At 40.3% G+C, this 64,866-nt stretch overlaps 5 protein-coding genes across 7 annotated transcripts; 2 read left to right on the top strand and 3 right to left on the bottom strand.

Annotated features, from left to right (window-relative positions):
• Positions 1-11,371: 11,371 nt before the first annotated feature.
• On the bottom strand, positions 11,372-36,505 carry LOC141905553 (uncharacterized). The gene is made up of 3 exons (XM_074794458.1): positions 36,411-36,505; positions 33,439-35,955; positions 11,372-13,120 (listed from the first exon to the last, which is right to left on the bottom strand). Exons 2-3 carry the CDS (start codon positions 35,905-35,907, stop codon positions 11,372-11,374), a joined length of 4,218 nt encoding a protein of 1,405 aa, XP_074650559.1. The 5' UTR covers positions 35,908-35,955; positions 36,411-36,505.
• A 407-nt stretch (positions 36,506-36,912) lies between these two features.
• On the top strand, positions 36,913-46,030 carry LOC141905609 (ubiquitin carboxyl-terminal hydrolase 38-like). Its single transcript, XM_074794558.1, has 8 exons — positions 36,913-37,015; positions 38,694-39,623; positions 40,098-40,199; positions 40,284-40,439; positions 40,625-40,815; positions 41,297-41,390; positions 42,029-43,102; positions 43,827-46,030. Exons 2-8 carry the CDS (start codon positions 38,700-38,702, stop codon positions 43,992-43,994), a joined length of 2,709 nt encoding a protein of 902 aa, XP_074650659.1. The 5' UTR covers positions 36,913-37,015; positions 38,694-38,699; the 3' UTR covers positions 43,995-46,030.
• A 449-nt stretch (positions 46,031-46,479) lies between these two features.
• Positions 46,480-50,213, bottom strand: LOC141905990 (OCIA domain-containing protein 1-like). Of its 2 annotated transcripts, XM_074795125.1 has the most exons (8): positions 50,114-50,213; positions 49,846-49,912; positions 49,674-49,727; positions 48,915-49,086; positions 48,337-48,491; positions 47,888-47,926; positions 47,178-47,444; positions 46,480-46,615 (listed from the first exon to the last, which is right to left on the bottom strand). In XM_074795125.1, the coding sequence occupies exons 1-8, from the start codon at positions 50,189-50,191 to the stop codon at positions 46,563-46,565; spliced, it is 885 nt and encodes a 294-aa protein (XP_074651226.1). In that variant the 5' UTR covers positions 50,192-50,213; the 3' UTR covers positions 46,480-46,562. The 2 variants fall into 2 exon arrangements, with proteins under 2 accessions (XP_074651226.1, XP_074651227.1); XM_074795126.1 differs by lacking the exon at positions 47,888-47,926.
• A 206-nt stretch (positions 50,214-50,419) lies between these two features.
• On the top strand, positions 50,420-53,005 carry LOC141906101 (trafficking protein particle complex subunit 2-like). Its single transcript, XM_074795298.1, has 5 exons — positions 50,420-50,545; positions 50,650-50,812; positions 50,910-51,057; positions 51,206-51,291; positions 51,791-53,005. Exons 1-5 carry the CDS (start codon positions 50,502-50,504, stop codon positions 51,887-51,889), a joined length of 540 nt encoding a protein of 179 aa, XP_074651399.1. The 5' UTR covers positions 50,420-50,501; the 3' UTR covers positions 51,890-53,005.
• LOC141906100 (uncharacterized) lies at positions 52,994-63,780 on the bottom strand. 2 transcript variants are annotated; one of them, XM_074795297.1, is made up of 4 exons: positions 63,567-63,780; positions 59,583-59,637; positions 58,631-58,961; positions 52,994-55,776 (listed from the first exon to the last, which is right to left on the bottom strand). In XM_074795297.1, exons 1-4 carry the CDS (start codon positions 63,603-63,605, stop codon positions 55,425-55,427), a joined length of 777 nt encoding a protein of 258 aa, XP_074651398.1. In that variant the 5' UTR covers positions 63,606-63,780; the 3' UTR covers positions 52,994-55,424. The 2 variants fall into 2 exon arrangements, with proteins under 2 accessions (XP_074651398.1, XP_074651397.1); XM_074795296.1 differs by lacking the exon at positions 63,567-63,780 and adding an exon at positions 61,106-61,206.
• Positions 63,781-64,866: the final 1,086 nt, after the last annotated feature.

Raw genomic sequence — 64,866 nt, 5'->3', positions numbered from 1 at the left:
TTGCAATTTTGTGTGGACGTCTTTTACGGACAGCTCTATCGAGGAACCTACTGAGTGACTCTAATCGTTGACTTTCATTTCTCTCATTTTCCGGTATTCGGTGTTTAAAAAACCAAATAGAATACACTTCCCTTTCGATTTATCGAGGAAGACATTAATGCATTGCATATTAAGTACATTTGGAGTATATTTTAGCGAACACTTTTAGATTATGCTGTTTAAGTATTGGGGCCAGCGAGCTCGGGGAATTTCTGGTTTGCCTGCGTCAGGAAAATAACAATTGATTGTCTAAAAAGCCATCATTCACAAGTAATTCATACCAACACACCGGATTCATATATGCATTACTATTGTATTACATTATATAACAATGGTACGTATTTGAGTCAGCAACATCTTGGCTTCGAAAAAAATGGCACATCGGATCAATAAACGATACAGAACAATATTGTCTGCGGAAAAACTGTAGAGTTCAGGGATTCAAACTTCATCGCAGATTACAACACTTTTATAGCAAAGGTTATCTAATAAATACTGTGGAACCTAGTTGCAATGACTCTCAGGGGATCAGAAAATATCACAAAATAAACCAAAATTTTACTAATCTCAGGTTGAAATCTTTGTTTGGTTCTACAGTAGACTCCTCAATTTGAATACAATTTATCACTTAAACTCTGAACACAAATCTTTCATCCATTGCAATAAAATTATCAATTAAATATCCATTGCCTAACTGGAATCATAAACCAATAAAATATCATTGATTTGAGTAGGGAGTCTACACTATAAGGTAAATTATTATATTGGAGGTCATCATAACAGGTTCCACATAGCATTTTCATCCAGCAGCGAGTTCAAATCCCTCAGTCTTGTCACAGACATAAGAAACTTTAGTTTACACATCCAAGGTCTTACAGACATTACAACCGTATTGAATCTTTCCTCTATCATGGTTTCAGGGCCTTATATCGATAAGGTTTTTCACCGAACGGACTAGAAATCACAACCAAAATGTTTTTGTTTTTTTCTACAATAGAGAGACTACATTCTTGCCAGACAGACATTTTCACGTACGCGCGTGCATCGGTTAAATTCAGACATCTGAATAGTTACACGGCCATGCATGAGACAGCTATTTGAACCTACAAGCACTACTTATCGGGAAGACAATTTTTTGTCATATCGATGATGAAGATGAGAGATTATTTACGCACGGATTTTTACTACATGAATTTAAGAATCTGGATTCAGGAGGAAATGCTTTCTAGACTAAATACAGAGTTGTTTCTAAAATACGGTATTGTTACGAAATAGGAATTTCAATACGTAAAAAGAGTAGGAAAGTTTAAATATAGATCATACATCAAAAATACTGGATTTTGGGGTCAGCTCGTAGCATTAATCAGTAATTAGGCAATTCAATTATAATCAGGGAACGAACACACTGGAATAGATGGAGTTGTGCAATCCTAGAGACACGAATGCTCCGATTACAGAAAATTGAATGATAACAGCAGATTAAATTTTGCCTTCAAGAGCCTCTGAAGCAGAGTGCAGTTTTCGTTATAGTTAAGAAAGTTTAAACATGTATCTTGGAAGTGAGAAATATCGTACAGAGGTCGTGGTCACTTGAGGCTAGGAGCTGTTGCAATAAACAGTATTTCTAATATATGAATTACATCTACAATCCTACTCTTTTTATGCATTAAAATAGCTATTTCATTACGGTATACAACTTTTCACCTATTTATTCACAACTATTTCACGGAACATCAATTGATCAAAATATATTCATATCGATATTAATAACAACGATCAGAATCCGCACGCACGCGTTTATTTACATCGACTTATGGCAATAGATTTTTTTGTTGAGCACATCTGGCGAAGTCCAGCTAATGAAAACGTAATGATACAAAACCACACGCTGCCATGCATAATGATGAAATTACATTGCGATTAGTAGTTTACATTCAACGTACAAATGGTGGTCGCAAACAATAGCCAAGGGAATGAAATTGGAATAAATCTGAGAAAGCTAAGTTTCCACGATGGACGTTCTAAGCCGACATCCAAAACTGAGTCAACCCGGAGCCACCCTTCGATGTCTCTGAATGTTGTTATTTAGATATCACCTTTTCGAAAAAAGTGGTTTCGTCGGGGTCATTTGAAAAATTTCAAATCGGTATTTCTACTTCTGTTCAATGTAAAAATTATTCACAACACATATTACGCAGGGTTGGGAGCTTGTGCGGTTTCGGCAGAAATGTCAACGGAAAAATGAATTTTCCTCCAGATACGGACAAATTGCTTCCGCACGAATGAACATTAGATCGGCATCACACAAACGACCTTACACACTCCATTAGAGCACACTTAATAATATCAACAGAGGAAATATCATTCCCCACATAGGCACCAAAACTGATATACAAAATATTTCTACAACGCATATAACATCTGTATATGGCAAGTTCTTCATCAAAAACATAAAAACAACTTATTAAATATCATCAATCAACTAAGACCTTTTATAAAACCATGGCGTCTGTACAAAATGTATCGTAGTAGTAGTAACCTTCTTTCAGTCGTCGAAATTAAATGTACATTTACACAGTATATATATATATAATATATGTATGTAGCATTCTTCGAAAAGCAGGCATCATTCGTCGAATTATTTGTACATGAATCATCGAGCGTTCATCATTCTTAATATTTACAAAACATCCCAGGACATGTACCATACAATATATATATCAAGCGCTTCATATATTTCTGATTTCATACATAAATGACTATTTTCTTCGTTAATACTATTACGATTGTATTTTTCGATACTAATAATATGCGAATGCAAAATGCCAGATTGCACGGCCATTTCTCTTTCAATGATAATAACTTTTCGACATGCGTGCAGACGACAGCTCGTTCCACCGCCCAGTGGTGCCATCAAGTGTCCGGTATAGAATTATATCATTATCTGATATGATGAATGTACTGGTATCAGTATAATACATGTATTAGCTTCCTATATCTACGAATGCTTGATGATATCAGACAGACGTTTCTAACGAACCCTTTCACGGCACAGTGAAGATGGCCGTTTAAAGTCGTACGGTACGAAATTGATCACATTCCATTACCATTCAGCATTCGCCGATAAGATCGGAAAATATTCCATCGGCTTAAATTAAGATAATCAATTTATGGAACACGCAGCGATTAAAATCGTCTTATCTTTGTTTTTTCATTTGTTACGCATAACTTTCGTTGGACCGTAGATGATTTTAAGAAAGATTTCGAAAAATTTCTAGCATCGCAGAGATAAGCTATATAGATCATTTATCGAAGTCATCTAATCTGTACAACGGAACTAAATCTACAATTTCCTTTTCACTACGATATACAAACATTATATATATATATCTATATACATCAATCGAACGATCGATTTTCTATTCGAAATGCAGCGACATAAATTAATCATTGACACGCTTAAAAGAAGAGCCATTTAATGACCGTTGAACTGTCGACGACAATACGATATCAATATCGTTGATAATATGAATAATACGATAACAAAGCTTTCACGAGGAGGAGAATAAACCGTCCTTGTACGGTCCGGTCCTTATTGTCTCTATTATAGCACTGAAAACAAGTATCACAGAACAGTGTCAGATTATAATACATAGAAAACCGCGACGAGAGAGAAATAGCCACGGTTGATTTGTTTTTTTAAATACATGTACATGCATATGCATATATATATATATATATATATATATATATATATATATATATATATATATATATATATATATATATATATATATGAAAATGCTCTTTTGAGGAAATTTACTCCTGTAGTCGGTTTAAAATGGCGATTCGGATTATGTATGGTACAGGTGTTCACATTAGTATATCGACTCGAATGCACTTGTCAAATAAATATATGTACACAAGTCGATTTTTTCGTCAAACAATAGCGTAGAGGGATCGTCTATATCTCCGAGTATAAACGGAATAGAGCTCTCGGTAGGTTTGGGTAGAGAGTTCTCGGTTTTCGAGGCTGTGTACGCGATGATATTCGATAGGGTATTATCATCTTTTACCGAAATGAAACGTCGCGGGAGGGCAAATTCTATGCGACTCTCGAAGCCTGTATTTTGAGGACGCGACGGCGCGGACGCATCCGAAAAGGGGACGTGGCAGGAAATTGAGACGCTTCCGTTTTGTAAAAACGTCGCTTTGAGCCCTACGGGTAGTTTTTCCGAACGATTTTTACGCCGCGCGATCAACAGGAGCCGAATAGGAAACGCGCGTTTACGAAAAACATCTCGCCGCCGAATAGAAAACGGCATAGTCCCGACTTTTTCTAATGAGTACTTAACATCATCCCATCACAATCTGCTCCGATACACCACGACTAATGAAGTAATTCCATTTCTTTGCCTGTAATTTCGTTGCGTTGTTTGAGTGCGTCCCAATTGGATGCCCCCGCGAAGGGCGGCATTGATTTCTTCGTCTTGTTTCTGTTGCCATGGTTACTGGCAGACGAGTAGTTATCAATAGTTGGACATCTTTTGCGTCTGGCGTCAAACAAAGGAGACAAGCGGAGCCGGATGAGTGAGCGAGTGGTGGTGCTTCTTGCGGCTGCCAGCCAACTTGACACGAAATCCATCTGAAAAGACAAAGCGATATACAATATTAACCGACACTTGTTGTTGGGTTTCTATACCACCGACCCGCAGAGATAAACGGGCTACTGTTCGAAATAACTCGTGGACTCCCATGATCCATAATTCTATCAATTCAGCATCGAAGGGAAGCACAGGATTTTCCTGAAATCTAAATCAGTAACCAGGATAGAATGCATTAAAATTATCATCTAAGACAAAAGATCATGCATCTCGTTATGGTTGTTAAACACTTGACATATGTTACGGAATTTATTGAGTTAAGATTCATAGAGGGGAAACATGGGATTTCAGGGGTTGATTTAGGGCGTGGTCTAGGGGGTCCTGCCTTTTCATTGAGATGCCCTTTACGATGAGACAAGGAATCGTTAAAACCTGCAAATATGACACACATCTTCTTGATAATTGCATATTTTCGATTCTTAAAAAATATGTGAAACCAAGGGTGGGACCACGCTAATAGCTCATAGCCCTACTTGATCACAAAAATTCATTTCTACTGGATCGATCGCTGCCTTGTAATTTTCCTACGTAGATCCGCCCCTGGACTTTTCCGATCGGGAAAAAAGACAGGGTACGAAAATACATTCACGGTATCATACAGATGAATACAACAGCTGTATTGTGCGACAATTCAATTCCAGTGAATTCATACCGCAACATTTTCATTCCATTGATAAATGGACCATCTGTGTTTTCCAATAAATACGACACATTGACTCTTCAATCTGTTATGCGTGTATGTATATACATGTACCAATAAATATAGGATTAGGCCGATGATGAATTTGTCTAGGGTCTTGCCTGTCGCAGGGTACGAATGACTTCATTACGAGAGAGTAATATACCCTGAACTGGGCCTCAGAGATTTAACCATGACCAGATATATTTTCTATTCACAATACTGAGCCCACCACAAACTCAGCTTTGGTTTTTTTATGGGTTTTATTTTTCGATCTGCCCCAACCCTTGTTGCCAGAATGGTTGGACACTGGTTTTATTGAAAACAAACTTAAAATCAACCTGATTTATTCTATAATTCCACACAAGCGGATTAGGAGGAACCCATGGAGCCCAACCCCCTCCTTATTTTTTGCCAAAATAACACCATTCTCAAAACCTGGCTAAATAAAGATTAAAAAATATTGCTGGTAAGTTTTAGAATCAATATGCTCAGAGAATGATCAGAACATTTTCAAATTTTCTCGAAGGAGGATGCCCAAGCCACTCACACAAGCCACTCTCTCTGTTCATGTATCACGCAACTAGGCCTAAGAAGGTTTGGATTCCAGGATCCATCCCTGAATTCCAGGATATCTTTTCAGAACTACCCTTATACACAAGTGTTGGCATAGCTGCACTTAATACGGTCACTAAATATATATAAGTTCTGTTCTCAGATATATACATGAAACTCTTATGTGCAAGAATAAGATGATGAAAAATCCATTAAGCCATTCCCGATCTCTATACTCGCACTCGAAAATATAAATATACCAAACAGTGCAGGATCGAGAAAAATAATACTTTGGTAGCTGTTAATGTATCAGTATAATCCGACTTAATGGAAGACATGTAGGAGCTGAGTATGTAGACATGATTGTATACATCATTTCTAATCTGCCGGGATAAATCCTGCCTAGTAAATAGATGAACCCTTTCTCCAGTGAGCTATCATTTCCCGCTAACTGAAGTCAACTCTCGCTCGATCAAATGACTACATGAACATAGATAAAACTCAACTTTATCTTCAGCTGCTTGAAATCATATACGCCTGCTTCGTCAAAACACTGATGATCCATCAACTTCATTCAAATCCCTGATACTTCAAAACCCTGATTCCTGATATTTCAAACTCTGACCCCTGATACTTCAAACTCTAGCCCCTGATATTTCAAACCCCGATTCCTGATATTCCAAACCCTGATCCCTGATATTTCAAACCCTGATTCCTGATATTTCAAACCCTGATCCCTGATATTTCAAACCCTGATTCCTGATATTCTAAACCCTGATCCCTGATATTTCAAACCCTGATCCCTGATATTTCAAACCCTGATTCCTGATTTACAAACCCTGATCCCTGATATTCCAAACCCTGATCCCTGATATTACAAACCCTGATCCCTGATTTACAAACCCTGATCCCTGATACTCCAAACCCTGATCCCTGATACTCCAAATCCTGACACCTGATATGTCAAGCCCTGACCCCTGATATTTCAAAACCCTGACCCCTGATATTTCAAAACCCTGACCCCTGATATTTCAAAACCCTTACCCCTGCTATGTCAAACCCGGCTGATCTCTGATATTTCAAACCCCAATCACTGATAATATTCTGACCTCTGTGTCTTCAAAAACTAATCCACGACACATCGTTTTATGATTTTCACGAACGGAAAAATCGATGCCATAATAATATTTACGATCTCCTAGTAGACAGTTCAGTTCATCTTCCTCATGTACATTACAGGCAGGGATAGAGAGGAAGGGAATCACTTTCTAATTATGCATCACTAGCTCGATAGATGCAGCGTTATATCAACTGCCGTCGAAAGACAGACGGATGCAATTCGAATCTTAATCAATCTTAATGAGTACAGATTGATCAACAGATTCGGCGTTTTAACAATCGGATTATGCGCGTGTTCCACCTTTGTTAGTTCATTCAAATCGAGCCATGGAACGACGGCAATTAGAGCCAGGCCTATCAATTCTAGTTTACTGGTATAGATCTTATCGTCTGGTATAACTAGTCCCAACTGAAATTGATAAGTGTGTCAATTACTAGAATCCCATTCATAGTTTTAACTTTGTTGAAAAATTTGTTGAAAAGGAATTTCGAGCTTTACGTCGTATGCAGGAGTTGAACTACTTTCCGCAACAGTGCCGAGTCTGCGGTTTTGGCAATGGTTAAACTTCGGTTTTATGAATAATCGAGTTCTCAGATAAATCGACCTACATAATGACGCCATCCAAAATTTCAGCCACCATATATGGTACCGATCTGGAAACAGGCAGGCGGATGAAACAGAATTGACAATTATTCTCCGTTTCGAAAAAATATCGGCCAATATTTTGATGTACGTATACCGGAGGCAAGCGGAGTACGAAGAAGAGATCGACAGCAACTGAAAGCGATGCCGGGATTCTGTCGCGAAAAAACTCCCGCGATCGATAAGAAATACCCACGAGTAAATTCACAAATCGTGTCTTAACCCGAACAGGTGAATCTTCATTGACTCACTGCGTACGTTTGTAGAGGTACGTTTGTAGAGGTACGTTTGTAGAGGTACGTCGTCGTACACACAGTCAATGACGCTGCTATAAAACTCGAAATGGATACACGTCGTAAAAATCCGTAACCAAAACCGATCCATCATTATCATCATCATTATCATCATCATCATCATCATCATCATCGGCGTCGGTGTCAGTATGAAAATAATCTAGCCTACGTTTTGACGTATGAACATCGTAAAACATAAACATCGGGAATGTTTTGTTTTTTCGTTTCGATCCTGCACGCCACATCCTCCTTTCACAGAGTCAGAGTTGCTTTATATGGTAGCGGGTTCGATATCAGATATCAGATAGGTTTTTTTTTCTTCATTTCTCCAATCATTTGAATTCAAGTCACCACGATTTTCAACCCTTTCTGTATCTTTTTTCCTGCAGCAGTTAAAAGTGTGGAAAATACTTGAATACTAAACAAATTTCTATCTTGACTTATTTCTTTTCAGCCTTCCATTTTAAACGCCTAAATATAATTGAAACTTTTTTCGATATTCGATTTCATCCCTTCTTGAAAAATGTGCTCCGAGAAATCAAATTTGAAAAAAGCCTAAAGTCTGACGCATACACAGCAAGACTTATATCAGAAACACCTTTTAAGCTAGGGACACACGAGCGTATTTTTTCGCCTGATCGCGACGATTAAATTCGCCAGCGAATTCGCCGACGAAATTATACGCCCGATACGAGCGGGCACACATAGCGATCAAACCGAAATTCGGTCAGCGATTGGCACTAAGAGGGAGAGAGTTAACGAATCACATGATATCAACAATGCATCCTATTGGTTGATAAAAATGGATCGCTCGGCGAAATTCGCTGAGTGCGAGCAGACGAGCGAATTTGCGGGCGATCCGATCGCCGGCGTAAATAATCGGCCGAAAATATCAAACATGTTTGATACGGGCGATTCGCCGGGCGATCGAGTTGGCCGACGAAATCGTCGTCGCCGTGAGTGGCCACACGAGCGAATTTTTCGGGCGATTTATAAATTCGCCGCGATCGGGCGAAAAAATACGCTCGTGTGCCCCTACCTTTAGGCTTGTTCTGTGACTGTGTGCATTGCTCTGAAACACATAACACTTGACAAGGCTTACGAGGAGTGTGCCCAGTTCGGTAGCAGTTAGGAAATCTCAAACATAGCTGATAATGCCCTGAATAATAGTACTCAGTAATTTTCTAATTAAAAGAAATAAAGTAAAGTCTACCAACTAGATCTCAATCCTCGATCAGTGAATTATACATACATAGTATATATATATATATATATATATATATATATATATATATATATATATATACTGTCATGGATAGAATTTCACATGTCAGCTGATTAATTCTTAAAGTAATAAATACAAGGATCTGGTGTCCGAAATGCCGTCCTTTCATTGGCAAAGGCTGTCATTCAAAAGGATAATATTGTGAAAGCATCGAAGAAGAAATCTTAGAACTGAGAAAACCAGCTTAGGCTACATATTGAACATTTAATCGACATGATGCTGGAATTAAAGAGATTTTAAGGTTTTAATCACCAGACTGGAAGGTCATATTCATACCATGTCTAGTAAACATCGAAATCCCATACACGCGATAAGTAAACCAAAATCCCATATTTGACCAAATATTATCACCAAAAACCACCCTTCCGGGACCAGACTTTTAGCGATACGCTGAAATATTTTGCTCCTTCTGAATCTTCACCCAATCTAACTAAAACACAGTGAATAGTTAACAATATATAGTGCTTCTTGTTTCGTTATCAATAGTTAACATCTTTATTCGTTATCGTCAATTCAGCCCCTATTATTTCATACTACATAGTCTCAACTGTGAAGCAAGGCCATAATTAAATATAATTTCATTGTAAACACTTATTCTCATTCCTTACTGTAAATAAATGGTGTTCCAATCAGATGAAACAATTCTTTTTTCTATTGAGAATAAGATAAGGCCATTTATACACTGTTATCGTGTGATATACATTTGTCTCATAAACAATGGTGAATGTCCTATCAGATTAGAATTCTGGATATCCGAGGCTCCAATTCAATACTGGTCTGATTTTGATTCCATATAGCCGATCGAAGATTTAAGACCATTTGTTACCGGCTACCGGTCTTATGAGCTTAGGAGAGCATTATTCATAACACGATTCTAGACGCCTCTTAAAACATTCGTCTTAAGCCATATAAATAAGACTAACTCAAGTCGACTAAGATCCGATCAGATCGTCGGATTGTGCAAGCAGTCAAGTGCGAGCGGGATTTTTTAATCGGGAACCTTTTCGACTTGAGTGTACTTATGACCAGGATAGACTGATCGCAGACCGATCGTAAGCCGAAGGATTGAACAAGTTCTATTTCCGACGACCGATCTTAACATCGTAGCCAATCAGCGACGAGTATTGTGTCACATGATTCTTAGCAGTACAAATGCCGAGTTAACAAACCACGAGACTCGGTAATGATCGCACCATAGTCGACCCAAGTGCCTTTCAGATCGTTAGACAAATGGATCAACAAAATCAGCAGTCACGTGTGCATCAACTTCTTACAAGTGTGTACCAACTTCTTACAACGATCCAGTCACGGGTCGAAAGTCGACCTAAGCTAAGCTTCAGCTTCATGCTGGAATTATGCAGTGGTCAATGACAAACCGGTATCCCTCCCTAATCAGAAGATTCGCCTTGTAAACTGGGTTTAGAATAAGTAACGAGACGAGTAGTACTATATAGGTTAACTATTTATTTGACGCACGAGCTTTTGCTACTAATGTATCATTCACCCAATGAAGCTTACATTAGTAGCAAAAGCTCGTGCGTCAAATAAAATAGATTTACCTATATAGTACTACTCGTCTCGTTATTCATTCCCCTAGTCAGGAACTCAACATCGACATCAAAACGGTCGTATCGATAACGCTTGATCGACAGGCTTGATCGACAGGTTGTACGGGGTTATCATTGACTGCTGCATTAAGCCTAGCGCACATCAACACTGCGATTGGAGACAACTAGTTGCAAGGCAGTTTTCGGCGCATGAGAGGAACTGGCTGGATACGATCAGTTGCTTGAATGTGTCGATGTGAGAGAGCTTACGATTGGTAAGCGTCGATCTATCTCCAGTTCCAGCCAGTTGCCCATGTTCTACTTTTGAGCAACTGGTTGTACTCAATTGCAGTCATATCCGTCGATGTGCGCCCTCTGGATCTCGACGATCGACACGCGCCATGCAGTTGCTGCAACTGACCGGTTGTAACTAGATTTCGATGTGCCCAGGGTAATCGTTCGGTAGCAACTAGTTGTCTCCAATCGCAGTGTCGATGTGCGCTAGGCTTTAGAATGACCTAAAATGCCGATACTCACCAACAAAATGCTATAAAGGCGTCTCCTTCTTGATCGCTAATCCAGTGGGCCGAACCGCTTTCGACTTCATCACGTTGTGACTGATTTTCGACGCCGGTCGATTGTCGGGAATATTCGCCAGTTTGTTCATGTATCCGTTGACGGCGACCGGAAAATTCGGATTCGTCACAATTCCGTTACGTTTTTTATTGCGATCACGCTCGGGCGACTCCGCAGATTCTCCTCCATCTGTCGTCGTCGATGACAGTATATCGCCGGCGGTCGTCAATTTCAACAAGTCCGTATTCTCACGCCGTTGTAATTCCAATTTCGCCATGTTCGCAGCGTTGATCGCCTTCAACTGCGGGTGCAATTGCCAGATCGGCTCGGCGCAGTCGGCGTCGCCGTCGCAGTTGTCTTCGTTGCTGCTCAGCAGTTCGGCGTTCGGATTCATGATGATATGAATGTTGCTCGTCGCGTACGACGTCTGCGACGCGTCCGCCGGTTTTTTCATCATCGGCTGCACGAGTTTCGCCGACGGGTTCGGCGTCGTTGTGAACTGTTTGTGCTCGGGCGAAAGCCGCGTCGCGATGACGCTTTGGATTTCGCTCAACGGCGACCCAGGCAACGACAGCACAGGACTCTGCGGCTCGCTGACCGGTGACAACACGCGACTGATCGACTGGCGGTTTTTGTTTTTTGAGCACTGTTGCAATTGTTGCGTGAACGACAGCTGCTCGCTCGTCGGCAAAACGGCCGGAATCGGGATGTGCGGAATGATGCGCGCTTCGACGGTTGCGCTGCGATTCGGCGTCGACGAACCCGACGTCAGGTTACTTGACGACTTCGACGACGACTGATTCGACACGTACGACTTGCGTCGATCGACGGTCGACTCCGGCGACTCCGACGGAGTCAGCAACGAGTGGCCGTTCGGAAGCGTCGTAACGTTCGTCAAAACGGCGCTCGACGCGTGCGACTGTTTACCTTCCATGCTCGAACCGGCCGACGACGAGCCGCTTTTGTGTCCGTTTAAACCGTTGGTTGCGTTGATACTCGCGCCGTACTCCTCCAGTATTTTCATCACGTCGTTGTGGCCGCTTTTCTGCGCGACGCGCAGCGCCGTGCGGCCAAACTCGTCGGCGTGATTCGGATTCGCGTTGAACTGCAACAACAGCCGCACGACCTCCTCATGTCCCTCCTGCGACGCGATGCACAAAGCCGTCGCGCCCTGGTTGCACGTGTGGTTTGAGTCGGCGCCGTGTTGCAGCAACGTCTTCACGATATCCACATGACCTTGCCACGACGCCGACTGCAACGACGTGCGATTGTCGTTATCGACCGCGTTGACGTACGCGCTGTGAGCCAGTAACATTTTCACCATATCTAAATGTCCTTGCCAGGAGGCGACGTGCAGAGGCGTACGTCCTTCCAGATCGCAGCCTTCGATGTCGGCGCCGTTTTCGAGCAGGAATTTCGCCAGCTCGATGCGATTTTCCAACGCCAACACGTACAACGTCGACCGACCGTCGGCGTCTTTATAGTCGATGTCCGTACCGTCGCAGATCAAACACTGCACAACCTCGAGGTGTCCCTCGAATGCGGCGGCGCGGAACGCATTTTTGCCGTCGTGCGCGCGCATCTCTAACTGACCGGCGTGCTCGATGAGGGTCATCACGACGTCCAGGTGGCCTTCCTGCCCGGCGAGAATCAGAGCGTGACGACCTTCGTTGTCGATTTCGTTGACCTTGGCGCCGCAGTCCATCAGTGCTTCGCATATCTGAAACATAAAAATGAACATAGCGATAGTTGATACAGTGATAGAATTTTCTACGGTTTAACATGAAAATGTTCTGGATCCAGTTCCACAGTTGTAAGTTATAGTTTACCCTAATTTAAATCAGTTCATTTTCTATGACTTAACTCTGAGTTAAATCTTAACTCACAACTGTGGAACTGGGTCCAGATGATTGAACAGTTTTAAGAATAAGTTAATGGTTTGGTATCGGTGAGGATTTAATATCATTAAGAGAAACCCACAATATCAATTCGAACAACCGTTGTTTTTTTTCCTTACAGTTTGTGGGTTTCTCTTAACGATATTCATCAAGACTGAAGGAAAAAGTCTCAACTATTAACAAGGATTGACTATCACAACTAGTGACCATGCCTGTCTTCCCGGTGAGCTCAAAATTCAACAGTTTGTAGATGATACTTTTCTATTCTTGTAACTATTTAATTTGGCATTCACTCAGCTTTAGATTACATCGACTAATTAATTCAAGAGAATAATAACGCGAAGATCGATACCGCAGAACCCCGAATAAGCGCTATCGAAGTTCACATTCTAAACGGTTAGCAGCATTTCTGATGACGATGAAACGACTTCACCCCACCCACTAGTGACGGTGCACTGAAAGAACAGAATCTCTCGAGGCAATGACATACTTCATTATAGATTCATACCGAACAAAAAGACCTATTTACATAAAAAATGCGTTCAATTTACATATTCTATATGTGCGTTTATTGCGATTAATGAAAACAAGCATCATGCATGTAACGCATGAAAATTAAGCTCATCTATAACTGCTCACCTATTTAAAGTTTTCAGTTAAATTTGAATACGATTGAATATCAACATAGATTCTTTTTGGATGTGAAATATTTTTCTGACCTGCTGGATATCGGAAGTCGGACAAATTTTCCAAACTGATACAACTGTTGCAAGGTGCATTGATATTCTACAAGTTATTACTACTTGGGCCCATATCAAGTTGTTGGTTTCTACCGACGGATGAAGTGTATGTACAATATCATTACGACTAAGAACCCCCAGTATGAAAATTCGTCATATTGAAATTCTCTTTAATGTGGTTCATATCAGGATATGCCAACTGTTTATATAAGGGCAACCAGTTGCGCTTTGTGGAGATAAAAAAATGATAGGCCCTTCTGAAGAATATCTTACGCTTTCCCCTCTTCTTTTTCAAGTTAAATATATATTTCGAAAAAAAAGGCCGAAGAATCTCCCCTTCCGAGAAACTTTATATCAGAAGGGATATCCGTCAGAGTCGTCCACGTTTGCATCGATCAAAGTCGGAATGGGAAATCAGAGACGTCTTGGGAAACGTTGAAAAAGTAGCTATCGCCGCGACCTTGACCCGGAAGCTCGCTAAATTGGCGGCTGATATATCCGATTCACCGTCGGGTTAAACCGGTCTACTGACAACGATTCCAGTTAATTATTGAGCGTATCATAGCAACACAATCTATACCCGTATTAATAACGACTACGACGACAGGCTGAGGTCGCGATTGATTTACATATGCGATTAAAATCGCGATTGAAAACTTCGAAAATGGATAACCGAGTGAAGCAAGGTGAATTTGGTATGTCTTGTAATGGTGTACAAGCGTATATCGCAGCATGCACGCTCAAGCTTCTTGTTAATAGGTAAACACGCAATTCCTCCTTCCGGAGATGAAATAGGAGAATATTCTCGTAAAAAGGTGTCTTGCAAACGTATCTTGGTATATACCGTTAACTCAAGCTCACCCAAGCTCACACCATGCCGATAAAGCCATAATCAGGGATGGATATCATGAGACCTTGACCTAGGCAGACTATTAGTCTTGTCACATAATTCACTCATGTCATTAAAGGTAAATAATGCCCTCACGTATACATAAAACCATCCGTAAATGACATCCATTTCTAAATCCCCTATAACTTCATCTTATTAAAGGTACTATACCTATTGGAGGTGTGAGATGAAGTCATAGGGTCCTGAGCATACTCAACTGTAGAACCGGCTTACAAAGCCTTATGTCTACCAGAAATAATAAAGACCTTGACCCCTTATTCTGAAAGCGAGGAAATGCAATTTCCAAATCGTCATCACTTGCGATCATGAATTTTTGCGGCTCTGTTCGTGCGACGTATGATAAATTTTGAATATCTGATGAGATATTCTGAACGCTGAATATTTCCATGATTCAATCCAAATGAATATAAAAACATGTCTGCCAATAGATCACTCAAGTCACTGGCCTTGCACCCTTGCAGTTGCGATCACACGGAGACGATTTGGCCCGGGCAAAATTGCACAGATCAGACCGAGTCAAATTTGGCCCGTTTCTAACTAGAGAGCACGTTCACATGTAAACCACACTCGTTCCATACTATAAACAATGCTTCAACAAAGCTAAGTTAGTTATTTGCGGGACTTCTAGCAATTCATGCGCAATAATGTGGCTCTCATTTTAGTCAATTTTTAGTCAGGCTAAACAGACACGGGCCAAAAATGCTCCCGTGATCACAGTTTACATGTCTGTGTCCAACAAACCTCAAAACGCCCCGGTATGGTATTATCTTGGAGTAATTATCTTTTCAAAATAATCACTCCAGGGAAATGAAATGTACCGCAGTGTGTGGATGCAGAGCTTGCACCATAATGACAAATCAAACCGAAATAACACTATATCGAAGCCCTTCTAAACAACGCATTAGCACCAGAGATCCAGCTCAGAAATATACCACGCGTGTTATTTGTATAAACACTGAATCTGTTGGTAGTAAAAACGGACTTATCTCGCACCACACAGATACAACCAACACACACAGGCGCGCTCTCACACGTACACAGGTACAGCTAGAATTCAGCAGGTATGCCGCTAATCCAGACATACAAATGTTATAAAAAGTCGCTCTCCGCGTAAAGTACCCCCGGGCATGCGCGCCGATGTGTTTTAATAATGCGCGGCAATGGAATGCAGTTAAGTCGCTGTTTAATCTTTTACCGAGAAGCAGCAGCGATGAATTAGACAGGATTCTTAGACAATTAAGTTTATTGATAGAGAGGAGATGAGATAGAGGAAGGAGAACGCGCGAGAGGAGGAATAGACGATATATAAGACAAGACCGGGCGCGCATGTGGCGTGCATAAGAAAAATTAATATTTCATCAATCGTATTGAGAAGGAACAAACTCTAATTCATTAATACTGATGAATTTATAACAATTTGCTGCGCGTATATTGATTAGAATGATTGGATTTCGACTTCAGTTAGGAAGGAAGGAAGACATCCCACGCCATGCCATGTAAACAGTCGAGTTCGTCGTCGGTATGAGCAACAGGTGCAAGATGAACAGAGTAATTATTGATAATATCGATAATTCTATACACAGACCCTTGTCATCCATGTAATGATTAATATCGGATGGCCCCGAGTTTCAAGGCAATGACGTTTGAACATGGCCAGCGCTTGGATTCGGTTTTGGAATACACTTGCAGGGATTCAAGCGACAGTCCTTCACCTTCAAGCTTCTGTGTGGAAGGATCCGATGCCACGAACCTTGCAGAGGGTTAGCGCGGGACCACAATCAAATCAAATCAAACAAAATCTACCAATTAAATAAACTACCGGCTCAGTCCCTAATTCAAGATCAAAGAACCTGGCTGAGTCCTCATAGATTTTCGTAATCCATGCCAAACCTCCTTTACATGGAGTCTGTTGCATGGATTCATACTCCAATCAAGGTAGCCACTTTTGTTTGACTTGCTTTTTCCCTGACATGCACATTGTTTTCCATGACTTGAAATAGATATGCTAAGTATCTCATCAATTAAAACAGTCAAATATGTAAGACATGGTCCATGGATGGAAGGAAACTGTTTGATATTCGTGTGATCTAGCAATCTCAACAAATGTTCCTGATTTTCAAGTAGATGGCCACTGTGACAGTGACGTCAGTAGCTTTAAGTTCCTGTACTGAGGACACCCATACTTCGACAATTCTCGGGGATCCGATTTCAATACAAAATACCAACGAAAGCTTTAATAAAAAAATCCATGTCTTCAAAACAGAGAGAAATAGTGAAGAAGACGTTTTCATGTAGCGCGCACGTAGGTGTACAAACGCGATCCGATACTGGTTTTTCACAAAGTTCAGCAGGTAATCGAAAACCTACGCGGCAGAAAACCGGTGAATCTTTCATGAATAAGGCAAATTACACTACATTCCACATCAAAGACTTTACAATACAAAGTGAAGAGTATTACAAGGGCGGCTCTCACTGGAAACAGGTCATCTTTTTTATGTCATTACAGCCCTTCTCAATATTTCTAGCTCATCCTGTAGGAAAATGCTGAAAACTTATTCTAGATAAATAGAATTTTTTCTAAGGTTAATAACTTGTCTAGTTACAGCGTTAAATCTAAAACTAGCGATGAAATGTAATCACCTGTCTACATTAACGTGTTCTATTTTAATTAGTTCAACTAGGAACACGCCAATATCAACAACTTTTGAGTGGCAACTTATGCAGGGTTTGTAGCAGTCAGAAGCACGTTTCGCCACTTTCAAAAAGTCAGTAAACAGTTCCTTTTTTTCGAAACATGAAATAAGAAAATTTCATAATGGCCCAGTTGAATTCGAAGATGCAATAGAATGCAACTAAATCTGCGTTAGTGGAAATTTCCTGTGATAACACTATAAGCAGTATTAGGATAGGTCCGGATTAGTGCTAACTCTTCAGATTAAATCCTGAAAGTGCTGAAAAGTACTTAGAAGAAATTTCCTATGATAACAATGAGTCCAACAACTAAGTACTTTTCAGCACTTTCGGGAATAGTTAGCACTAATCAGGGCCTATCCTAATAGTGCTTATTTCTTCCAAAAGTAAGCACTTATCAGGGCTTGCTACAAACCCTTGACCGCAAACCTCAGAATTTTGATTCTAAATTCTTCAGAAAGTTTATGAAGCACCAACTGATACCGCTAGTTAAGACAGCGATGATGCTTTATAGAAGAATCAAACTATTCCAACAATTTGAACACCGACTCGCGATGATGAATCAATGTTTAACTTCGAAAGGCGTACTAACATAGAATCTGACTCAAACAACCAACACTATAACCATAACCACAGGTAGAAATTAAATGCGAACTCGGCAAAGAGCGAAAACACCTTTATTTCCTTTTGCTTTCATTGTAAGTTTGAGTTCGTATAGTGAGTATTGCAAGGTGGTGAAAAAGGATCCGTTCGACTCAGTGCGCTGTAACAACAACAAATGTTCAAACATTTATCGGGACTCGGTTCTAGTCGGCTTTGTTTCCTTGGTAATAAGCAAATGAACTAATACGCCGAGTAGAGATGAGGAGAGAACGCTGCATGAGTGCATCAACCATGAATATCGCAACATAGCAGATTTCATAATAATATCTATCTAAACCATTCTTGCACTGAATGACCCTTTGATTGCAACGGGAAAATATTGAAAGAATTTTTTTCCATGATTTCCCATTGTTGCCCCAATGCCTTCGTCAGCGAGTTCCTAGTCGAACTGTACTGTAATTTTTTGCAGGATCTTCCACTGGGCAACTAGATTCGTAGTTGTAGCCTCACCCAGATTTTCTAACCACGGTTTAAGCCTAACCCTTAATCAGTGGCGGATACCGGAGGGTGTCCTCGGGGGTCTGAACCTCCTTCAAATTTTGAGGTCCCTTAAGAATTCTATCCCTAAAAATCTTAAAACTGGATATTTTCGGAGCCAAAGTCAAATTTAACGACGAACAACTGAAAAATTTAAATTTTGTTGCGGCAGTTATAGCTGTTTTACCATTAAAGAAGTTCTGAAAATCCATAGTATATGTAAGCAATGAAATCGCAGCGAAGCTTCGATAAAGGCCCAAAATTTCTTAAGTGGACACACCCCCTTTACCATTGACCTCGGATCCACCCTTGTCAATAGGCACAAAATGTAAGTGCCGACCCAGCTGAGCTGTGTGATGGTGACATTAGCGTATATAGTTGTAAGCACACGCTGTATACCTCTTCTATTAGAAATTGAGTAAATAATTTGATTAATCGCGCAACATCAAACCAATTAGGTCATTACGTGCATCGATGGGACATTATTGGAAAATTCATTTCATATTCTGAAACGGAGCCAAAATTAACTGTCGAGCAATAATCCATTACGGTGCTGATGATAACGCGAATGTAGGCACATCAGTTATATGGAGAATTGGACACGCCAGACTAAGACTACTTTCGTTGCATCGATCCAATCTAACGACTTCAAGATCCATCCCTCAACTGCAGACATCCTCCCACAGTAGGGATGACATCAAGATTGCCATGGTGCTAAACCCTGCCATACTAGTCCGAGTGCGCAGCTGAAGCGATGTCATCATTTACCAGAAATCCTGTTTTATTTTTAGCATGGGTTTTTCCAGTTTACCTGTGAAATTTGCCTCAACGGGCAATCCGATTGGTGCCACACGTTTTCTTGTGGCAAACCTGCGCACCCGGTCTAGTGTGGCAGGGTTTCGTGCCGTGGCCGAGTTAAGCGATGCCATCAGGTTCGAATCCCTACTTGGGGAGCCTTGGACTGCAGAATTTCAGGATTTCGCGCCGAAAGGACATGAAATACATATAACATCTTGAACTCAAAAAGGTGTTTAGTAAAGAACACCGCTATGCAATATTAATAGATACTAGCAAAAGGTCGTTGGAAAGAATGCACGTTTTCAACACTGCTGCCAACTCAGACAAATTCTTTCAATTTTCATGATTGATTCCTAACCCTATAATAAAAACCTTAGTCACGATGGAAATATAAGCCTCCTATGGGACAGCGAGGCTACAAATTTTCCACGGATGTAATTTACTTTGCCGCTACTTTCATCGGTGACAGATGCTCAATTTCTTATCGAGAGCTTAAACGAGTTAAACCGTAGTGTTTCAACGAAGTGGTGGTGCATGCGCACGCGGAGGGAGGGAGACGACCGGCCGGCAATAAGATCAACAGATAAAACGATTACAGCACCGTTCCTGCGCACACACAGCGCTGGGGTCGTGTGACTGATCGAAATCAAAACGCTTAATGAATGTCGAATCAAGAGCCGTCAAAACTCTAAGCTAATAATGACGATTTAATTTCTGCATCGCGCGCAGCGCATGAAATACCACTGACTCATATACATAAATTGCATGCGCGCACGGAATACTACAAACGACTGCAGGTCCGTGACATTCTAGGGCTGGATACCAGGCTGTTCGTCGACGGAAGTAACTTTCGGGGTACATGTCTCATGGGAACAAAGATGAAAACGAGGGTTTTTGGCCACCTTCTAAACATCTTTATGAAGATTTGGTTCAGAACGGTCTGAGGACTTAAGAGGCGAAGACTTAGAACGGCTGGATAAAAACCTAGATGGAATACATGTGTTTTACCAATTAGCCCTGAAAGACATGATACAGGGGAAAAGGGATTTTGAGGTTTTTTTTCTCTAAAATTCTAACCAGTATACTCTAATAATATATGGCAAATATGAATCTCTCAATACGCCGCTTCGTTTTTTGCATTAGCAACCGCGTCACGACTGATGACCAGCCCGACCGACTGACGCTCTTTGATACAATGAATAAAAACAAGTTGAGTCACTCCGGTTATTGAGGGAGAGAGATGGGATTTGACGTTCGTTGGAGAGTTAGCTGCTGCTGCTGTTCACTCACACATTAAATGGTTTAGATCGGCTCAAATTTCACTAAGTCTCACATGAAACGATATGAGATTTCTAGATTGATTGGAGCATGATTGTTCTATTCGCTAATGATGCAAGACGTGATGTCGAGGGACAGAGAGAGCGAGTCCTGACTCAACAGTCAACTCAGAAACCGTCAACGCTCGGGTGCATGTACAATTTTCTCTGTGCTACCAGGCGACAACGGTTCTCGGGCTCAGGCTCGAATCTGTCGTCTCTGACGCACGCATGAGACATTTCCAGAATTCCTACACTTTAATTCCCCATTATATTTTGGATACGTTATATCTAGGACCAAAAGCTAAATTTCGTCAAGACAACTTTTTGAATTTCAACCCCTTTCCATGTTATGAGGTCATCTTCGCTGAAAAACAAAGCTATTAGTGCCTAGTTCTAACGCTAGGTGGCGCAGTACAAACATTGTACCCAAGTTTCATCAAGATCAACCCACTATTGACGAGTAGCTAAGTAGCTATATGACAGACACTGACATAGACCCACGGAACGACAGACGGTTCGAGAATAATGTCTCACAGAAGCCCTAAAACCAATACGCGATTTCAGTGATGATGAAAACTAAGCAGTTGAGGTCACCGGTATCGAGCAATGATTCCATTACGAAGAAGATATCAATCGTCCCCCTGCCGAGCATTCTTCAGTTGATTATGTAAACATCATATGTCCCCGACGTTGACACGATTATATTCCAGTAAAATACGCTGCAACAGCGTCGTCGTATAACATATCATCAGAACATGATTGAAGAGACTGAAATAGGAAACTATGCCAACAGGAGAAAGCCAAGCCGAGCGAGGATTCATCGCAACGACCCGACGAGACGTTCCCGCGTCAAATAAACCGTATACTGTATCTCATTATAGGAAACGTTCAAACCAAACCTAAAAACAATACGGTTACCATGGCAGCCGCATAATACAGGGCCAAGTTTCAAAGGCGGCCTTATCCGATTTAGAATTCGAGTTCCGTTGCCAATGACAACTTGGCATTCAACCCAAAAATGTTCATTGACGTGTATTATTTCATCAAATCATTTCAAAAGCCTTCGACGCTGATAGGTTATGTGACCAGACTGATGAACATAGCGCAAAAAGACATTTTAGGGTTTTTAGCAGTCAAATTGAGACGAAAGTCAGCACTTTTTTAAGTCATAAAAGTCAGAGCACTTCTTCCAAAATTCAAAATTCCTGGAATCTTTCTGCAAAATAAACTGATAAAGCCATGAAATAAGGAAACACATTCATAATGCCCAGTTGAATACGCACAAGACCGCAATCAAATTCATTAGTAAAAATTTTCTGAGAAATTTTAGTACTTTTCAACACTTTCAGGAATTTACCCGAAAAGTATAAAGCAATAATCGGGACCTATGCTAAATTTTTCCAGAATGAAGCGCTTTTCCAGACACACTATACGAATGATGCATTCCATTACTTTGAGATATAAATCCTCCTAGGAATGATTCGAATTCAGCAGCCAGGAAAAGCTTAATGGATGAAGTATACAATGTATTCTAATCCAGTTTATTAGACCGGAGGTTGTATATGATGATGATTTCTCGTCTAGCCACATAAACATTGATTTGTTTTACCGGCGACGGCGGCGGCCAGTATAGTATAGTAAGTATAATTACTAAACCATGTCTGACAGTCCGTCTCCGCGCTCAGTCCGTCTCCACGTGTCCAATGATTAATCGCATCAAAATGAGCAGAGTCATCATCACGAGTTGAGGGGATAGCATGATGAGGCCGAGAGTGCGGATGGGGAGAGTGGAGAGGTACGGAAACTGAGAAGAGGATCGCGTGTAAGAGAGCAGAGAGGGAACGGGAGAGGGAAGGAAAAATGAGTTAGAAGGACGGAGAAGATCGGAAGACGGTTTAAGAAAAGAGGAGAGACAAAAAGGGGACGCAAGCAAAAATAGGGGCAGCAATCAGGGCTGCCAACAACTGAAAAGTGCTATCAGTAACAAGTTGGTCATTTTTTACCAATTCAATGAATTCAAAGCAAAGTAGGGCGTTTAGACATCTTTCAAACATGTGAAATCACAGTATTTTTACGGGATAAGATAGTAAGAAAATACTGAAAATCTGGGTCCAGTTCCACCAGGGGCAGTTGACAGCTCTCCTAATATCATTTACAATAAAAGCGGAAGTGGGATGGGGATGTGGAAAGGGAAAGGCAAGGAAGGGAGAAAAATTAAGGAAAAAAAGATAAGGCAAATAGAGTATGTGAGAGCATGGAGAGAGAGGATCAGACGGAGCGAATTATTTCTCGTCGTCGTCGACTTCTGACAGGAAATTACCAGTCGATCCTCATGGGATTTCACACACACACAACTCAACCACGAGGAGACACGTCTCGCCGAGCAACCCGCTTTCAGAAACGACCCTGTGCAGCGTAATGAAAACCCACGACGTCTGGCCGCCGTCCACGACAACGACCCAAGATGTCTCGCTGTCGAGTCCGGAGAAAACGCCCCTCGAAACAAAGAGTGGACATACGATTTATAATGATTACATCGCGCGGAATAGCCGCTATAGAATTCAGTCCGTACAAACATTATATACACACAACTCGGGAAAATGTATGTCTGTCAAGAGACGGTTTTTGGTTCGTCGTAAACAATAAGAAAGAAGTCGTGTCTGAAGAGAGAAAAACTAAAAAAGAGCCGACAAACTATTAAGCTGCCGATGACAATATAACTAGCACAGTGCAACCTGACTAAAATGCTCATTTTTTCAGGAGCAATAAATACAGACGACGATAGCCTTTCAAAAGAAGCGGGTCCTTAACACAGAAAAATGCACGCACACGAAAAAAAAAACGTGAAGCTGAGTGCTATTCGTAGATAACAATGGTGATACCTTTTTTCAACTCCTCGTTTATACAGCTAATAAATTTCCCATCGTTCAACAACAATGAACAGGTTGTTCGACCTCCTAATGCGAACTTTTATTATCGGTGCAACTGAATGAATTCTTATGTCATAAATCGCCCGAGTTTATTCACCATAGTAGAATTATCTCGGGGCGGCACTGTCTATGTTCCGAATCAAAAATTACGCGCGGCTCGCTTCCCCGAGGGGTTGATTAATTGCGTTCAGCCCGCTAGAATCTCCCGGTGGTCAACGAACTGACGAAGATCGAATAATCCAGATATGCGTACGACATACAAAAAAATAGCGGATACTTTTAGCGAAAACACGATACTAGATTCAGTTGCAGACGAAACCGATATCAATGACATTTGAACATACGTAGACCAATAGTCGTAATTCTATTGAGAACGCTCTATCATTTTCTCATGACAGGTATAGGTAAAAAATTCGTTTCCGACAATATTTTCGGCAATAAATTCGCCGAACCACTTGAAGGGCTAATGAACCAATGTCCTCGCATATACCAGCTAGGAATTTATACATCAATATTGGATGATCCAATGTTTTCTGTCACAGACGACCCGAAGAGAGTTGGGAGACTGGCTCTTACAGAATGGTCTGTTGCCTGTCCAGCCATAACGACATATGGAGTTATGGAGGAGATAGGGGACCCCCTTGTTGGTTGTTGGTCATACAATGCTCCATCTTCAATGATACAGCAGGACAGGCCACAGCAGTATAGGAGGATAGGAAATACACAGAAACAGTTTACATAACTACCCAGGCTGGTCCTAACAGAATTGTTTCTGTTAAACTTGTCTAGCTATACCGGCATAGGGAGTCCCATCAAGGAGATAGGGGACCTCCTTGTTGGTCATACAACGCTCCATCTTCATTGCTGCAGCAAGACAGGCCACTCCCATAGGAGGATAGAAAATATATGTTAACAGCCTACATAACTACCCAAGTTGGTCCTAACAGAATGGCTTCTCTTGCCTGGTCCAGCTATAACAACATAGGGAGTCCCATCAAGGAGGTCGAGGACATCCTTGGTACTACAATCCTCTCAATAGACCTACTGCAGCAGGACAGGCCACAGTGGATAGAGAATATATGTAAACATAGCCTACATAACTACCCAGGTTGGTCCAGAATGGATTCTGTGCCAGCCCAGCCATAACGATATACAAAGTTCCATCATGGACTCTAAAACGAAATGGGGGGACCACTATGATCTGCAGGCAGGTCGGGCCACAGCGAGAATACAAGTGAACATAGCCTTCAATTAGATTTACCCGTTGTTCGTATCAGTATCGGCAGTCATCCAAAACATCGGCATAATGATTTACAAATCAGACATCTATATCCCCCCTGAGACAAGTAAATCTACAGAATAAGTCTTCACACACGACGATGATACATTAGTTTTGTAGGCAACTGAACAAATTCAATTAGATTTGATGAATGCAGCTAGCGGAATGTGAAATTGCCCTTTTACCAGTAAAACATCTCTCTCTCTCTCTGTCTCTCTCGTCGTCGTATATAGATCTGTCTCCATTTACATACATAGTTTATCAATGTAACTTCACGCTAAAGCCGTAGTCAGTAATCGTGTAATGACAGGAAGTCTAAAACAATGCTTGTTTCCCATATTGATCTATTGGGTAGTTATGTCTATAGCCCGGAGACGATTTGGCCCAGATTAGACCCACGCCGTCAAATTTGGCCCGTGTCTAATTAGAGGGTGCTTTCACGCGTAAACCAGCCACTCGATACTAAACGATGCTTAACCAAAGCGAAGTGAATCACTTCCAGCACCAGTTGCAAATCGCACACATTAATTTGACCCGCGCAAGAATTTGGTTCGTACCTGGTCCGACGTTTTTGGTCGAGGCACCAGTATGATGGTTGATCGGGCTATAATTCGGTACGGGCAAAAAATGCTCGTGCGATCGTAGCTGGAATCTATCCAGGTCATCAGTCAAGACAATTTTGCCTTATCAAGCGATTGGACAATCTACGAACATGAAATAGGGATTGTCTCGCTTAATTAATTTCGAATCGCCCGTAGTTGCCCAATCCCATATTGACTGGTTATCGCATAGTTCATGTTTTTCTGATAGTACGCATATATTTTCAAGTGGTTGTAGTTTAAATAGACAATAATGACAACTCTTATCCATAACACTGAAAACAAACACATCGTCCTTCAACTGAACAGATAATATAAGAAATAAATCATCATAAAGTAGATAACATTCGATAAAAAAAAGAAATCGAGTTTTTTTTCAATGTTATTAGTCCCTTATCATTATCATTATTATTGACTATCTCTTAGCTCGGTCCATCTCTACATCACTGATCCCGGTCCGTCGCTACATCCTTGAACCCGATCCGTCGCTACATCCTTGAACCCGATCCGTCTCTACATCGCTGAGCCCGGTCCATCTCTACATCACTGAGCCCGGTCCGTCGCTACATCACTGAGCCCGGATCTGTCTCTACATCGCTGAGCCCGGTCCGTCTCTACATCGCTGAGCCCGGTCAGTCATTAGGAAAAGTGAAGCAACAAAAAGCTAGTAAATTGAATTACTAACAGATGCTTTGTCTATGGAAATAGCTTACAAAGTCTGTCATGCACCTAAAGATAATAAATTGATGATATAATATGAAAAAGCCCTTTGAATAATATGAGCCCCAGGTGTGGCTGCGAAAATATGTTTATAAAGAGCCAGCAGACAGCACAGGCGCACAGCACACAAGTCCCGCATCAACAAGGTGATAAGGCCGACAGCCTACAGGGTTAGTTATACAGTGACTCAAAAACATATTATCTCATCGAGAAATGTTGAAGAGATGAACAACAAAAACGTTATGTAACTGCCCGCAGAGAAAAAATGACAAACAGCAGACGACTCCGTGACTCAAAGGTGAAGGTAAAACGTGAACAGACGATTTTTGCGAAATGTTTAGAAATAGAAACTCACACCCTCCAAACTCTTTGTCTTCGTCGAACGTGCTTTATTTAGAAGAGATATTATTCGGTAATGAAATAAGTGAGCGGCTTTGTAGATCATTTCGACATACACCCTTAGGGCAATTCCGTCTGCAAAAATACCGTCATTTTCATTCCCTCCCATTTACGCCCGTATTAGATCTATACGATATTCAAACGCGTAAGCAGATTTTTCATGTCTTTTTTTTCTGGGCGCATACTTTTGATGTTTTCGCATAAAGCTTACAGACTATTATTCTGTTACCTGTTCCGAGATCAGAAACAATTGTTATACATATCAATGTAGATTCGCTTCGCGCATTTTGCCAAGATGATACAAAGGCGCTGATGATACAACAACAACATAAACGCTCGATTTTTTAAAAATCTACGTCTTCAAATTGACTACTCAGAGTCAGAGAGATGAAAGTCGTGCGGAGTATTTTTGATCCTCGCGCGAAATAGATGAAAGCGTAATTTGGGCAATTCAGTCGAAGTTGTTATCGGAACATCGAAGAGTAACGTGCAACATCACACGCCGATGCCCCGAAAGGTGTAAAGGTAATTGACAATTTAATGCGTAGCGATGTAGCCCGCATTCCTATATCACATCACCAGATGGCGGCACTAATAGTCTTGAATGAATGAAAAAGTGCATACAATGTTTTCTATCCGATAGAATTTATTGAAATCTGATAGAATTTATTCAACCGAATTGAAACATGATTATAGTGTTCCTGCACAACAAGTTTCGGAGGGGGTGGCCAGGCCTTTCATTTTACATCCTCATCTCTGAAAATCAGCCACTCCTTATAAAATATCTGCTGCCCCTACTACCGGAATGGATCTCAATATTCTATCATTGTTGATAACTGCTTTGAAATAGGCCTATATTGAGCTAATGTGAAAAATAGATCAAAACAGAATCAAGCTTAAATTTTCTGTATATTCTAGGGGATCGAAAGCCTAGCTACTTCAGCAGCAACCACGTCATACACTTAACAATGAATACAGTCCCTTTAAACTTCCAGCATAGGCTATGGAGAACACTGGATTTAAGGAGGAACCGGGCAGTTTACTCAATTCATTCAAGGCATTCGAGGGACCGAGTTCTCACGCGATTAACAAAATTTGCCACGACGCCTCCGCCGCAACCAGAAGAGACAAACATTAACCTCGTGTACCTGTCTGGTTGCCATAGAAACTTTGTCCGGTTTGAATCCTCCATGGAATGGCAAGATAAATACCATATCCGAAAGAGACATAGGGCGAAATATGGTCTGATTTTTTGACGCTGTAAAACCATTACAATAATACCTGATACGCATCATATAAGTCGTTATGGGTGACTAATGTGCACTACTCCATCAATATCGGTGTTTCAGTATAACATTAAACAATCAGAATAGTGAATTTTGGCGTTCATTTTGTTGAACATATTCAATAACTCTCATCTTATTTTTGAAAAATTCTAATAATCATTTTTAGAGGATGTGCACTACATCATCAACATATCGGATTAGACTGGTTACCGTTCAATTCAATTATCGATATATTCAAATCCAAATAAATTTATTGACCCTAACTACTGTATGATTTATCTCGTATATTATTCATTGTCGACAATATTACGCAATATATTTGTTATCTTTCCAGGCAGCAATAAACTATATATAATCGGACCCAGTTCGTCTGTTAGGCAAGTTAGAACTTGTCAGTTTCTGTAGATACTCAAATCCTTCAATCAGAACATGAGAAGATTGTAAAGGTAGGCCAAATTTTGTATTGCGAGAATCCATGAGCTTAAGAAATGGGGAGTGACTTGGATGTTTATCGAATGTCAGTTAGCAGTGACTTGCTTCAAAAACAAAAATACTTCCGTCTTTTTGCTGAAACGTATACACCTTTCAACCAGATGACCAGTAAAACTCGGAACGTGCTATATTGCCAGATGGGAGCTATTTAATGCCACCTCAACCTCTCGTTGCATAGCTATACGTTTGCCATTCCCTTACATTAATCAAGGAGAGGTACAACGCTGAAATCATGCGTATATTTCATATACGCAGTAAGCGAGATAGATGCAGGCCCATATCGATTCGATTCACACCCACAGTCGACTGACTACGCGGCTACAGATCAGAAACACGAGATATCACGAGATTAATATGTTATACGGGTGTCATCTGAAAGACTAATCAACCGTGTTTCAATCGAGACTCGCCGACATCAGCAGTCGCAGCGGCGGCGACGGCTTCATCGCGCCAGGATATAGCGGGAGCTCATCAGCCGTATGACAAATATTTATCCACCTCCGAGTATTCCATCTCCCCGAGTTTATATTTATAGAACTGATCATCAAGTCGAACCCGGTTCGCGTGCGGTTCATTTCAAATTAAAGCAAACAGATTTTTCTGGCGAATTCAGTAAACCGTAAACAAACCAGGACTTTTTGAACATTAAGGCTGTCACACACTTTATGATTTATAGATGCGAATGGACAATCACTGACAATTTTCTTTTTAATCATGTACGTGGGCAACATACATCGATTAAAACAAAAACTGCTGTATGTTGCCCACGACGGCACCGAAACAATTTGTGCGGCTGAATCAGAGGTTTGCACATAGTGCCACCCACCATTTTGTCGGTTGTACATGATTTTCATGTCGTTGCTGATTGGCTTCGTGTCATGTGATTCGAAGCAACTTGCACACTAGGCAACTGACGGCAAATGTCCAGCACCTTGAAACTGAGCGATCTTGCTACAGGCGACTACTAGGCTGTCGACTGACAAAGGTTGCCAATGGCCGTACTAGGCAATATTGTAGCGAATTTTGTCACTTGCGATGAAAATCGGCAACAAATTGCCAAGCATAGATGTCAGGCTTCATGACCACAAAGGGGTGAAAGAGAATTTTCTTAATTCCAGTTCCAGGGTTGGCAGAAGCCTTATCTGAGGGTTGAATTGGTTGTGATTGTCTAGTTAAAAAGTATCAAAAGCTGTGAATTTCAATTTTTTTCATTTGCCACAGTGAATGTTGAGACAAGGATCAGATATAAACAAATGTAGATTATAGAATAGATTATAGAATTTGCCACGTAGGCAATTAGAAAAATATCAATTTTTTTAACCTACGCCAGTCTCCATACGATTTTTTTTTAACCTACGCCAGTCTCCATACGAAGCCATATTGTTCCACAAAACGTCCAATGTTCGTTTATAAAAATATACATTTCAACAAATGGGAAAAGTTAGAATTGATAGGTCTACTGTGTAAGTCAAGTTTTTTTTTCTGATAAAAATATTTGAATATATCCTACATCTTTACAGGAACTGCTAGCCTCAGGAAATTTAGTAATTAACCCAGATTTTAACATTCCTTAAATGGCATAATACTGGCAGTAAAAGCATTTACTCATTCAACATGTATTCTACAATAAAAACAGCCTTAAAAATAATCAAACCTATAACTTAAAAATACCTGGAAAATATTAAAAATATTCCAAGATTTTTATTCAATTTTCCTATAAAATGGAAAACCTGCAATAAAAGGATAAACTAAGTAAACACTCATGGTTTATCATTTCAACAGGATTGGCCACCAGGAAATAAAGTTCAAGTGTTTTTACATCCGATTTTCCGCTTACAATAATAGCTGTAACGACGACATGTATCAATCAATAGAAATGAAGGAGTCTTATCATTTTTGCCCTAAGTAAAATAAGCCGTGAAATTTATCGCGAGCGAAACTCGAGTGAGCCACTTCGATCAGACAGATAACCAGACACACGTCGATGACGATTTTTATCGGCGGTTGGCATTTCGCCGTCGTAGAATTCGTTTCACGAGTGAATCAAAGTCGCGTCGCCTGATAAAGTTGTATTCTGCGGCGACTACGAGAATTCCGCGAATAAAGGGAACGTCTTTCACGGAATGAAAGAGTGCGTTTTTGAAAATGAACAAATTCCAGATATAGTTACTAATTTCACGACACCCATAAAACGTAAACCTATTTGCTTTGTATTTTCACTGGCGATAATTGCGCATAAAATATGTGCGAAGAATGCATTCTAAACGGCTACAAATTTTTTTATGGCTTTAGAAACGACCCCGGTGTGAAATGAATAATTCATCAAAAATATGTACAACCGTTTATACGTAAATCCGGACTCGGCACGAACATTTTCACATTTTTAAAAATATTCGGCGTTGAATACGTGTGAAATGAACTCTCAGTGAGAAACGCTGAACTTTTAATATAGGCTTAGATTACGGAATGCCTGGGTGGTGTACTTTCACCATTCGCAACGGAGAGTGCTGTGATATTTGTTCATTTCGAAATAAAATATACGATTTCTTCTTCTTTCGAAGATTAACGTATTCGATGCAACTCGACCTAAGCTTTAGCTCAACTTTTCTTCATAGGCACATATTATATAACGGGAAATTATTTATAAAAAATTTGAATTTTAATGAAATAAGATGCAGAAGTCATCAGGGAAGAAATATCAACATAAACATCGCTCTATTGCCACAGTAACTTGAGGTTACCCATTTTGTTGCTTACCGGTACAGGCTAGTTGCAAGACATATGAACCGGAACTGAAATTTCCAATAAAGTACTTTGATTTAAACATTAAATTATGTAAAATTCAACTGCTGATCACACAACTATATATATCTGTACTCTTTGATTTTCGATTTCAAAATCAAAACCCCTATTTCGCTCCCGGCAGGTGTGGTAGGTTTGTAAGCGACACCAAATCAAAACAAATCAATCGAAATCTTACTAATCAAATGAATAACAGGGACAATGCCAATTTTAAGATTAAAAAAAACATTTCTAGAAAGATGTTCAGAAATGAAACCGCTCACAGGCATTTACACAAACGATGCATGCGTAAGTTTCTCGCACATGAATTTCACGAAAGACAGAAGTTTTTTTTTTCTCTCCAGACGATAACGATCCGTCTACTGCTAGAGATGTCGTAGCCGCACGCGAAAAGAAACCGGTCTCGTCCGGTCAGTCGTGCAGACGTAATGAACGATCGTCGAAGGATTAGACCGAAAACATCATCAATCCGCCGATACTGAAACGACTGCAACGACGATAACGAATAATAATCTGCGCGGAATTATTCATAAGACTGGACTGACTGACTACGCCGCGTTCGGCAGCGCACGCGTGCAACAACCTAACAAAATGACATCCTTGTCGGCTTAGTCGGCAATTAATTCGACAGTATTTATATATGGCAACTTTCTCGATCACGTTGAAAATGGGAATTTTGAGAACGCGAATCGATATTCGCAAACCGAGGGAGAAATGATAAATATTCCCGCCGGATATATACTGGAAACCACTGGTGTAGTAACCATCGTAATTAATGTCGTGCGCAGAACCTAATTATCTTTGACCTTGGTTGTTAATGCAAACGAGGCCATTCACCGGGACAAATATGTTGAAGACTTTACTACTACTACTAGGGACCACGAGGCAGTTCACTGGGACAAAATATTTCAAAGACTTTTACTACTAGAGGCCACGAGGCAAATCATTGGGACAAATATGTTGAAGACTTTACCCCTAGAGGTCATGAGGCAATTCACTGGGACAAATATGTCGACGACTTTACTACTACAACTAGAGGCCGAATGAAAAATGGCACAAAAATAAATCCGAAACCATGTAGTGGTAACCCGGTGACCCCGGTATCAATTGCCTACAGGTAAAATACGACAGAAATTCTTCTCCACCACCGTAAACTATCTTCATTGACCTGAATAATCGCTTTAATCCATGTAGGGAATTTCTCGCTTTTGCTTTTGTCGCGAAAACAACAAAACTCAGTTATGAGTTAACCCATAGCCGGAAGAATTAACGAATGTTTCTGCGAAAACGAATGTTCAGAGAGTATATATTCAACCATGGACTCTAAAACGAATTTTAGAGTCCATGATTCAACTGATTAATTGCCCGTGTTATTGCAGCTATTTCAACACGGCAGCTCGAATCGGAAACTGTTCCAGATCAACAGATTTACATAACACCAGCTCAAAATCCCAAGTATAAATACAAGAAGTACAGTACTATACGGGTTGCATTACCATGCGCTGCACTTGGTTCAAGTGATGCCTCTCCATCATTACTACCTAGCTTATTGAATGTCAGCATTCAGGAATTTTCCGATCCCGTCTAAAACGTAGATCAGGGTCCCGTTAGGATGTCAGTTGATCCTGGATAAAACGAGTTTTCAACGAGCTCTAAAGGAGAAAATTTCAAGGAAGCGTCTACATCACTTTCATATTCCAATTACGTTATAAACTCCTTAATCGCTACTGTTTATCTCTCGGTGGTTTTGTAAGCAAATTCTTATCCTATACACTACCTTACCCTGGTTTCTAATTTGGTAACCGCTTAGTAAAAAAAATATTCAGGCCCCCAACTGCATTTATTTAGGGGTCTACTGACTGCACAACCAGAAACTAGACAAACATTTCTAATTGCCTATTTTCTGAATTTCTGACATTTTGTTCAAATTAAAGGAGTTTCAAAGCCCTAAAGGCCCTTTCCGTTTTGAAGGAGTTTTTAAGGAATCAAAGAGTCGTAGGTACCCTGTAGTAAGAAGATGTAAATGTAAACTCACCTCCCTATGCCCTTCGAATGCGGCTAAATGCAAAGGCGTCAGGCCGCCGTTATCTCTGTGCATTTCGTCTAATCCACGGTCTAATAGGTGGCGCACTACGTCGACGTTACCCTGCGCGGCGGCGATGCACAGAACGGTACGTCCCTCGGAATCGATCGTGTCGATAGCCGCGCCCCAAATCAACAGCAAGTTAACGACGGACGCATGGCCCATCGACGCGGCCGCCAACAGCGGCGTACGACCCTGGTTATCGCAGTGATCGGCGTCGGCGTCGTTCTCCAACAACAACTCGCACACTTCCTGGTGACCTTCGTACGCGGCGACCAACAACGGGGTCATGCCGTCCTTATCGCGGTGGTCGACCTCGGCTCCGCGATCCAACAACAGACTGACGACGCCCGAGTGACCTTGACTAGCGGGTATGCACAACGCGGCGACCGATAGGGCAGTGCGACCATCGCAGTCCTGGTGGTTTATATTCGCTCCGTGCGCCAACAGGTGATCGACGATTTCCGAATGGCCCATGTACGCAGCGGCGATTAAAGCCGTGCGACCTTCGTTGTCGATTTTATTCACGTCCGCCCCATGCGTTAGTAACTTTCTGACGATTTCGTCGTGTCCGCCCCACGCGGCGGCTCTCAACGCCGTTCGCTGGTCGCTATCGGCGTGGTCCACCTCGGCGCCGGCTTCTAATAACAATCCGACAACTTCCGTATGTCCGCCCCAGGCCGCCGATCTCAACGCCGTCCAGCCGTCCGCGTCTGTATGGTCGACGCACGCCCCGCTTTTTAACAATTTCGAAACTATTTCCACGTGTCCTTGTCGAGCGGCCAGATTCAAAGCGGTCTGCCCGGATTTATCGGTCACCTCTGTATCGGCGCCGCGAGCGAGCAGCAAAACGACCAACTCGCTATTTCCTTGATACGCCGCGTTCGCCAACAATGTCCGTCCATTTCCGTCGACGGCGTCGATCTCGCCTTCGTCGTCGAGTAATCCGAGTAATGGGTCTTCCTTGTCGGCGCCGGACGTCGTATTCGACTGGGCGCTGTCCTCCGTCGGAGGACGCGCTCCGGCGTCGAGCAGAAGCTTACGAATACGTTGCTCGCGGGGCATCGTTAAACTCAAACTGTCCTCGACGTTGACACCGGCAAGTATCATCCAGTACGCGTAGTGGTAACTATAGATCGGCGGCTGGAGGATGCTCTTCGACAGATGCAGAGCCAAGTCTTGCACCTCGTGTGGTTTTAGGCGACTACCCGACAGTGTTAAAGCCATCGCCAACATACCGTGACCTTCGGCCGCGTTGCATAGGTACTTCTGCGTGCAGTGCTTAACGTCTAGAAGCCACTCAGCGAAACTGTGGTGGAACAGGATCTTCGTGTCGTTCGGCCCGTCGATCAGAATCTTCGACATCAACGTCAGCCGTTTGCGAAATTCGTCGCGCGTCAACAGCGCGTTGCGCGTCCACGCGACGCGGTACAGTTCGTCGATCGCGAGCGGCCGACGCGCGGCCAGCACGGCGTTCAACATCGAGTGGATCTTCGCGAATTGTTTGCGAATGAACAAACGCTGACACAACCACAAATACAGTCCGTTCAACGTTCCGGGGATTTCTTTGATCTCGCGCAGCATGATGAAATTGTTGGCGACGCCGTCCAGCACCTTTTCCAAATACAAGAAGCAGCCGTTGCTTTTGATGTGAAGCTGGTTCAGCATTTCGGCCGTGTCGCGGCTCAGGTGCTGTCGCAGCTCTTCCTCTTGGTCGAGCCGACAAAGAATGTACTGCTGCACGTCTTTGACGACGTGCGACTTGCGCAAATCGTCGAGGCTGATCTTGCGAAATCCGGTGAACAGACGCGTGACGGATTTACTCTGTTTTCGCGCCGAACAAACGATCAGCAACCACTGCGGAAACAACGGGTGATGATTGGCGAGCAGTTCGGCGATCGTGCGACTGCCCGTTTTACGTTCGTTGAAGGACTGTAAGTACGACTCGTCGATCGAGTCGACGAGTGCGAATAGAGTTTGCGGCGGCGGCGAAATCGACATCAACGGCAACAGAACGGCTTTTTTGAACGCCTCGTCCGGATTCAGTTCGCATTCGCGGGGCTCCAACGCCGCCTGCACGAGCGGATCGTCGAGTTTCTCCGCGTAGCCGTCGATCAGCGACGACAATTTCAGCTGGTCGACGATCCCGTGAATGAAATTACAGATCGACAATGTTTCGATGTCGTGTGCCTGACAAAAGTGGTACGCCAACAATCGTTTTCGCAGCGAATTTTGTCGACTTTGCGTCGTCGTCGGCGATACTAATTCGCAACAGAGGGCGGTCTTTCCGCAGCCCGGTCCGCCCATGATCAACGCGCCGCATGTTTTGGCGGTGTGGCGATTTTCTAAACAATGGTTTATTTTACTAAACGCCCACTCGCGACAGAAGAAGCGTTTTCCCATTAGCAGGCTTTCGGTCATTTTGAATCGGTCGGTTGATTAACGGTTCCGTTTTATATCGGGGAAATGCTGAAAAATTTGAAAAAAAAAACAAATTGACATTTGGGAAGGAAACCCGGGGTGCTTCCTGGCCTAATTAGGCCTACTACGATACAGCACGGGCAAACTTCGGTTTTTGTAGCTTGTCAACAGGAGATAACTGACATTCCATTTCATGCCGTTTGTCCGCCTTTTTCAGCTGGAAGTGGAACACTACCCAATACCCATTGATTAAGTGGACACTACCAACCAACAACATCAGCAGCCATTGCCCCATTAATGACCTTGACATTGAATGGTAATTTTCAGAATTTAGTGCCACATAGACCTTAAACATTCTGCCTACAAGCTACACAGTACACTACACACGGGAGCAAAGAAGCAAGAAGAGACAGTGAAAAAATCATCTAAATACCACTAACTAACGCATCCTGTCAAATTCAAATATCGACGGAAGACTATCATATAATTGAGTACATGCTTACCTTATCGATGCAACCGCATCCTGCAGCGGGATTCTGGACGCCGATAAACGCTCGAATTACAAGCATTAACCGCTGCCAAATGCCTTCTCTACAGCTTCGGCACGTCTACCCCTACAAAGAGTGCTCGGGTTGTGTTTGTGGGCGGCGACATGACGTCAGACCGACGCTCATTGGCCGATATGAAGCCCTGACTGACACCTACGAAATAATGAATGGGGACGGTAAATTTGCTAGTTTTCTGCGAAAGCTATAGATGGCGTCATAGTCCAAAAGGTGGGACGCGAAAGGGCGAAATCTAAATAAATCGTGTAGGCTATGAATAAAACTTGGTATTGTTGTTCTTTCTTTTTATAATGTGGCTATACCCGAATATTTATACTATTTCATGGAGATTATGAAACGCACAAGGAATGTTTGCTTTTCAATGGGAATCGACGTTTCAGCGGGTGAATTGATGGCGAGTGGGCGTGGTGCGGCGGTTCAAGTCTACTGCGACTCGGTGACCTTACTCTTAATTTTTCCATGCAGTTCGGTTGGTGCCGTTTAGTCGGATTAATTAACAGCATTTCGCCGGATGGTAACGCTTTGAAACGAGCGAAAGTAGCGTAAGTAAACGTATTTAGAGTCGCGCCCGCTATGGTATCCGTAATTTCGGGTTGTCCGCTCAACATGGCGTAACTTAGCGTCGATCTCCAGTCGGCGAAAGTTCCCCTGTCAATTCAGTTTCTCGAGTACGCGGCGTTATGACCTGACCTAATTTTGATTTAGATGAATTATTAGTGCAATAGGCGTTTTTTACGAAGCTGGATCTTTGTAAATCGATTCAAGTTACAGTTTTACAGCACTTTTTGGTATAGTGATCTGATTTGCGTCAGTAATCCAGTAAATCAACTTGGACACAGTTTAGTTAACCGATTTATGAAATCAACTAAACTTGCTCGGTGATCCACACAGTCACAGGGGGTCATCCTTATTACCGAGATGATGTATTTTACCGAGATGAACCGAGATGAAATTAAATATAACATATTTATTTATTCCTTATCGATTTTAACACTTGAAATCATGTTATATCAATAATAAATACCTCCTAGAGTCATATTTTACATATTTTTTTATTTAAAAAAATTTTGACTTCAAAAACGTAAACTCGGTTAGCAATAAAATTTCATTGAATTTGATTGATCGACGATCTCATCTCGGTAAAGTTAAAAGTTATTTTTCCAAAAAATATCCGACAAAATATGTAAAATATGAACCCAGCAGGCATTTATTACTGATATGATATGATTTCAATGGTTAAAATCGATATGGAATAAATAAATATGTTATATTTAATTTCATCTCGGCTGATCTCGGTTCATCTCGGTAAAATACATCATCTCGGTAATAAGGATGACCGGTCACAGGCACTCGCCGATTGGCTTGGAATTCGGTTCCTGGGGTTAATGATAGTGTATCTGGGTTATGAGTGGTTATTCTGCAATAAATCCGTGAAAAATCGTCTCGCTACTAATTAGGCTACGTTTAAAAAAGATAATGTCTGCTGACTCCACACACGGCCACATCACAAAACACTACTAACAAACTTCGTTTTTCAATCTAAAACTTTTATTTTATATGACACTTACTAGTGATATGACTTTGTACGCTCAATCCAACCAAAGAGGAATAAATACATCGCAGACCATCATTTGTCAATGATTTGGTTACCGCGTCCACTACACCAATTTTCTTTTAGAATGACGACACTAAACTGATAAATTGACTCGTTTACGAAAAAATGATTACAGGATTCGTACACCTCCTGGATTTCCTGGAATTTGAGAAAAATCATTTTCAGGACCTGGAATTCCTGGAAATTCGGGTTGTTTAAGGGTTTTTCCTGGACAACTCAGGACCTTGGTCATCCAAAAATGTTCTAGTTTATTTTTGTGGTCATTCTCATTTTCAAAGTGTGGTTTGTGCTGGTATGATTTGTCAAGTGACATAAATGTCTATACGATGTAAGTGTATACAGCAACTGGCTCAAGTCTTCTTAATTAGGTGATTAGTAGTCACCATTATTCAGCTGTTCAATTATGGACATCTTTGATGTTAAGTTTTAAACAATAAAGGTACACCTTAATTGTATCTGTGCGATTTCTAATCATCAGAGTAACTAATCCTCGTCGGTTTGCACCATCATATCGGATTAAGCTAAGCTGAATCAGATTCAATTTCCTAACAGGGCCTGATGAATCGACCAATTTTGATTTTTTCAAATCTTTTTCGTCGTTTCAGCTCAAAATGGATAAAATTCTGACTGGAATTCTACTATCCGACAAACCGGTGACGGTGAAGAAAATATTCATCGAGAAAATCGAGAAGGCTGCGTCGTTGCCGCAGACGGACGACATAATCAAAGGAACGTTGGACGCGTGTGTCGAACACATTGTAACGAGCGGCAGCCTGTCGGATAGCACGCATCGCGTTTACCTGAACTGGGCGAAAAACAACATGAAGACGTTCGAGGAATACTTCTCGAACGGAACGTTGATCAAGTTGCTCGACGAGAAAAACAAAAACGGCGTCGGCGCGATACACGTGCTGTCGGAGAGTTTGAAACTGCTCGCCGAGTCGGAGCGACCGACCGGCCGGCTAGAGACGATCGTCGAAGCGAAGTCGATCGGGTACATCCGCGAGAATCGTTGCCTCGAGACGTTGCATCGGTTCTGCGAGTTGTTGAAGGAGTATCCGCAGTGTATACCGAAGGGCGATTTCGCCGGCCGCTTCTGCATCGCCGTCATACGCAATCTGAGCGAGTTGAGCGCGGTCACCGACGGCGATCCGGGCCAGTTTTTCGTGTCAGTCGACGACATCTCGAAGTTTCTCGGCTTCGTCTGGAATCGGACCGGATTCGAGGCGTTGTTGCAGTCGTTGCAGGTGATCTTCAAGATCATTTCGACCGACGAGGACGACCCGTCGGTCGCGTTGGCGTCCGTCGTGCAAAATATTCCCGTTTCGATGATCGGCGATTCGATCAAAGCCGTTCTGAACCAAGGCGATAAGAAAGATTTGAATTTGAAAGTGGCGTTGCTGCGTATGATGGACTGGTTGCGGTGGTTAACGGCGACGAACGTACATTTGTGGTTATTGGCGTACATGAAAGGCCTAGCTAGTATTAAGAGATTTCGTATTTTAATGGATGTCACTCTGGTCAAAGTCGAACAGGTACTTAACCCGAGTTTTCTGTTCCTTACTTTTGTCTAAATAAAGGCTCCAGGGGCCAGCTTTATAGCCTGGTATCAACTTTAACCCGGGGGCTAACTCAATTCATTTTCAATTGAGTTAACCCCTGGCTTGAAGTTGATACCAGTCTATAAAACTGAGCCCAGTTCCTCAGTTCTGAATCATAGTTAAATCGTTGAAAATGAACTTATTTTAAATCATGAGTTATCTCTTTAACTCACAACTGTGGAACTAGATCAAAATTAGAAACTGAGTTTAATTAACGTAAGGAATACAAATTTGCTTACGCCATCAAAGTAACGGTTTTACTGAGATAAACAGTACCGATTTAGTCTACAGTGATTGGGATATGAAAGTCTGAAAATTCGAAATTTTCTCCTTTAAAACTCCTTGTATCCAGGAATGACTGATCTGTAGGAACCCTGTATCTCTAATCAATTTTCTCTCTTGTTTCAGGTATTTTCATTGCTCCGATTCCCCGGAGTTCGCGTTGGCGCTATGGCTGTCCTAAATCACATATTACTCAGCTTCCAACATTGTCCGAAAGCTTTTCATAAGGTAGGCATACGTGACATATCACATTCTGCCATTTTACATAACACGAAATTTAGAATTCTACATATTTTAATTGCGCACCAATAGATCGTAGTCGATATCCCTGAAGTTGTGAAACTTCTAGATAACAGCGATGAAGCGGGTAAAGAATGCTTACTGCAACTAGTAGAACTAACTCATACATTGATTCATCTACATCCTGGATTTCCGGAACTTTACGATCCCGTTGTCGAAGGTATCAAGGTAAGTCTCGAATTTTTATTTTTGAGCTAATCACACAATAAACAAACTTTTCAGAAATCAGGTTGTACATGTGCTGAGAATGTTTTGAGTATGGCCCGAAACTTTGAAAAAAATCTACCATTTACTTCTTCGAAAGCGTCTTTATCCTAAACTGGATCACGAACTTTACATCTCATTGTCTTTAGGACCATCCCAAGCCTGCGTTAACTAAGATCAAAGAGAATTTGACGTTATCGCACTGGACAGCGCGAACCCGTGATAACAGTATTTCAGTGACAGTCGAACAGAAATCGGAAACCGGAAAAACTGGGCTCGTGAATCTCGGCAATACGTGTTACGCAAACAGCGTACTGCAGGCGATTTATATGTGCGATAGGTAAAGGACACTCGACCTAAATTGAAATTTTCGCAACGGGATATTTTTATTGTTAAGCTATTGTATTATATATCACTGGTGCATATTTGGTTTCGCAAGGCTTAGAATACTTAGCGTTCTTGGAGAACACTGATAACAGGTTTTAAAGGGACAGCCACCCTTTTAATTTTCACATCCACCCCTTGGAAAATCAGCCACCCCTTATAGAATATCTGTTGCCCCTACCAGAATGGATGTCAATATTCTCATGCTGATAATTGCTTCGAAATATATTGAGCTCATGTGAAAAATAGAAGTTTACACCAAAATTAAGCTTAATTTTCTGTATTTTTTGGGGGGTTGGAGAGCCTTGCTACTTCAGCAGCCACGCTAGGTCATACTAACACTTAATGATGAATACAGTCCCTTTTAAATTCCAGCATACGAAGAACTCTGAATACTATAGGAATTTGCTAATTTTATGTGTTTTCTTATATTTCAGTTTTCGTAAATCAATTCTGGCTCAGCCCATCTGTCGATTTCAGCCTCTTCTGATTAAATTACAGCGAGTATTTGCTTTCCTCACACTCACGCAGGTAAAAAGCGCATAAAATTTCGACAGAGACAAACACTACGGCAGATGTCGTAATCGAGTGTTATTGTAGCAGTACTTAGTGAATAGTCACTAGTAGTAGACGGTGAATGAAATCAGTGAATAAAGTCACCTTTAACTAGGAATTTAGATTCCCTTATCATTCCTGTGATTGACTAGTTGCGTAGGGTTCCTGCAAATTAGGGAATTTTAGATTTCAAATTACATGTGGGGAATCTTGGGATCAGGAAGATCGGGGAATTATGAGATTGAAAATTTCTTGGTCATGAACCATACAATTTCTGTTAGATTCAATGAATTCTCAATAAGTTGCCCCTACAGTCTTTTTATTTGTGCATAGGTCTTGTGATGAATTATCTAAACACAGGCACATATAGCATGCCACACCTTTGATGATCGGGCTAAATTTGAAAAGCCTTAATTTGTCACTGTTCTTGGACAATATATTTATGTTCAGCTGTCTAAGTGGAACAACGTAAGACCCCTAGTTTGATGTTCGCTTCTCTGGAACTGGGTCCTGCACATTTTGAAAATCACTGAAAAATTTTGAGACATTTCATAAGATGCGTCATTAACTGTCCAACTCTCGTAAACGCCAGTAACAGAAATCTGTTATTTCAGAGGGCGGCGTATTCCCCTACGAACTTCGTGTCTGCGTCGCGTCCATCGTGGTTCATCGACGGTCACCAGCAGGACTGCAGCGAGTACCTGAAGTACATGCTTGACCAGTTACACGAGCAGGAAACGCTGAAACTCAAACAGCAAGCCGAAAAAGACGCAGCCGAAACCGCCGCCAAAGACGTCAACGACGGCCGTGAGTTACAGTCGTTGATACACAGTCATTTTGCCGGTAAAGTGCAGACGACATACAAATGTAAATCGTGCTGTAGCAATTCGTCGCGTACGGAATCGTTCATCGATATCCCGCTCGCGATTCCCGATAAAGATTCTTCGTCAGTCGCTGGTGGCGGCGACGATAAAGAACCTATCGTGCTGGACGATTTGATCAAATATTACCTGGAGCCGGAAACGCTCAAAGGCGATAATCAATACCATTGCGAAAACTGCGAAAAACTGCAAGACGCCGAACGTTCGATTCGCATCGTCGAATCGCCGCAGGTTCTCGTGCTGAACTTGTTGCGATTTTCGTACGACGTGAAAATGCAGTCGCGTTCGAAAATACTGACGGACGTCACGTATCCGAAGACGCTGCTGTTGCCGGTCGCCGGTGACGAGAACGCGCTGAAAACCAAACGCAAACACAGCCAAAACAACGAACTCATAGATCATAAAGTCTACGGGTTGTACGCGGTGATCGTGCATTCGGGAACGTCGTCAGAGAGCGGGCATTATTACTGTTACGCGCGGCATTGCGTTCACAGCAACCAGGGAACAGAATCGTCATACAGCGTGCAGAACGGAGCCGTTGAGACGGTCGATTATTTGCAGGACAAGTGGTACCTGTTCAACGACAGTCGCGTGTCGTATTCGAACTTCGAGTCGTTCAGCGGCGTGACGAAGCGGTTCTCGCGCGACACCGCGTACGTTCTGTGCTATAAACGACTCGATCTCGAGGACGACGAAACGTCGACGCAGCACGATCTCGACGACAGTCTGCAGGCCGCGGTGCTCGACGGACCGTTGAGAAAGGATCTGCACGACATCGTGCAAAAAGACAATCTCGCGATGATTTGCGTAAGTATGAAAATTTTGTCGAGGACGATAACCCCTCCGGTCGTAGAACTACGGGAAAGAGTTAAACTCAAACTTTCGCTTAGATTGGTTTTGGCAAGTACATGTTTTCAATGAGGATTATTATTCAAACAGAAGGATTCTAAGCTTAATCTTATATGTGAAACTGGGGCCCGAAGTTAAAACTTCATGAAATATTAGAAATAATATGGAGAATTGTGGCTGAAAAATCCTATACCATCATCTTATCAGTTGTTAATACTACAAAATCACTAGGGGCTGATTTTATAGACTGGTATTAACTTTACCCTTCATTATCAATTGAGTTAGCCCCTGGGTCAATGTGAATACCAGTCTATAAAATCAGCCCCTAGTGATTTTGTAGTATTAACATCTGATAAGATGAAGGTATAGGATTTTTCAGCCAAAATTCTCTGTATTACTTCCAATATTGGTGACTGGTCAACTGTGAGACTTTCAAACTTCAGATATAGACTTTCAAACTTATGATATTGGTTTTAATTTAGTCTTAAAGCCACAGTGGCAGCTTTTTAACGCATATTTTAGTTTCATAGTTGTTGCTAAAAGTTATTCATTCCAAGATTCAAATATGAGAGAATGAAGTATTTCGATATCGGTATTAAAATCTGATTGAAAATAGAAAATTGTAATGTGTTGCTCGAAAGAAGCGGTCGTGTATCTGATTATTGCTTGAACGTATTTTTAGGAACAGGAACGAACGCGTAAACGACGTGAATCGATGAGCGAATCAAACACGCCGGCATCGTATTTTCACTGGGACGACGAAAGCGACGACGGAACCGGACCTCCGGGTAACTGCGGCGGAACTGGATTCGGCGGTCTAGACAGTTCGGGTCCGCGATTTGTCTGCTGAGGCTGTCGCTTCGAATTCGAATTGACTCCCGATCCGTGTAAAGTGATGATCATTGAGTAAATTTGACAGAACGTCCGCAATCCTGAACGGCCATCTCACAACTCGGAAACTTGGCAGCCCCTATTCGTCTGTGTTATCTTAACTGATGACGTATATTGACTACGATTTTAAGCAAATGACTAGTTGAACTCTTAATTACTAAACACTCTTTGTAACTGAACTGACTGAAATAATTTAAAATTTCTATATATCTCATTCGTACATTATCCCTGCTATTTGTATAGATTTTCTATCTCTTTGATACTGGTAACCACGGAAATGAAATTTTTCTGCGCGTGTGTTGTATATTAACAATGAAATATTTGTACATATAAATTCGAGGAACTATGTATTATGGAAAATTGTGTCAGGCAGTAACTTATTTCAAACTTAAATTTGACTATCATTCAATAACCAACCAAGGTTTCAAATCATGCAGTATGATTAGTGAATAACGAGCGGAAAATTATTTAATGACCTGGTGCGTCTTAACCGTTGCAGTCCAGTGTCGAACTTAGCTTTTGTTTTATAGCAATGGAAGAAAACTAATTGAAGAGGACTAAAGCTCATTTATTATTCTCATTTGTAGTCGATGCTAACGTGTGATACCTCATTGCGTGAAATATTTACACAATCCATAGAGATGTAGATATATTCTATGAATTTTACTAATATCTTCAGCATTACGCTGATCTTTATTCTAAAGAATACTCTTACAGGGTGGCCACTTTTATTCGGGTTGCTTTTTCCGACTATTCCCTGACATGCATTGATCTGTTAAATACGTAAGACATTTTTAAAGAAAAGAAAATTCCCCGATTTCCAGATAAGTGGCCACCCTGTCTTAATTAATTGTGACAATGACAAAGAGAGATATTTTTCAGAAAAAAATTCTTTCATCGCCTTAGAAAACTGTTTCGTAAATTTACGGTTGTTAGAGATGATGAATTGTTAATATTGAGAAAGAATCTCCTTCGTCAGTTGAAGCAATCGGTTTTAAAGCGTATTTTGCAAATGACAGAAATAATTTGTTCTGTGATGAAAAGAAGTTTGATAAAATAATCATTTTGTTGAGTCGATTAGATATTTTATTGTTATACGTTTTCATTTTGATTTGATATATATTGACCTAAATTGAAAGTTTTAGTTTTCTATGTACTTTACAGAGTTGGTTATCGTTCAATTTTTTCCGGAGGAAAACGTTTTTTTAAGATTATTGATATAAGCTTTGTTATACAAGGCGTCGGAATAATTCCTCACTACTGTAATTAGGCCTTAGATGAGTTGACTGTAGTCGGATGTAATTTAGGTAAATGGCAATGAATGATGACGATTAATTATGTAAATACGCTTCTGTACATAGATAATGTTATAATTTGTGAAGGTCAGTACTGTTTTGATAATGCCGCTCAGATGCGAAGAATGAGCTTCAGAGGACTGGAAAATTCAACCTCAATACCCACCGTTAGTTCTCTAACCGAGGAGCCAATTCCACGGCGCTGGGTCGAGATAAAGACAACATTGAATGAAATTATACAATCCTAGAGATTTTAACTTGGTTCTGTGGAATTAGCCCCGGACATCTTGAACTAGCTGTCGAGGCTCCTTGTACTTAAATTTCATTGTTAATGCAGAAAATGGTTTTTCCTAAACCACATTTTTAAACTTCATTTCATTGGTCCAAAAGATGGTCCAGGTTGAGTGGCTCGTCACAAGATTTAAGAATCTGTTTCCACGCTTAAGATTAACTGGAATCAAATGTTGGAGATTTGACCCAAAAATGTGGATCTCTAAGTCAAAAGTTTTCAACAGATCACAGCGTTTGAATTCTATGGGATCATTATGCCAGTGTATTACAAAATGTACAATCATTTCAAGAGTCTCCTGCAAATCCTTAGATTTTAGAACCTAAAACGGATAAATCAAAATACATATTTTCTGAGCAGATGTAAACGAAATGGAAGTCAAAATAAAAGTGAATTTCTGATGCTTCAAAATCAATCTTAGTCGTCAACTGCCTTTGTATTAAAAGAATAACCTTCAAAAACTATTAAATTTTGATTCAGACAAATTAGTTTTACTTAAGACATTCTGATAAATTGTAGTAAAGTATTTTAGAATAAGGATAAATTGTTCTTCAACACGAATGTTACCAAGATGAAACAGGTAATTGCTGATTTCAAAAAGTGAAAGCTGGCATACTGCAGTACAGCAACAAAGTGAGGCAATCGAAGCGGATGAAATTAGGCTCAAAAGCCTTCTAAGTTCTGTCAACTAATGATGATGAATCAATTGAGTTTACAGGCCCATGGGCATGCTCTTACACCACTGGTAAATACTACCGAGTGTGGGCCTGGTAATTGAAGGTCGCACCTATATCAAGAATGGATTCTATAGTTAACCAACTCAGCGAAAATTACCAACGAATTGAATATAATTCATTTTGGTAATCTTTATTATTTTCATAAATCATTTTATTTACAACTGGCGAAATCCACACTAATAGTAAAATTCACTACAAAAGTACACTCATTCTTCAAAAACATCACCATACTTGTTTCTTATTTTACCTACACTTTGTCCTGAAAAATTAGAAAAAAATAGGTTTTGAGAATTCAGTTTTCTCAATAAATAGGAGTGGTAAAGGTGACATCAAAACACCATGAAAGATAATATCTTAGGGGAATTTACAAAAAAAATTTCAAAAAAGATACCGGTAAGTACTGATTATAGGGTCCATACAGATCAGTCATTCCTAGATATAAGGAGTTTTTAAGGGAGTAAATTTCAAACTCTCATATGCCAATTACTGTAGAACCCCCTAAATCCGTAGTGTTTATCTCAGTAAACCATTAATTTGGAGGTTCTATAAGCAAAATCCTATCCTGTCCGATTTGGTAACCACCTAATTGGGCAACAAACCCTGGTCCCTACTGTATCAATTTAGGTGCAGTCTATTAACTGTACAACTTCAAAAATTTCTAATTGCCTTTTTCTCAAAATTGAAGGATCTTTTAAGGAATTTCTGGCATTTTGCTCAAATCAAAGGAGTTTTAAGCACCTTAAGCATTTTTCATTAAAAAGGAGTCTTTCAGGAATCAAGGAGTCGTAGGGACCCTGGATTCAATTCTTAAATTATCTTACCACTTTGATTAGTAGTAGCAGTAGATCTGGAAGAGGGTTCGTACGAACGAGGTTTAAGCGGTTGGTAAGAATCTCTCGATTGCCGAGCAGCGGCTGGGTTATATTCCGGTTTGGATCGAGCGGTAGCTTCCGGCTGCGGCGGTGATCTATTTCTATTCTGCAGACGTCGTTCGTAGTCTTCGCGATTGCGTTTCTGTAGTTCCTCGTACGAGTTATAACTAGTTGCAGGCAGTTGATCCTGTTGGCTGTTACTTCCGGTAACCTCTCCTATTGACAAAAGATAATGATTACTCAATGTTAAATCAGATTAAGTTTAAAATCAGCGTTTATACCAGAATTCTTCAGACACTGCAGGAAATGGATGATACAAATTCGGAAAAACACAATTTTCAACTGCTACCATTTGTGTGGTTATGTAGTACTACAAAAATTTTAAAAGCTAACATACACATCATAAGCGATTAACGAGTTAAAGATCATTTGTGAAGGATACCGAGATGTGACATACATGTTATAGTAAAAACACTACGCAAGGTTAAAACAATTTCATCTATTCAAAGAAAAAGCTCTTATGAATAGATAGAAAAGTGTAGTCAAGCGTATTAGCTAAAATTTTTAGCGAAAACAACCTAAAATCTAATTAGTAATTTATGCAAATCTATTAGAGGTACGCAAATACATAAATGTATACATATATGCATCTCACAAACCTTGTTGCAGTTCTTTAGAATGTTCCTTAGAATGGGTACCTGAAGCATTTTTTTACAAGTATAACATGAGGGACTACAGTAAAGCCTGCTTAGTAAACTGATCCAATGAAATTCATTCGGTTGATTGAGAGAAATCCGGATAATTCTGGGGCCAGTCCTACAGTTAAAACTTAAGCCCAGGATAAGCTTATATTGTACTGTGACCCATCGAATCAATTAAGGCTTAATCTTAAGATAAACCATCTTCTATTTTCAATTAAATGTAACTAAGGCCCCAACATTAACATTTGCGATGTGTTTGACTAAAACATTTCCATCTGAGATCAACGGATTAATCTTATTTGGATTAGATAAGCTTGACTGCTTTATCATCCATCTTAGACTCTATAAGATTTTCAATTCACTTCATGCATTCCGAACAATAAAGATTGAGGAAAACTGATGCTTACTGTCCAAAGTTGGTCGAAATCGATCATCTAATTCAGCAACAACTGGACGTCTATCTGTATCGATATTGATATTACTGTAATCATCGGGTGATGAATATAAAGACACATCACTATCAGGAATAGTAGCGGCATTCGGCTCAGCAGCTCCTGGAATCCTGAAAATGTATTCAAGTTTACCGTACCAAACCAAATCTATTTAAATGATTTCAAGTGAAAATAGGGTATGCCTAAATGTCTTAATACACATTTGATAACAAACTTTATAGAAACACTTTGTCAATGCTATGGATAATTGGCATTCATTTACTTTGAATGGGCCTACACAGGTCTGTTCTAGGTTGGCGATGTGTAACTTAAAGGTATGGAAAATCTATAATCTGGGTACGGAAAGTTAAATTGGGAAACCCGTAAGAACCCTAAATTAGGACCAGTCATTTTTGTTCAAGTTAGGTAATAATTCAAGTGAGACGATGGAATCTAAATCACATTCTTTAGCAATGGTTAACTATTATTCGTGTATGACTGATGATACGAGCATTTGAGTTAAGAGAAGGATTCTTTAAAAAAAATGCACTTACAGATTTTTCCAGGAGGAACGTTCGAACGCAGCAGCCAGCTTACTGCCTTCGATTCGACTCAGTTTTTCCCGACACTTTTCCTGATAGGATACTTTGCCCAACACGAAACCGACGAATCCTGCGCCCAAGTTCTTAAAGAACGGTCCGAAAGTCGGGTGTCCGCGAAGATGGCCTAAACAGTTGAATAAACAGTTGAAATAACTCTAGATGAATGCAGAACTGAGAAAGAGGCAGAGGGTGTCCAGGGCCAGTTTTATAGATTGGTATTAACTTTTTTGATCTTGAAATATGGATGACTCTCCCTAAATTATTTATTTGATTGAATGATTGGTTTGGTGTCCTTACAAACCCACCACACCTGCCGGGAACAAAACAGTTTCCGTTTGAAATCCGAAATCGAAGTACATCGGTAACTACAGATATAGTTTAACGGTCAAATTTACAGGATTTTTTGTTTAAATTAAAGTACCGGAATACATGACTGGAAATTTTGGCTCCAGTATTTACTCAAACTCTGGAATTCACTCTGGAATTCTGGAGTTCAATTTCAATGGGGTATTGGCAAAGCTACGCTACTGTGGCAAGCAAAATTCCACCATACCCCCTGTTCAAGTTGATACTACTCCTTAAAACTGGCCCCAGTAGCCTATGTCCAATGATCATAATCAACTGTGATTCGAGACTTGTCAGTATAACTTTTTGACCATTTCATTCTGAAAATATATGTATTATCAGTGTCGCAAGTTCGAATCAACATACCAGTTCTAACAGCATATGTAGTCAATCCCATTAGCACACAGCTTAGGGGTACACCTGAAAAATTCCAAACCATTCATTTATTATACATTTTCATCAACGCTGTCCACGACAAAAGTTAATGGACACGAACAGGCAAAATTATAGGAATTCCCATTTTGGCATTTACACTTACATCGGTACCAGAAACTTTCTCGGTTACATTCTTTTAAAACAGCAAGTTCTTCACGGGTGAATTCTAACTGTAAATTTTAGTAAAAGAATAACAATTTGTAGAGCATTTGTTTACTGTACAACATTTCCAAGTATGGGTTCCATTGGTAGGCCTAATATATCAGCCTTTCCTTCTCTCTCCGCGCATGCACCCTCTCATCATTTTATTCAGTCAGATCAAACATTGATCATTATTGGCATATTGAATGATTATTCAAAGGCCTCCTAACCTGTGGCATAGGACGAGTCCTTTGCTCTGTTTGTCGCTGAAAATTATCAGGTTGTTGCTGTTCTCTTCTGGAAGCCATTCTTACCGCTCGACGACCTTGAAATCGCTTACGCGATTAACCTGCACCGGCAGGCGACTCATCACATACACGATTAACTAATTTAGTACTTTACTCTATATTCTCCGCTTTAAAACTTTTAAGAAACTGTTTATATTCATAGAAAATGGATATTTGATGAGTTGCTTTGCTTCAGCAGCCACAACTATCGAGGATTTTGCGATTGAATATCTATTTCATTATCCGTTCATCTCGGTAATTAGTATGATTCCAATATGGCAGCTCCCATTGAAAAAACCAGGAAGTGAAAATTCTCCAAAATTCTCTATTTATGCGAAGTAAACTTATTGTTTCGGGTATAATTTTTATCATTAGGTAGGAACTAATTGATATCTTGATTTTTGTCCATTAATTATTTTGGAATTCCCGTGATTTTGATAATCATACGGTGGGCTTTGGCTTCTTCATTCTGTTTTTAGTAAGCGTCTGCCGTCTTACTTGGCTGTTGTGTGTGACTGGGTTGCTATCATCATTATTCCATCCACAATGTCGGGCACGTATTATTTTGTGATTGTTGGTCACTATGACAACCCAGTGTTTGAAATGGAATACGCACCAGCTAACCGTACTAGCGATCCTAAGGTATGCAAACTGACATAGGCCCTAAATTACGGAAAAATTCTCCTCGACAGGCCAACGATTTATTTTGTTGAATGATTGTAATTTTTTTATTTTATAGAAAGATGACCATAGACATTTGAATCAGTTCATAGCGCACGCAGCATTGGATCTTGTTGATGAAATGATGTGGACCACAAGTAATATGTACCTGAAAATTGTAGATAAATTCAACGAATGGTTTGTCTCCTCGTTTGTTACTGCTGGACATATCCTTTTAGAAATCGATCAAATATCACGATTGCTGGAGCAGATCCAGAGTTGGATTTATAGACTGGCTTTTACTTGATTTGCCTAGATATATTTGGCATATCAATTTTGTGGCATCGATTTCTTTTTTTCTTAACTTCAATCCACGTATGAGGTTTATGATGTTGCATGACGTGAAAAATGAGGACGGAATCAAGAATTTCTTCGCGGAAATGTATGAATCTTATATAAAAGTAAGTGAAATTGACTAATTGTTGGAACAGACTTTTAAGGATTTGTTACCAGTAGAGGTATTTTGTAAGCCTTAGTCAAAAGCCCTACTACAGTAAACCTCACCTAACTCGGACATGCCCAACTACAACTTTCGACTAAACAAAATCGTTTTTGTGATTTCCTGATTTATCTTTCCTGGTCCAGTTCCACAGTTCCGAATTAAGATTTAACTCATTGACGATGAACTAACTTTGACTCTCAGAGTTAACTCTAACTCACAACTGTGGAACTGGCTCCCTAACTATAACTCGGACTTCCCTTACCTCGGACCAATTTTGCTGGACTAATCCCAGTTCGTCCAAGATTACTGTACATGTAGGCCTAGATCATTTTACATGGGAATTTATATTCATAAGACACGTTTCTTGTTGATAGCATGGATACATAGCCATTTTTACCAGTTCAGTCATACAATGAAGTTGAGTTATGATGATTTTCTTAACCGCTTTTATTTTTCAGTTGACTATGAATCCGTTCTATGAGATAAACACTCCGGTTCATTCAGCAGCATTCGAAAAGAAAGCTCAAACGATAGGAAAAAAATACCTCACTGGATAACCTTACGTTTTGGACTCAGTCGTATACTCATTGGACTATGGCTGCAAAATAGGTGTGCTTAGGAAATACTTGAACTTTACGTTTCGTCACAGGTTCCTGGTGAATAGAAAAGAATTACATGAACTATGGGGAAGATTTCACGGTATTCATTTCAATATGGTTTCTTTTCACTAGCATTGCAAATTGGTCTTAATAATTTGAATTACTGAAGTGGCAATGGGACAGGCATCAGCAACTAAACTGTTATTTTGGCTTTTCACAGTCTCACACAAGTTAGATTAATTTTTTATGCAAACGACATTTGTATCTGATATAGTTTCTACTCAGACTTTTTGAGGGCATATATTCGAAATTTTGAGGGTCTTCCAGGAGACCCATAAGACCCACTGGATCTACGCCTTAGTTTGATGGGCGGGTACACGCTGTCGGATCAGGATGGAGTCCATGTCATCATATTTTGAGAGACAATTCAGTTCTAGTCATTATTATTTCCTGTTTGAAGAAACATATTTTTTGAAGAATTAGTTTTCCATCTCTCGAGATTAGGAAAAGAGGCTCGAGTGAGAATAGATAGGGTTGTGATACAACTAAGAAAGATATCTAGTTTGAATCATCGTTTTTTTGGTTTTTATTGACAAGCAAAAAATTAAACATTGAAACATTCACATATACACAGACACAATATTACCGAACATAACGATTAAATATCTAGTATATCCTACATTTTGTAATAGAAAATTTAGTCCGAATATCTGGTATGGAAGACTAAATTAATCTATTTGTGTGTTTCGATCGCACCTTTCTATTTATGAATAAGATGTTACAAAATATCTGCATTGTATTTATGTAAAATTGTTATTTTTATTTCAATCTACGCATATATATCTAAGCCTCTTGGGGCCAGTTGCTCAAAAGTTGGTTAGAGCATGGACATACAAACTAGTATCTAGTTTATACGTCCATGGTTAGAGTTAACCAGTGGATATTTGACATAGTGACAATTAAAAGTTCATTGTAACTACCGGTATGGTTTTTATCGGCCGGTTGGTTATCTTTAACCAACTTTTGAGCAACATTACTGGCCACTGTAAATTAACTCATCTCTGTATACATGAATAAACAACATAATTGAAATTAACACCGTTTTTGTCAAAATGATTATACGTTTTTGGGCGATTCTATACAATGAGCCTAGAGTCTTAACAATATAACACACAGTATGGGGATTACGAATGGGTTATAAAGGCGACCGTACACCCAAACGCATCCTCCCTCGGTAGGGATTCGAACCAGATGGCATCGCTAGATTCGGCCACGGCACGAAGCCCTGCCACACCAGACCGGGTGAGAGGAATAACATCCGCAAAGCGCGATTATACAACCTGATGGTGCTAAAAAACCATGGTTGAGGATCAAACACGAATTCCATTCTTTTCCACCCAGCCTTGAATGACCGTAGAGATCTCCCCCCCTCTCTCTCTCATCTGCTACACTAGGCATCGTACTGGCGACTATATTTACGGCGTAATTTGCATGGAAACCCGTCTCTACTTGAGCAAATCATTTACATCGTTCCTAAATATAATATAAAGGATTCTTTAATTGATATTTTTCTCCGCCGTATTATTGGATGGAAACCATCGTGCATACGTATTATCGGGTAAATACACCAATAATTCCACCACGATATAAAATGCAGTCCCTCTATATTTTCCATTGTATAAAAAACTAGACTCCTAGCTGTTTTTCGGAGTTTTGCTCAGAGGTGTGGTCCCAGGTAGACAATCAACGAATTACTATTTTTGTGATACACGACAAAAGGCTATGCATGCTATAAAATCCGAACCTATGCTTTATTTAACACAACGTTACCAAAAAGGTAGGTTCTGCTATAATATTTTGTGCGCGAATAATGGCGGGAACCTGGCGCGAACCAACCCTTCCATAAGTTCAACATCTTCATCCTGAACAAAACTCGGAACAGTGCCAAGATAGAATGTACATTTGAATTGCGCATATAGATATAAATGAATTAAGCCAAACTGCAGGGCTATCGCCGACACTATTTTCTCATCACGTCACGCCTTTTTCGTAGACAGTACTTGCAGCGTCGACGACCCAGGAAGACAATAAGCGCACATTTTAGATTATATTACCCGGGCCTGGTTTATAGACTGGTATTATCTTTAACCCGGGGGTTAACGCAATTGAAAGTGAATTAAAACGGGTAGAAATTAACACTAGTTTATAAAACCGGGCCTAGAGACTAGAAATGTCAGCCGCGATCACACGGAGACGATTTGGCCCGAGCCAAATTGGCGCGGATCAGACCCGAGTCAAATTAAGCCCTTGCCTAATTAGAGCGCGCATTCACACGTAAACCACTCACTCGATATTAAACAATACTTAAACATAGCGAAGTGAGTCACTTCCGGAACCGGAATAATTTGACCCGTGCTTAAATTTGGCTCGGGCCTGGTACGACGTTTTTTGGCCGGGCCAAAAGCGCTCGTGTGGTCGCGGCTATAATTTCAGCCTCCCATGATTTAGAACGATACTTTATCAATATCGAGTTCGAATGAATTTATTCATAATATATAATATATAATGTTCGTCGTCCCGAAGTGGTCTGTGTGATAGGTGTCCCCCGCCGCAACATTTCCGCAGCTTTCATATATCATTCAAACATTTCAACTTTCCATTTCCTAGATATTCTTTTAGCGTCGAATTGGAATTTCATTTTATCTTTTCATAGCGTTAGTTCACATTCAAACTTAGCGAACTTTTCATTCATCAATAGCCAAACATAACTCTCTCGAGAAATCTACTAATGATTCCGATGTACTACAATCTACAGCTGGTGTTTCGGTCCTCTGATCTCCAAAGCTATAGCACACATACATATATTTATAATTATATCATATGATATTTTTATATACACATTGATAATTGCATCACAACACGTTTTCTCCGTATAACCATTGTTAAATCCTGAGAGACAAGATTCCGTCCAGTGTTTCGTTAAAAAATCAGTAAATTTTAAAAGCAGTATTCGAGTATCAGCTCTATGTATGCATCGACGGCCCCAGCAAAAATACGTATAGGCTAAACTTTCGTGAGAAGCTGCAAATAAATCCATAGCGATAACAGTGAAAATCATTTAAAGTCTGAACTCCAATGTACCACTGAGAACTCAGTCGGCAAGAGCCACAGTTTATTTTTGCGGAATATTTTCCATTTTTGAATTTGCGATATGGCATCGCGTCGCCGATTCTGTTCACCAGCGAGGTATTCTAGAACATATAGCCATCACCGATTCTTCAAGCCGTATGATATATTGAAAATACATGTACATAACATCATTATTCATGGAGGAATAATAACGATAAGCGTGAACACAAAAAGGAGATCTTTAGAGATTGGTAAGATGGTAGTCATTCATCATACGCCATAAATCACCATAGGGGGCATAGAGCACAGCACCACAGATTTATTTCAAATCTATACTTTTTGGTGGGACGACGGACGCGCGTTGTCATTCCCACGTGATCGGATTACGATGCCTAGGCGGAGGGGCGCTGCGGCATCGTCTGATCGGATACGTCGCGTATCGCATGTCTATGATCGGGTAATTCCGCGTTCTTTCGTTGATTTTCAGTTTTTCGATGGTAAGGTTTTCGGACACCCATTCCGGGTTGATGATAAAGTCTCGTTTCGCTTTGCCGTGCGGTTTGAATAGACCTCCCTCGTAGTGGTACTGTTTGCCGTCTTTGCTCATTTTAGTCGGTGTCGTGTGCTCACTGTAAGACTTCACCGTCGGGAATTTGCTCATTTTACCAGTTATCGGGTAATGGATGTAATGCGCTGTTAATGGGCGTTTTTTCGGTCTGAAATGGAAAAAAAATATTTTTTTCAGAAATTAGATTTTCAAATCCGTACATCCCTCGAGAAATCCTCCATATCGCACCATCTTCAAAACAACCGAACTAACTGACTAATACATGTATTATATTTGTCAACGGTTCTTCTTTGACATCGCCCTAAGCGTGAAGATAAGATATGAACGCTATTTTTGGGGGGATTTACGGGATGCTGTCCGGTGTCCGGACTCCTGCCTTCCCATTGAGGTTGCCCTTTTCGTCAGGACAGAACTAGTTTAAACCAGGAAATTTGACGCTCATTCTCTCGGGATTCCCATCTTCAAGGATATATTTCTTCAAGAATATCTTAACACGGAGGATGGGACCCCGCCACTGGCATTTGAGATGGCTACTTAAATGTATTTTTCTTTCTTTTGCACATCGGCCTTCAAAATTTTCTAGAACCGCCCCTGTTATTTTCCCCTTTCGCTGGCGCACTCAACAGCCTTAAAGCATAAAACTATACAAGTTTTCGGGTAAGAATAATCTTTATTGGGTAGTTTTCCCCTAGCGTATATAGTTTTCCCCCAATCTCTATAGTGAGTGGGTTTACATGGCAAATCCATTTTTTCTGAATTAGAAAATATTGATGATATTGCTATAAATCGTCTCATTCCACTACACACAGCCCATTCAGCACCTATAATATAGCATTCAATGAACTAGGCACTTATAAATAATTCAGAACGGAAGCCGCAATAAAGTCCTGTCGATCAATCCAAGTCAAGTCACGTTTTAAACTACATTCCAATATCATGATTTACGACGCTCATACAAAATACATTACATTCACATTACGCAACTTGACTACATTTTTGGCTTGTTTATTATTTCCCAGCAGTTGGAATTTACTTGAACAAAATAATATCTGAATGAAATGACGCAGACAGTTCATTAGGTTCAACATTTTCTTCTATTTCTAAAATCCTAGGGCCAGTTTTATAGACTGATATTACCTTTAACCCGAGGGCAAACTCAATTGAAAATGAGTTAAGTTAGCCCCCAGGTTAAAGGTAATACCAGTCTATATAACCGGGCTCAAGCTTTTTTCACCTCCAGTAAGAATATATAGAAACTACCAAGTCACCAGGCCCTTCACACCCAAAGGAAATACAGACTGAAAGCTTTTGAAGGACGGGCATTTACCATTTTAGCACCTCGTCTGTGGAATTCATTACCTTCTAACATGAGAGCTGCACCGGACGTTCCAACTTTCAGGAAATACTTAATGACCTTTCTAATCAAAAGAGTCCACCTGCACCTCTGGACATTGAAACCAAATGCAATATGGTGCTCTATAAATGACTTTTTTATTTGATTGATTGAACCAATTTAGCTTTTTGTACTGAATCCTGTGCTGTATTCATTCTGTTAAAAATGTTTGGTTTTGAAGAGTAAAATCTTTTTTGCGTGCTTTCATATCAATAGTAACAAAATCCTCTTTATGTATTTTCGATAGTAATTATTTCCTCCTTAACGACGATCCTCAAAAATTCCTACAACCCCGTGCGTCGCGGATTCCTCCTAACCTTATTTACCGCGACAGCAATATCACTCGATACAGCATCAGAAGAATCAAATCGTTTTTTTCTTGTTATCAGAACGGGAAAAGGGATACTGTCTGTTGTTCGCCGGCGCGGAGATATAACACTGAGTTCAGGCACTGATGGATGACGTTAAACTGCCAAACGAGAAAACATCGACAGCTAATAGCAAAACCTCCTTCTCCTTCAGCTAATATACGAGAGGAGTATATAATACCGCAACCTGTTTCACTGGAATTTCAAAAATCTCGGCTAGGTCTCCCATCCTAAATACTTCGATTAGCTTAATACATACTTTTGAGATGTTACAACGTGGAACAGTCTCTAGGATTTCTGTAATTAAACTTTGTGTAAAATTTCGATAAGATGAATATCATTTTCTGGGCCCGGTTTTATAGACTGGTATTACCTATAACCCGAGGGCTAACTCAACTCATTTTCAATTGAGTTAGCCCTCGGCCTAAAGGTAATTCCACTCTTTAAAACTGGTCCCTGAGTTATAAGATGCGGGTCATCTATATTGAAAATGATTGTTTTTATGATCATCAATCATTTTCGTTTGCCCCATCTAGGTTTATACCTGCGACCAGCTTTAGCGATATGGACGTAAGATAAAACCGGGTTTATTTTATATCGGTCAATCTAAAAAAAAGTATTGGGACTGCGTTTCTTGAACTGATCCCTGTGAACACTATTCTAGCCGTTGTTTCCGCGAACCCGTAACAACGACTGGTATTCAGACATTAAGTGAGTACAGAATACATCACCGTTCCAGATAATATTACGGAATCTTGGTAAATGACGGAATAAATCATCAGAACTGGGATGAGAATTTGAAATCGTATATCATTTTCGAGAACGTTCGTCTGCGACGAGTATATGTCACACCGTCGTCGATTCAGTTCTTCGGCGATGAATCAGGAGCCGCTGAAACTGATGCTGCAGTTCCAGTCACAATCTCACGATACTCCTAACAACAAATCGATTAATGAGTTCCTGAACACCAGTCGATTGATGATGTTAAACTTCACTCGACTGTAAAGTCGCATCAATGCATTTTCACCGCCACGGGAATTAAATCATTCACTCTATATTCTATCGTGCATCATAAACGTTGAACGTAGTACCTAATAACTGTATAGATTAATACATTTTGAATCCAAGTATCTTTTTGGAAAATTATATTGTTACACCGACCAGACCGAGCATTTCCAACCCTGACAGCAAGTATAAATATATCCGGATTTCCGATATTTCGTTATGTTACAAAAACCTACCTGAGCGCATTTATGCGAGCGTTATCCACTTTTAGGGGGTTCAATTTTTCCAAATCGAGCGATATAGTCGATGGAACGGACATCGTACGAGTCGGCCGTACCGCACGAGCTGATCGTGCCGACCTGAGTCTGGGTGTGACCGCCGACCTGTTCGGCAGTTTATGCGTGTAAAGCGAAGATACAGACGACAGACTACTGTAAGGCCGCGACGGTGGAGGTGGTTTTTCTGCAGCCGGTTCCTCCTCGGCCGCCGTGTTCTCTTCACTCCGACGATGCGTTAGATAAGAATTCATGGCCTTTTGCATGATATAATCGTATTCTTGCTCCATATCTGTGAACGAAGAACGATATATTCGAAATGAATAGCGTAGATCACTTACCTAGCATTACGACATACAGAACGCCGCCATTTTCACGACCGATGTCTAGTTGTTTAGAGAATGCTGATGATGATCGATTTAGCTAAATTTATGCGAGAATATTCGCATTTGCTGAGTTGAACTGCTGAGATCCGGCTGTTCCTGTTACCTAGCAACAGCGCTCAGACAGTTTCCAGCGTGAGTCTTTATGAGTTGACAATGTACCTCGCGAAGGGCGAGGCGATCATATTCTATAAAGGACACGCAAACTCTGCCGAAAGGTTAATCAATTCTGGGCACGGGATCTCATCTTCGAAGCCGTATTTTCTTCGTTGTTTTAGTGATCAAAGCGATCAAGAGATGGCGAATGTGGACGATGCGCTTTTGCCGAAAGACATATTTTTCTTCCAGAATTTGAAATACGCTTATGAAAGTATTCTCTTAGAAAACTCAGAAAAATACACTTCATTCTCTCAAATGTGAATTATCCCTCAATTAGAATGATTGTTTTGTGGAGTTTTATTGATTTATTACTTTAAACGCGAGAAAGGCATTTAAAGCTTAACATAGTACTGCCGTTCTGAACTACTTACCATATCCGGTGGCAGTTTTAGGTCCACTGTCCATAAAGCCAACTGGAGGAGCATTCTAGAAAAAATGGAGATCATAGAAATTGTCATTCCTTTCTGGAAGCCTACATAATTTAGAAAATTATTTTGTGAAAGGAAGAATAAGAAATACATGTTTCGTTGATGATCGAAGGGTTGTAGGCTTACATATGTAATTCGATGCAATCCGAACAATTTTGTTTTATTAAATATCAGTTTATTTGCACCCTGTGGGTTCCTTTTATTTTCTAGAACGAGTTTACACGTTTATAATACACCGCTGGAACGTTTCCAGAACCGTAAAATAACGTCTGCTAAAAATCTCACGACGAAGTAACACTATAGCGGGGTTACGTATAGAAATAGAAATAGAATTTTTACAGTGTGCTGCCGTATATATTTCTGATGTCCCAACATGGACAACTACCTTTTATACTAATGTAATAACTCGTCTGTATTAGTATAGCACACAAAAGGAAAGTTCCTAATTAGTGCCAATTTACGACCGATAAATATACAGCCTACACTTAGCCTTTGCAAACTTTCAGTCAAAGATAAATTCATATAACGGTCAACATTTGCCGAAAGTTTATGATTGGTTCTGTTTCAACTCGACCAAAGAAGTTCTCTCTGCCTTTTAAGAACATTTCTCGTGGGAAAGTATTAATTAAATCAATTCGATAAACGCGTTCGCAATTTTATTACTTTTGATTGTATAAATATTGCGTGGTTCATGAACCATACGAAAATGGCGCCTCTTTTCAGTTGATGCTTTATGCGACGTGCAGGCGGAATTACGGAAATGAAAAGTTCCCGTTACCAATCTAGTCTTTATCCAACCGTATAGTCTGTACGTTTATGCAGAATTTCAAATCTTATTACAACAGCTAATATGGAATATAGTTCACATTGCGGGTGTTTTTCGATATCCACGATATGCCGAGCCAATCTGCCCGGTTGAAAGTTGACTGTTATGTCCTATATAAACGTAAACTTGAATTCGCTAGTAAACAACTAGAACCATTACATCTGAGTTTATAGAATATTTGAGGCTCTAGTATTTGAGAAAATAATACACTGATCAACATGTTTTTGAAACGAAGCCAATCCGTTAGCTATCGTGGTCTTTTTTTTAATCTGAGATCTTTTCCGTTGTTTGATTTAGTCATGACATTTCCGCATGTCAATCATATATTTCCTTCATATTTGATGAGAAATAAAAAGATCTATCATCCTTTTCTCTATACGCCGAGATCTCGGCAGAATACCGATTATGGCGATGGGAACTGGACCGGAAGTGAGTACTTTATTTCCACGAATCTAATCGGCTTAATTCATTGTATTTCTATCATATAAAAACCAGCAAAATAAGACGATCGATTACGTTGTGTTTGCACAATCGAATGTTTTTACGCACAGATTTGTCTCGCAAAGCAAGACGCATTTTTGTAATTGACTTTTTACTTATCGATAACTACTACCAACCATGTCGTTATGACAGTACATACCGTTTCAAGGTCCAACTTGTAAGGCGATTGCATTTTATCATTCTTCATTTATAACTTCAATTATAACGCGGTAGTATCCTTCTGTATCTGTTATGAGGTAACGGCTAATTTTGCAGCAAGCTATCCAGACAACTACGCATTATAGGGGTTTTTCTTTTGTCTCAGGGTCGTCTGCTATATTATTCTAAAAATCGCCCGCGATAATGCTTGAAGTTTTAACGCGAACCGGTCCCTTTCAGTAAGAAGTATAGACAACTACAGTTCCACATGTGGCCACCCGCACACAATAAACAATACTGTCTCAAAATTGTCTTATAATAATCTCTTACAACAGCAAATTGTAACGGGTTATTATTTTTGTATGGTGATTGACCAATCTGGAAATCCAATTCGTTTAAGCAGTATACAATGATCTATGTACAATTTGGTAACCCGACAATTCAGAAATGGGGACATTCTTAATCGAATTTGAAAACCTCCGGTGTTAATTCACGAAGTTTTAATGAGTTATATCTAGCTAGTTAGACTATATAATAAACTGAATTAAAACGACGAGTGAAATATGATTAATAATGTATTAAATGAATTTCGGATCTGATATCGATTCGGAATCGCTATAGTGTAATGCAACCTTCCAATAGAGTAAAATAGACCTGACCACGAGTGATGTAAATGTTGCTAAGAGGGCTGCGGTATAAATAATGTCTTTATGATTATGGATGTAATCCGCCTCATTGAACGAAGCTCCCGTTTCAGAAGTTACCTTTAGTTATTCAGAAAATTGTCTTACACGTATTCATTGGATTCGTCTTTGAAAAAACAAACAAACATTGTTATATATGATATTAAAACCCACTATACGTATGTACAAATTTAGAAAAATAAAAGTTGAAAATTAAGAACGTCATCTTCTTCTATCATCGTCAGGCTCTCTCTTACGAGAGTTCGAAACGTTGTGTCCTTCGTACATACGCATAAGGTCTTAATTATAAACCCTTCTCCACGTCTGAGTGGCGCTATTCTATAACCAACATTTTATATGAAAAGAAAATTAGAACGATTCAATGCATTCAGTGCCTGACGGATGCTTAATCTCTGAACTATTTTGGTTGAAAAATTCTCAAATATCTTTTACCTGAGAAATTCAAAACCTACAATGTCTCCGGTATTAACCTTATCGGGAGAAAGTGCGGTAAACCAGATGAATGAAAACATCCACGGAATGAAAATTCAAAATATGTATGATGGAAACCACATATGGTTTTGTTAATAATGATGAAAAATACACCTATTTCTTACCACTGACGTCTGCGGCGAGGCTGCTTCGCCTATAACACTCAAGGGGGTATAACGATTCAACTGACTCCTGAACATATTTCTTGTCATTTTGCGAGAGACCGATGTAATCGGACCAGTAATCCAAAAACAGATGTATAATATATATATATAACGTTAATTGCCTTTCTTCGTGCGGAATACCGGTATCATAATAAGAATAATGTTAATTTGAAACAATAAATCGTTGCCGTAACCTCTTGCCGCAAGGATGTCAATCGCAAATCCAAAAGTAGCCTTGCAAACACGAAAAATACATTCTGCCAGTTATTAGATTTTGATCGAAGCCGCGCGTTCGTGTCAAATCCGTGAACTATATTCACGTGAAAAATGCCTTTTCTGACAGGTAACTGACAGAGACAGAGCGCGCGGTAGCCAGGCAAGCACTAGTGATACATGTCGCTCAATGCACACCGACGACATGATATATTGAAACCTAGATAAACCGAATATCAATACCTATTTACTTCTTTGATCGATCTCGACAACTAGCTTCGCCTTTTAAAAGCGCGCCTAATAGAAAAGAATTTCGTTTTTTATTCATACGCCGCCCGAACTGAGATCGGACAAAAGCCCGGCAGTACTTCCTGAATGCGGTTAGTTATTTATTGCAAATCGGAGACGTTTTTTTTTTCTAAATTCTGACTTGTTGAAAAGAAAACTGTTTGCAACGAATATGGATTCTTTTATTCGACGATAATAGTTGGAAAATTTTTTATATTCAAGCGTTTGATGAAAAGATAACTGAAGACATAATTATGTGAATCGAATATAGATCCCAGCCCACGGATAAACGCTTAAGGGCTATTTGTTTTTTTGTGGCGCAAATGAAATACTCAATTCCTTCCAACTGTGTTTGATAATGCAAAATTCAATAATCTACCAATAGAACGGTCTTAAAATAAAAATTTCAGAACTAATCTTAACAGCTCACTATCAATATAGCAATAAATTGCATGTGCCTAATTGACTAGAGGCCAGTTGCACGGTCACGACTTGCATTTAAGACGAGTCTAAGACCAACTTAGTTCTATAGCCAATCTTAAAGTTTCTTCTCTTAGATTTCTCATTAGAAACTCTTCCGCCTCGACCGCTTTTATAGTATTGAATTAAAACAATGCCTTACCTGATTCGACAGAAAGATATTGAGTAAAACTTTAGGCATGTTGTTTAAATCGACGAATATCTCGTTCTATCCTTTCAGCCGATTCACTGTTGGGCCATACACTGAGACAACCGAAAATTATAGATATTCTCAAAGATTTTCTCAAAATATGCTCAATGTGCCAAAAGATGTCTTGTCCTAACCGACGTTCCTGTTAATTTAATGCGCTAAAAGATATCGGTAAACTTGTCTTCCACGAGAGGTGTTCGCCACCACTCTAATCCGCTCGATCCGGTTGAGTTTCGAAGTGGGATTACGAAAATATCTTCGCTGATTTACGGGACAAATACGAGCCATAATTGAGAGAATGATTTAGATCTGTCCCTTTTTAATTCGAACAAATACATAATTGCCCGTCTCTGTATAGAGTCGTATTGTTTGCACGTTTTTCAATGGTCTTCAATCTGATATCGATAGTGGTTTTTATTTAATTTCTAATTCAGTCGATGTATACGGTGCGTTCAACGGGTAATTCGGGGGTAAAAGGTGACGGTACTGTTTCGAAGAAAACAAGGAAAGTTATGGGTGAAAATGCAAAGTATATAACGCGTGGCGTATGTGTGATTATTTAGAAACTTCCTAATGCATTCACCGTATACATGTATATCGAATGTATCTAATGCTGGTATTTACCTTTCCCGATGTAGCAGACTTTCGAGCGAAGACAGCAGAAGATGGTCTCTGTGGTGCTGGGGTATTTGTCTGTTTTTCGCGTTTGATAACTCGTTGCATTCTACCGTCTTTACCAGTGAGAAGAATCAAGAAATCCTTGTATTCTAAGTTGCTATAGGTAACCCCCTCCCCGGAAAAATCCCACAAGGTGAAAATCCCCCCTGGTCTTTAGAGAAAGTGACAACTCATAGTAGTCACTTTTTATAAAGAAATATAGGTTAAAAGTAACGATGAAAGATGAAATATCTATGTACATGTATTCCTAAATATTGTGATAGAACGTTTTATCAAGTTATTATACTCTAGTTTGATAGAAAAGTGAATATGGGGACATTTTTACCAGGGGGATTTTTACTGGGGGGATATTTACCGGGGGGAATTTTACCTGTTACCATGTATATCATGGGTGGTGTATGAAGAAAAGAAAATAATCTTTGGCAAATAATATATTCAAATGAACCAAATTTATAAGATTTTATTCACTTTGGTGGAAAATATATTTCGAATAATGGAATAATAAATTCATAAAGTGTGTATTTCTTTTGATTACAAGGTCACTTGATAGATATCAACGACATTGCCATGCGGC

The sequence above is a fragment of the Tubulanus polymorphus genome, chromosome 5, assembly GCF_964204645.1.
Source record: "Tubulanus polymorphus chromosome 5, tnTubPoly1.2, whole genome shotgun sequence".
Classification (NCBI taxonomy): Eukaryota; Metazoa; Nemertea; class Palaeonemertea; order Tubulaniformes; family Tubulanidae; genus Tubulanus; species Tubulanus polymorphus.
This window is presented reverse-complemented; position numbering and strand designations above follow the sequence as displayed.

Bases quoted from the DNA above. Each gene is read 5' to 3' on its own strand.
- LOC141905553 (XM_074794458.1), bottom strand. From the start codon at position 35,907: ATGACCGAAAGCCTGCTAATGGGAAAACGCTTCTTCTGTCGCGAGTGG. The intron at 13,121-33,438 runs GTGAGTTTACAT...TTTATGTTTCAG, and splicing joins CATTCGAAGGGCATAGGGAG to ATATGCGAAGCACTGATGGA.
- LOC141906100 (XM_074795296.1), bottom strand. From the start codon at position 61,153: ATGAAGAATGATAAAATGCAATCGCCTTACAAGTTGGACCTTGAAACG. The intron at 58,962-59,582 runs GTAAGTAGTTCA...CTTCGTTCACAG, and splicing joins TAAAACTGCCACCGGATATG to ATATGGAGCAAGAATACGAT. The intron at 55,777-58,630 runs GTAGGTTTTTGT...TTTCCATTTCAG, and splicing joins GCTCGCATAAATGCGCTCAG to ACCGAAAAAACGCCCATTAA.
- LOC141905609 (XM_074794558.1), top strand. From the start codon at position 38,700: ATGGATAAAATTCTGACTGGAATTCTACTATCCGACAAACCGGTGACG. The intron at 39,624-40,097 runs GTACTTAACCCG...CTCTTGTTTCAG, and splicing joins CTCTGGTCAAAGTCGAACAG to GTATTTTCATTGCTCCGATT. The intron at 40,200-40,283 runs GTAGGCATACGT...GCGCACCAATAG, and splicing joins GTCCGAAAGCTTTTCATAAG to ATCGTAGTCGATATCCCTGA.
- LOC141906101 (XM_074795298.1), top strand. From the start codon at position 50,502: ATGCGAAGTAAACTTATTGTTTCGGGTATAATTTTTATCATTAG. The intron at 50,813-50,909 runs GTATGCAAACTG...TTTATTTTATAG, and splicing joins ACCGTACTAGCGATCCTAAG to AAAGATGACCATAGACATTT. The intron at 51,058-51,205 runs ATATCCTTTTAG...ACTTCAATCCAC, and splicing joins CTCGTTTGTTACTGCTGGAC to GTATGAGGTTTATGATGTTG.
- LOC141905990 (XM_074795125.1), bottom strand. From the start codon at position 50,191: ATGGCTTCCAGAAGAGAACAGCAACAACCTGATAATTTTCAGCGACAA. The intron at 49,913-50,113 runs GTTAGGAGGCCT...TAAAATTTACAG, and splicing joins GGACTCGTCCTATGCCACAG to TTAGAATTCACCCGTGAAGA. The intron at 47,445-47,887 runs GTTTGTGAGATG...TTTTGTCAATAG, and splicing joins TTCTAAAGAACTGCAACAAG to GAGAGGTTACCGGAAGTAAC.